The following is a 72,089-nucleotide window of genomic DNA, read 5'->3' as shown; positions in this document are numbered from 1 at the left end:
AGTATTGAAGCAGTCATGAGGTTAAATAAATGATTATGTAATTGAGAAGTAAATCAAATATATTAAGTATTGAAGCAGTCTTGAGATTAAAGTAAACGATTAGTAAAGTAATGGAGAAGTAAATCAAATATATTAAGTATTGAAGCAGTCATGAGGTTAAATAAAGTAAACGATTAGTTAATTATTGGAGAAAGAAGTAAATCAAATATATTAAATGTTGAAGTAGTCATGAGGTTAAACAAACTATTAGTTAAGTAAAGTAATGGACTAGATACGCAAAATATAATTTTAAAGAAAACTCTTTTTTGGTGTTACTTCTGACTCGCATTCAACCACTGGAACCCCTCACACACACACACGCACACTACTTACATTTGACAAGCATTACATTCATTTGACAAGCATTACATACAATTGACAAGCATTGCATTTCATACACGTTTCAAGTGGGGAACGAACCCCGGACCCTGAGGTTGGGAAACAACGTGCTTTACCAACTGAGCTATCCAACCACGCTTTCGGCTCTGCTCTCACCGTCTTATGAGCCTCCCATGAGTGAATCTAACAACGTGGGCTATACTCTAAGTCAATTGTGCTTTGGTACGCTAATGTGAAAAGCTTCGAGCTGAGCGACAGTTAATAACTGAACAGGGTAATCTGTTACATAAGTAACTGACTAAATTTGCAAAATGGCGTCGAAAAAAAAGGTTTTTTTGATTTTTTTTTTCCGCTCCCTCTTTCTCTGTTACCCCCACACCACACACCCACACACAATTCATAGGCATTCACAGACATACAGACATCACATACGTTTAACAAGCATTGCATACATTTGACAAGCATTACATACATTTAACAAGCATTGCATTTCATACACGTTTCAAGTGGGGATCGAACCCCCGACCCTGTGGTTAGGAGACAACGCGCTCTACCGACTGAGCCATGCAACCACGCTTTCCGCCGCCAATTCACCGTCTTAAGAGCCTCCCATGAGTGAATCTAACAACGTAGGCTATGCTCTACTCACTTGTACTTTGGTACGCTAATGTGAAAAGCTCGTAAACGACGGGCAGCGGCGTGAGCTCCGATAGCTCAGGCGGTTAGACAGCGGGTTGAAGACCATGAGTCTGCGGGTTCGACTCTTGTTGGAAACCCTCTCTACTTTTAAAGTCAGACGTCCAGGTTGGCTATTGAAGAAGCTGCCGAATGCAGCGGCGAGTGCGACGGCCAGCGGTGGCGTACGTGGATCGCTCGCGGTTTGAAAGCCGTACCAATCCTATAGAAGCAGGTTCGAAACCGGGTCGTTCAACGTGTATAAACCCTTTAACGATCGAACTTTAATATTTACTAAAAGCAAACGCAATCGAAGCAATTATTTTGGTGAAAGTTTTTTGCTTTTTTAATGACAAAAAAAAAAAAAAAAAAAAAAAAAAAAGAAAAAGAAAGAAAAGAAAGAAAAGAGAGAGAGAAAGAAAAGAAAGAAAAGAAAGAAAAGAAAGAAAAGAAAGAAAAGAGAGAGAGAAAGAAAGAAAGAAAGAAAGAAAGAAAGAAAGAGAGAGAGAGAGAGAGAGAGAGAGAAAGAAAGAAGAAAAAGAATATGGCTGTATTGTTAGTATGCAAGCAAAAGAAGTAAGCATTAAAGCGGAGTAGCAAGGGACGCAATTGCGAGCGCCAATCGACCCAGGGAGTCAAAATCCGAGCAGTAGGTCCGCGCAGCTTGCTGCGCGGACCATACTGCTCGGATTTTGGCTCCCTGGGTCGATTGGCGCGAGCTGCGTATAGTGATGCGTACATTCTTAATGACTCTGTAAAAAAAAAAAAACTCCAAAAAAAAAAAAGAAAAAAGAAAAAAAAAAACGTTTACTTTTTTGTTTTGCATGACAATATAGCGAAAGACGGCATCGCTTGCGATGCCGTCTTTCGCTATATTGTCATTAAAAAAGCAAAAAACTTTCACCAAAATAATTGCTTCGATTGCGTTTGCTTATAGTAAATATTAAAGTTCGATTGTTAAAGAGTTTAAACCCGTTAGACGACCTGGTTTCGAACCTGCTTCTGTAGAATTGATACGGTTTTCAAACCGCGAGCGATCCACGAACGCCACCGCTGGCCGTCGCACTCGCCGCTGCATTCAGAACCTTCTTCAATAGCCAACCTGGACGTCTGGCTTTAAAAATAGAGGTGGTTTCCAACAAGAGTCGAACCCGCAGACTCATGGTCTCCAACCCGCTGTCTAACCGCCTGAGCTATCGGAGCTCACGCCGCTGCCCGTCGTTTACGAGCTTTTCACATTAGCGTACCAAAGTACAAGTGAGTAGAGCATAGCCTACGTTGTTAGATTCACTCATGGGAGGCTCTTAAGACGGTGAATTGGCGGCGGAAAGCGTGGTTGCATGGCTCAGTCGGTAGAGCGCGTTGTCTCCTAACCACAGGGTCGGGGGTTCGATCCCCACTTGAAACGTGTATGAAATGCAATGCTTATTAAATGTATGTAATGCTTGTCAAATGTATGCAATGTATGTAATGTCTGTGAATGCCAATGAAATGTGTGTGTGTATGTGCGTTTGGGGGGTGGGGTCGTAGAAAAATGGGGCGGGAAAAAAAAAAAAAAATTCCAAAAAAAAAAAAAAAATTCGAAAGTAATTTTAATGTTAACTAAAAAATGATTTTTTTTTCGACGCCATTTTGCAAATCTACTAAATTACTTATGTAAAAGATTGCTTTGTTCAAATGTTAACTGTCGCGAAAATACATACTAAAATGAAGCAATAACTACTCATGACTACTTGAATACTTAATTTATTTGATTTACTATTCCATTACATTACTTAAAGTAAACGATTAGTTCAGTAATGGAGAAAGAAGCTAATCAAATATATTAAGTATTGAAGTAGTCATGAGGTTACATAAAGTAACCGATTAGTTAAGTAATGAAACGGGGAAGTACATTAAATATATTAAGTATTGAAGCAGTCATTAAGTTAAACGGTTAAGTAATGTAACGGAGAAGTAAATCAAATATTAAGTATTGAAGCAGTCATGAGGTTTAATAAAGTAAACGATTAGTTAATTAAACTGTAACGGAGAAGTAAATCAAATATATTAAGTACTGAAGCAGTCATGAGGTTAAATAAAGTAAACGATTAGTTAAGTAATGTAAGGGAGAATTAAATCAAATATTAAGTACTGAAGCAGTCATGAGGTTAAATAAAGTAACTTAATGTAACGGAGAAGTAAATCAAATATATTAAGTATTGAAGTAGTCATGAGGTTAAATAAAGTAAACGATTAGTTAAGTAATGAAACGGGGAAGTACATTAAATATATTAAGTATTGAAGCAGTCATTAAGTTAAACGGTTAAGTAATATAACGGAGAAGTAAATCAAATATTAAGTACTGAAGCAGTCATGAAGTTAAATAAACGGCTAAGTAATATAACGGAGAAGTAAATCAAATATATTAAGTATTGAAGCAGTCATGAGGTTAAATACAGTAAACTAATCGTTTATTTGATATACTACATTACTTTACTCACTCAAATACTTCAATTACCCGACAACTTGTTCTTTTATCGCATTTGGCTTAACTACTCCATTACCTCAGTATTCAGATATATTACTACTTGATTGGTTTGTTTACTCAATTCTTTAAGTATGTGATTCCTTCACTTAGTTGATTACTTCAATAATCAATGACTTTGTTCTTCTCATTCATTACATCTCTACTTACCTATAGATTTTCTTCTTTAAGTGCTGCATCTTTCGATTTTAGCCAGAAACGCAGCAATTCCATTTGCAGAGAAAGCCCTGCATGAGTTGATTTTATTTCTTCTCTATTGTCGCTGCATAAGTTCATTAATAACAGGCCAGTAGGACTGAGTCATGGAGGAGGTCACGGTGGAAGTGGAGCCGGGTAGGCACTTCCTGCATCTGTGTTTGGCAGAACGTTTAAACCACAAGCGCTCTGCTACAAGATGAATCAATTCAAAATATCATATGACTCAATCAAACAGGGGTAAGCTTCCATCAATGAAAGTCCACTATACTGTTGACGTGCAGTTGCAGTTGCATACAAGGGCCCACTCAGTGCCACACAAGACCAAATGAGTGTTACGGAGAGCGACACTTTGACTGTAAGAGTTTGAGTTGTAAAGAGCAACACACTTTGCACATGTAAACCTGGATCGTGGCTACTCATCTTTTTTCTATTTTCCTTTTTTTCTTTTCCCCTATTAGGTACATGTCAAGCTTAAGACAAAAAAGACAACACAGACACAAATTCACTTTAATGCAGGAACAACAAAAACTTATAAAGTGTGACACTGTGTACATGTAGACATGTATGGCTACTCAAGTCATCTTTTTTCTATTTCCCCTATTTGGTATATGTCAAGCTTAATACAAAAAAAACAACACAAACACAAATCTACTTTATTGCAGCAACAACAACAAAATCATCACACTTTGACTATCAAGTCGACAGGAAACATAAAACTCTAACATGGGTTTGGTCTGTTTCAACCAACAAAAAAAGAACAGAGTTCTTAAAATTCTATCAAGTCTAAGTGGTGCATCTAACACCTCCCAGTTTAAAGCCTAAGAATCTGGCATCCACACAGTTTCATCTGCATGTTTACTATTTGTCTAAAAAATTGACCGAAAACTCAAAATATTACAACTACATTTACACTCTGGCAGTCGTCACAGATGGCTGTAAACAAAGAAAAGTCCTATACTGAAATGTTGAAATGTTAACCTAAAGTCTGGAGCCAGTCACCAAGATTAAACACAGCGCAGCCTCAAAATCAGTTGCGACATTGCAAAATAAGCACAGCCAACAAGCAGACAACTGCTGTTGGGTACAAATCAAGCCTTTAATCTCCCTCCACAACCCCAGATGCAATTCTTCCTCTTCATGGCCCAGGACACACACCAACTGCCTCTGACCCGACGCTTCCTGAATACAACACAGAAACGGAGACAGTGAGACACAAACAAACCCTTAAAGGTTTAAAAAATAATAATAATAATAATAGACTGAGCGATGTTGACCAACATGCTTGCTCTTACCTTGTCTCTCGTGGTCCTCTTGATCAGCTGCTCCATCCTGCACAACGTACAAAGAAACTAAACATGAGCCACTGGAAGAAAGAAAGTCTAACCTTGCATTTTCAAACATTTTGCAAAACCTCCAGATGCAGCAGGAGGCCTACCTGAGCTCCACTTTGGCATGAAGGTCATGGAGGAGGTCACAGTCAATCTTCATCAACCTGCTAAACAGAGCCACACACAGACTCACACCTACAGGCCCAAGCGCAGCACCTAAACACCTAGCCACACGGCTCCATCAACAACACACAACTATCCACAGCCTCTACATCAAGAGCCTACTACATCCAACACACACTAACCCTACACTGACAAATAACCACAACTGAGCCTGACAACACTCAGCTACACACCTCAGCCTCTACTTCCAACACTATCGGCCCATAGGCTTCCACGTATACGCGGTTGTGTCCGGATCACAACTGCATATATGCTTCCACCTACAGACAACACTGACACAACCACTGTAAACTTACAGCGACCCCAATGCTTTTCACACGCACTGAATCTATCCACAACTAAGTCTCAACAATACTCAGCCAGACCCAAACTCCAATGTACCTGGATACAGAACAAAGCCACATCTAAACTGAGCCGAAGACAGGCCTGCACTGCCAACACTCACACACTCTCACACCCACACACACAGAAATTAATGCATGCATATCTGTAGACACACTGACCAACATGCTTGCTCTCACCTTGTTTCTCATGGTCCTCTGGATCACCTCCTCCATCCTGCACAGGACAAACACACTCTACATCAGATACAGGTACAGTCAAACCTATTTTAAACGTTTTGCTACACTTCCACATACAGCAGGGGGCGTACCTAAGCACCACCCTGGATATGGCCTAGTTGGAGCCCCACTCAGCCACATGCAGCTGGAAAGACACACACATTAATGGATATGTGTAAAAACACTGAATAACATTTGTCACTCTATCACATCTGGGTTAAAACTTAGCCTGGCGTCCACACACCACGGTCTAAAAGCCACAGTGCCAAACTCTGACATACATGTGGTCATACCAAACAAGTCAGACACATAAAGCCAACTATTAAACACACATCTGCTTATTTAATTCATGTCTAGAGTCAAAGTGGTACAGCTAACGGTTACCCATAAGTCTTACTATTGCATCCAACAGCTCACAGTTTAAACTCTTACACTATGGTACCCAGACACCACAGGCCAACAGTCAAAGCATACAGCTCTCTAACATAGGTTTGGTCTGTTTAAACCAAGAGTTTGTAAACTGTCAAGTCCACGTGGTGCATCTAACACGTCACAGTTTAAAGCCTAAGAATCTGGCATCCACACAGCACAGCCTGCACTGTTTCATCTGCACATTAACTATTTGTCTAAAACTTTTGTTACCTACAACTCAAAATATTACAACTACATTTACACTGACAGTCCTCACTGATGACTCTAGCCATTCAAACAAAGAATTAGCTAAAAGTCCTGCACCTAAGGTTGAAAAGTTAACCTCAAGTGTGGAGCCAGTCACTAAGTTTAAACATAGAACATTATTCAAACTCTATGCAGCTTTGAAATTAGTTTGTACATCAAAAAATAAGCACAGACAAACAGACAACTGCCACTGGGTACAAATCGAGCCTTTATTTGCAAACACACCCTCCACAACCCCAACAGGAGACAAAGCTCTATACAATTCTTCCTCTTCATGGCCCAGGACACACACCAACTGCCTCTGACCCAAACGCTTCCTGAATTCAACACAGAAACGGAGACAGTGAGACACAAACAAACCCTTAAAGGTTTAAAACAAAACAAGACTGAGCGATACTGACCAACATGCTTGCTCTTACCTTGTCTCTCGTGGTCCTCTTGATCAGCTGCTCCATCCTGCACAACGTACAAAGAAACTAAACATGAGCCACTGGAAGAAAGAAAGTCTAACCTTGCATTTTCAAACATTTTGCAAAACCAGATGCAGCAGGAGGCCTACCTGAGCTCCACTTTGACCTCCTCCATGCCAATCTTCATCAACCTGCTAAACAGAGCCACACACAGACTCACACCTACAGGCCCAAGCGCAGCACCTAAACACCTAGCCACACAGCTCCATCAACAACACACAACTATCCACAGCCTCTACATCAAGAGCCTACTACATCCAACACACACTAACCCTACACTGACAAATAACCACAACTGAGCCTGACAACACTCAGCTACACACCTCAGCCTCTACTTCCAACACTATCGGCCCATAGGCTTCCACATATATGCAGTTGTGTCCGGATCACAACTGCATATATGTTTCCACCTACAGACAACACTGACACAACCACTGTAAACCTACAGCGACCCCAATGCTTTTCACACGCACTGAATCCATCCACAACTTAGCCTCAACAATACTCAGCCAGACCCAAACTCCAATGTACCTGGATACAGAACAAAGCCACATCTAAACTGAGCCGAAGACAGGCCTGCACTGCCAACACTCACACAGAGAGAGAGAGAGAGAGAGAGAGAGAGAGAGAGAGAGAGAGAGAGAGAGAGAGAGAGAGAGAGAGAGAGAGAGAGAGAGAGAGAGAGAGAAATTAATCCATGCATATACATAGAAACACTAAACAATGTTAACCAACAGGAAACATCTCACCTGGTCTCTCATGACCCTCCAAATAAGCTCTGCCATCCTGCAAGAGAAACACAAACGGGAAGCATCAGCACACAAACCACCTTTGAAATGGCCTTTGATTTCTTTTTTTAATCCACTTACAACAAAGAACTCTGACAACACACAACAGCCATGGTGTGTCCCTCACTCCCACAGGATGGCGCTCTATCCTCACCAGCAGCACCTTCACTGGCTCCACCCCACATACACCTACAACACTCTCACACACACACATACACGAAGTGTAAAATTAGTGCATGTATAAGTGTAGAAAGACTACAATGTGGCTCTTGCTCACCTGGTCTCAAATGGTCCTCTCACTCAGCTCCTCCCTCCTGCTGAAAAACACAAACACATTGGTTTTGGATACTAATCAAGTCGGTGGTTGAACCTGTAATACTTTGCTTCACTTCCAGCTGCAGCAGGGGCCTTACCTGAGCTCCACATTGCCCATGGCCTCAAAGTTGGATGGCCACTCAGCCAGAAGCAGCCGCACCCAGAAAGAAACAAGGAGACATTAATGCATGCATACATTTTTTTCTACATCAAGCACCAACTATGACTCACACACACACTAAACCCACACTGACCCCAGTGCCATCCATATAGTGACAAATACCCACAACTAAGCCTGACAATACTAAACTACACAATACAGCCTGTGCTTCCAACACTACCTGCTGATAGGCTTCCACACATATACAGTTGTGTCCGGATCACAACTGCATAATGTGCTTCCACCTACTGATGCAATGATGCAACAGCCTGAAAATAGCAAACTAGCTGGAGCCCAGTGTCCCCCCAGAACTGGTCTAAGCCCCATCTAAAGTGCATTAAAGACAAAAGCAGACACTTCTTTTTGATTTTAATAGACACATTCTCACACTCAGACATGGATGCATGCATACTGGTAGAAACACTGCACAATGTGGCCTTCATGCACCTGGTCTCAATGGGTCCTCTGGATCAGCTCCACCAACCTGCAGCGCAAAAGAAACCAAAAAAAACAAAAAAAACAAAAAAAACAAAAGTGACTTTGGATACTAATCTGGTCAAAGCTCTCTTTCTTTTTTTTTTTTTTTTTTTTTTTTTTTAAATAAAGGTTTTGAAACAGGGCTACCTGGGCTTCACATTGGCCACAGCCTCATCCAAGCTGGCACCTCACTCAGCCAGATACTCAGCCACCTGCTGGACACAAAAGAACACAAAAAACAAAACAAAAACAAACAGAAAGATACAACTGAATCCTTCAATGCAGACACATTGAGCAATATTGAATAACATGCATCTTCTCATGGTCCTCTTGATCACTTTATTCTGTACAACTAGTGATGTTATGCTCGATGCAGTATCATCTTTTGAAGCAGAAGCGTTGAGACAGTGGTTCCATCCCTGCTTCAGCAGGCCGACAGTCACGTGACCACTGTGATTGATGAGTTCTTGAGGTTGTTTCCCCAGGTCTTCCACTCTGATGCAGTACACACACAGTTGCTGGGGAGCGTACACAGAGGAATCCTTCAGTGTAGAAACACTGAGCAGTATTGGCCAACATGCATCCTCATGGTTCTCTGGATCAGCAGCTCCTCCATCCTGCACAACACACAAAGAAACATACTCAACATCAGCCATAGGTGCTAGGCAAGTCAAACCCTGGAAGTTAAAACATCTTACAACACTTCCACATACAGCAGGGGGGGCAACCTGGGCTCAACACTGGCCATGGCCTCATCCAAGCTGGAGTCCCACTCAGACAGATGCAGCTACCTGCTAAACACACACAGACAAATGCATCTAAAGTCCATTAAAGACAAAAGCAGGCACTTCTTTTTGATTTTAATTTTAATAGACACATTCTCACACTCAGACATGGATGCATGCATACTGGTAGAAACACTGCACAATGTGGCCTTCATGCACCTGGTCTCAAAGGGTCCTCTGGATCAGCTCCATCAACCTGCAGAAAAAAAAGAAAAAAAAAAAAAAAAAAAAAAACTGATTTTGGATACTAATCTGGTCAAAACTTTTTTTTATTATTTTTTTTTTTTAAATAAAGGTTTTGAAACAGGGCTACCTGGGCTTCACATTGGCCACAGCCTCATCCAAGCTGGCACCCCACTCAGCCAGATACTCTGCCACCTGCTGGACACAAAAGAACACACACACACACACACACACAAAAAAAGCAGCAAGATACAACTGAATCCTTCAATGCAGACACATTGAGCAATATTGAATAACATGCATCTTCTCATGGTCCTCTTGATCACTTCCTCCATTCTGTACAACTAGTGATGTTATGCTCAACGCAGTATCCATCTTTTGAAGCAGAAGCGTTGAGAGACAGTGGTTCCATCCCTGCTTCAGCAGGCCGACAGTCACGTGACCACTGTGATTGATGAGTTCTTGAGGTTGTTTCCCCAGGTCTTCCACTCTGATGCAGTACACACACAGTTGCTGGGGAGCGTACACAGAGGAATCCTTCAGTGTAGAAACACTGAGCAGTATTGGCCAACATGCATCCTCATGGTTCTCTGGATCAGCAGCTCCTCCATCCTGCACAACACACAAAGAAACATACTCAACATTAGCCATAGGTGCTAGGCAAGTCAAACCCTGGAAGTTAAAACATCTTACTACACTTCCACATACAGCAGGGGGGCTACCTGGGCTCAACACTGGCCATGGCCTCATCCAAGCTGGAGTCCCACTCAGACAGATGCAGCTACCTGCTAAACACACACAGACAAATGTATCTAAAGTCCATTAAAGACAAAAATCAGGCACTTGCTTCTTTTTGATTTTAATAGACACATTCTCACACACAGACATGGATGCATGCATACTGGTAGAAACACTGCACAATGCGGCCTTCATGCACCTGGTCTCAATGGGTCCTCTGGATCAGCTCCACCAACCTGCAGGAAAAAAACAAAAAAACAAAAAAAAAAAAACTGACTTTGGATACTAATCTGGTCAAAACTTTTTTTTTTTTTAAATAAAGGTTTTGAAACAGGGCTACCTGGGCTTCACATTGGCCACAGCCTCATCCAAGCTGGCACCTCACTCAGCCAGATACTCAGCCACCTGCTGGACACAAAAGAACACACACACACACACACAAAAAAAGCAGCAAGATACAACTGAATCCTTCAATGCAGAAACATTGAGCAATATTGAATAACATGCATCTTCTCATGGTCCTCTTGATCACTTCCTCCATTCTGTACAACTAGTGATGTTATGCTCAACGCAGTATCCATCTTTTGAAGCAGAAGCGTTGAGAGACAGTGGTTCCATCCCTGCTTCAGCAGGCCGACAGTCACGTGACCACTGTGATTGATGAGTTCTTGAGGTTGTTTCCCCAGGTCTTCCACTCAGATGCAGTACACACACAGTTGCTGGGGAGCGTACACAGAGGAATCCTTCAGTGTAGAAACACTGAGCAGTATTGGCCAACATGCATCCTCATGGTTCTCTGGATCAGCAGCTCCTCCATCCTGCACAACACACAAAGAAACATACTCAACATCAGCCATAGGTGCTAGGCAAGTCAAACCCTGGAAGTTAAAACATCTTACTACACTTCCACATGCAGCAGGGGGGCTACCTGGGCTCAACACTGGCCATGGCCTCATCCAAGCTGGAGTCCCACTCAGCCAGATGCAGCTACCTGCTAAACACACACAGACAAATGTATCTAAAGTCCATTAAAGACAAAATCAGGCACTTCCTTCTTTTTGATTTTAATAGACACATTCTCACACACAGACATGGATGCATGCATACTGGTAGAAACACTGCACAATGTGGCCTTCATGCACCTGGTCTCAAGGGGTCCTCTGGATCAGCTCCACCAACCTGCAGGAAAAAAACAAAACAAAAAAAAAAAAAACCAAAAGTGACTTTGGATACTAATCTGGTCAAAGCTCTTTTTTTTTTTTTTTTAACTAAAGGTTTTGAAACAGGGCTACCTGGGCTTCACATTGGCCACAGCCTCATCCAAGCTGGCACCGCACTCAGCCAGATACTCTGCCACCTGCTGGACACAAAAAAAAAAAAAAAAAAAAAAAAAAAAAACAAACAGCAAGATACATCTGAATCCTTCAATGCAGAAACATTGAGCAATATTGAAGAACATGCATCTTCTCATGGTCCTCTTGATCACTTCCTCCATTCTGTACAACTAGTGATGTTATGCTCGACGCAGTATCCATCTTTTGAAGCAGAAGCGTTGAGAGACAGTGGTTCCATCCCTGCTTCAGCAGGCCGACAGTCACGTGACCACTGTGATTGATGAGTTCTTGAGGTTGTTTCCCCAGGTCTTCCACTCAGATGCAGTACACACACAGTTGCTGGGGAGCGTACACAGAGGAATCCTTCAGTGTAGAAACACTGAGCAGTATTGGCCAACATGCATCCTCATGGTTCTCTGAATCAGCAGCTCCTCCATCCTGCACAACACACAAAGAAACATACTCAACATTAGCCATAGGTGCTAGGCAAGTCAAACCCTGGAAGTTAAAACATCTTACAACACTTCCACATACAGCAGGGGGGCTACCTGGGCTCAACACTGGCCATGGCCTCATCCAAGCTGGAGTCCCACTCAGACAGATGCAGCTACCTGCTAAACACACACAGACAAATGCATGTTTAAATGTAGAAACACTGAGCAATGTTGATTTATGTGCTTTCTCTTACCCTCTGATGATCCTCTGGAGCAGCTCATCCTTCCTGCAGAGAAGGCGAAGGTGCACACACACGCACACAGGCTTTGGATATTAAACCGAGAACTTTAAACTTTCAGCAACACTTCAAGGTGCAGCTGAGCCCACACTGTTGAACACACACCCTACACAGACCTCAGGTCCATCCATACCTACAACTACCCACAATTACACCTGACAACACGACACGCAACTCAACCCATGCTGCCAACACTTTCTGCCTCCTACCTAGCCACACAGCTCCATCAACAACACACAACTATAGACTCTACATCTACATCAAAAGCCAACTATATCCAACACACACTAAAACTACACTGACAAATAACCACAACTAAGCCTGACAACACTCAGCTACACACCTCAGCCCACACTTCCAACACTATCTGCCCATAGGCTTCCACATATACACAGTTGTGTCCGGATCACAACTTCATATATGCTTCCACCTACCAACAACACTGACGCAACGGCCCAGCGATAGCAAACGCGCGCTCCAAACCTAAGCAGGCTCGAGTGCCTTCGACACACTGAATCCATCTTGCCAACACTTGGCCAGTCCCAAACTCCAAAGCGGCTGTACTGGTTACAAAGCCCATCTCAACCGAGCTACAGACACAAGCCTGCATTTCCAACACTCCGATCTCTCACACAGACACACGCGCGCATAAGTGTAGATCCGATGAGCGAAGCCAAGCGCGGTGCTTTCTCCTAAATGGTCTCGGCTGCTCCGCTGGATCCCTTTGTCCGTCCTGCGGAAAGCTGGCACATAATCAAACATGTTAGCCTCTGGTCTCAAATGAACCCAAGCTTTGCATGTTAAACGTTCTGCGTGGGCCTTACCTGGCGTCCACGTCCGCCATTTTTCCTCGGGATTGCTCCGGACACGTGAACCGCCTGTGTCGGGCAAACGCCGAAGTTCCAGCTCCACTAGGCCTGAATCGTCTCTCTGCTCTCAAACAAAGCTTTCACTGTACACCAGAAAGTACAATGACAAATAACCCGTTACACATGAACACACAGGCTTCCTCTGTCCACAGGTAACGAGCTCAGTTCGGTCCACTTACCAGAAAAAGAGCTTGAACAAAGCAGATCGCGTTTTCCACGGGAGACTCGAGTCAGCGTCCCCGCGCACCTGCAGAAAATTTCTGCCCTGCTATTGGCTGAGCCCTCTCCTCCTCGGTCACATGGGTTTGATTAGCGCATGGGCAACAGGTGCAACTGATTTTTGGCGCCGCTCAAACTGGTCTCTGATTGGACGGGACCAATAGGTTAAGCGGTAGGAGGGACCTGCGGTGACTGCCCTCATAAAGCAGCAGTAACGTCTGAATGGGGTCCAACACAGAGCAAGTGTGTGAAGTGATCACAAATTGCCAGGCGCTCACTTTCAATCTGACTCCATGGCTTTATGCATTAAAGATTTCAATCAGAATCAGTTTTATTGGACAAATTTACGCATACATACAGACAGACAGACAGTCAGAGAGAGAGAGAGAGAGAGAGAGAGAGAGAGAGAGAGAGAGAGAGAGAGAGAGAGAGAGAGAGAGCAAACAAAGTCAACCGGTGAATCTACTGTCAATTGTCTTCCATCATGGTCATTATAACCATGTTACAATATGAAGTTCACCAAAAGTTCCCTATTTCAAACAGGCCACAGTGAATTTCTTTCCACACATACACAGAGTGAGCTCTCAGTAGGAAGAGCTCACTTGATTTTTGACTTTTATTAGTGTTTAAGGTTCATGAGGCATGTCTTATTGTTTCAGTTCATGCAGAGTAAAACTGTCAAATCCATTCAACAGTCCTCATTGTCCTCAATGTGTCTGCAAAACAGTTAAGAAATACCAAAAGAGGCAACACAGCAGAGTTTATTTGGACTTTTACACACATAATAAAGACCTCAAAACAAATCAAAGCTCATTAAAAGACATCAAACATAGGTGACAAGAAGGGCCAACAAGCCACAGACACAGAAAGTAACCCTGCCTGACAGAATTTAACTGACACAACATAACATAAGATAAGATAGCACTTTATTGATCCCACAGCAGGGAAATTCCCTTGTTAGGCAGCTCACAAGCAGAAACAGGAGAAAAGAAAAGGATAAAGTGCAGAAGTGTGCATGCGATTCAAATATAAGGAACACTGTGCAAAAAAATAGTATTTACAATCTAAAGAAAAAAGAAAGTTAAGTTACGAAAAACAGTATACAAAATACAAAAACTGTAAAAACTAGTAAAAACTGGCAATATACAAATTCACATGATGATGGAGGGGTGAAAAGTAGGATCCTGTGGGCTAACATCCTCCTCTCACCCACCTCCTCCACAGTGTCCAGCGGGCAGCCTAAGACAGAGCTCGCCCTCCTGACCAGCTTGTTCAGTCTCTTCCTGACTCCCCAGCAGACCACGGCATAATGTACAGCGGAGGTTTCCACAGAGTCATAAAAAGTCTTTAGAAGAGGCCTGCACACTCCAAAGGAGCTCAGTCTCCTCAGAAGGCGGAGGCGACTTTGGCCCTTCTTGTGCAGGGCATCAGTGTTGTGCATCCAGTCCAGTTTATTGTTGAGGTGAACACTCAGGTACTTGAAGCTGTTCACCAACATCAGCTCCTACCACTCCAAGTGGACCCGCAAAAAATTAAAATGCCTCGTATTTCAATTTTTGGATTTTAAAATGAAATTCAAATAAGCACTTTTTTTTTATTTTTTCAATATCAGCGTTTGAAGGAAAATTCAAATACCAAAAGATACACAGACCTGTTAGGAGCAGGACTAATTTGCCATGAATTCTGGGTAAATTAAACTTTAAAAATAAATAAATAAATAAAATAAAAACACCATGGCTGTCCAAGCGACCGTGTCAAACCGTTTAGCTCCATTCATTCCTGCAGAAAATATTTTCCTTCTGGTAGAGTTCAGCAGTCACAGGACATTTCACTGGGAAATTTTAGCAAAAGAATGTAACATTAAGAAACTTCCAGATGCAGAAAATCTCAGCGCAGCACAGACATGAGAGCTGAGATCCTGAGGCTTCTTAATGAGGCAGAGCTCAGTGCTTCTGCTAACTCATCCGTCAGGCTCAGGATAGTTTGAGCAGGTGAACCAAAAGATCTAACCTTATATTTCCAACAGGTTTCTGCGCTTTTGAAAAACTCTTTCCCTTCTCATTGCTTACTCCACAAAACTGTTTACAAACAACAACATCAGCCACTGACTGGGTGATAACCTGGCTCGCAGTCATCCCAAAGGTACTGGATAGGATTCATGTCAGGGCTCTGTGCAGGCCTGTTCAGTTCCCCCAGAGTTGGAATTAAACTGTATTCCAGTTTGGGGGAGGGGGTTGAGAACCACTGCTGTAGCATTAAGATTTCCCTTAAGTGGAACTAAGGGGCTTAACCCAAACCATGAAAAACAGCCTCAGACCAAAAGTAGACACGTGGGCAGTGGAGTCGAAACATGCTGTTACTGTCACTCCACAGGAGTTCATGATTAGCCAGACATAAACAATGGCTGATTTGTTTTAGAAATTCACATATAACTTAAAACTACCTAAATTAAACCTAAGGTCATTTTTCATCTTGAAAATCCTGAGTCTGTCTTTTGAAGAGGAACATTTGTGTTTGTATTATTGGTTGGAAAGCAGCTGTATAGTTACAGAATCATTTCTGAGTTAGTGAAAAGTGTATCCGCCAGTGTGTGGGTTCATCTTATGAAAAGAAAAATACTGAAGAAAAAACAGCTAAATCACACACATATGATACACCTGTTTATACACAAACCACACAGACACACTGTATGTTACAACCTTAGCTGGTGGAAGCTAGGGGTTTTAGGTCTGTAACACAAGCAACCAAAGTAAATGCATAGAGTCAGTATAGGTGGCATAGTTACGATTTGTTTATTTGAAAACATAGATCAAAATGGAACAAAACAGAAAAGGTGGGGGAGATGTGGACTCAGTGGTTGTGCCAAACAAAACAAAAAAAGTTACAATAAAACCAGGCCTAAACTACTGTGATACAGAACAGTCAACACACATTTGTCATAGTCACATTGATGCATGTGATGCTTTTTGACAAAACACGGAAAATGCCAGATTTTATGTGACCTCTTTTTTTTTTTTTTCTGCTGGGATATTTTCCATCAATGGTGCAGAGTTAGAGACGAGAACAGTGTGAAACAGTAACAAACAAACCAGAACGTCGGAAAAAAGTCAAATCCATGTGGATATAAATATTTCTTTATTAGAAGCTATGTGACAACATTGCACAGAGGAAAATCTAGATCATTACACCAGTGGATCTCGTGATATGAAAATGAAAAACGTTCAGATTTCCAATAAACTTTTCTCACATATTCTTTTAAATTTGATATCTAAACTGACTCTTTCTGAATCAAAGTGTTTGTGTCAGTGTCTCTGCCTCAGAATCATATTGCTGCTGTTTGTATGGTGTTTCCCAAAATCATGTGTTACAGTTTAAACTGTAGATTAGTCTCAATGAAACGTGTGAATGTCACATGGAAAAAAAAAAAAAGACACACTGATCACCTGCTGGTGCTAACATCAGCTGGTGTCTTTCTAAGAATCTTTTCCTCAAAAATGTAAAGGTGGAAAAACCCGAGAAACATAATACTCGAGATGATGATGATGATGATGATGAAGGTGTATGGGGTGAAATTAAAATGGTCCTTTATAGAACACATACTGTAGTTTTTCATCTTCATTTTCACATCAGCAGGTTTTTGTCTATCGTCTGGTCTTTGTTCATTCATGTGTGATTTTGTTTATCACTGTTGTTTTCATTCATCTGGAGATTCTGTTGGACTAACGCTATAAGCCGTACTGCAACTGGGCCACAGCTGACCATCTTCCCACCTTCCTGGCTAAACGACATACAAAGAATATAACAACAAGCTGACTAAATTTGGCTGCAAGTTATTTTATAATTGTGTTACACGTTCCAGAAAAAGACCAAAACCAACAGCATTCATCTTTCAATACTTTCCAACCTCCCTGCCCTGTGTGTCTGCAAAAGACTGTTATTTCTTCCAGTGACAAAAATGTTTAACATATCATTTCCTAAAGCAGCTGGGAACTGTAGTTTTTAGCAAATGTTACTCAAACAGAAGGAAATAGTGCATTTGTTGGGGACTTATTTAAACTGCACATTAACACACACTTGGTGACAACATTCATGTAAAGGCACTTTTTTACCCTGTGCAGTTTTCTTCTTTTTTTTGGACTATAATGAAATTCTGTTGCACACACAATACTTGACAGTAGAATACATCCATTGTTTGTTTTGATCTTTTCATGAGATAAGAGAGAAGAAAAATATTGAATATCTACCTGCTCTAGTCTTTTGGTTTGGAGCACAAAGATAAATTACACTTGTTGTTGTTAGATCCCTGTGTACTTTAGGGAAAAGGCAAAGCCAACATAATCAGACTTGGCAGCTTCTTCCAGGTGTAAAGGAACAACACCCAGGGAATGAATACGCCTTTTAGGATTCTCAGTCCTCCATGTAATTCACAGTGCTGTCTGTGGTCCCATGAACAGTAGGCGGTGGCCCGGAACTCCACTTATTAGTTCTCTACAAATTAGTCCTCACATCCCTTCCCGGGCAGTTTCACACCAATTCACACCTGCAACTTATGTGACCGACGGATCTAACTTTACAGCCATGTGACATCAACAACCTTCAGGTGACGTCGATGCAAGAACAAGATACAAAACAGCAAATTCAGCTGCATATTTGAATAACGTGAAACAGTTTATTGTGGGTTTTCTGTCAGTGTGTTAATGGATCATGATAAATGAATAACTGCATGCCTTTACATCAGAACTGTCAGTCAAAATTAATAATAATAAAAATAATAATAATAATAATCAAACAGGTGTAATACTGTTGCTGTCTGTGTAGCTGAATATACAGTTCATACAGCGATTGACAGAGTCAAACAGAAATGATATCCAAACAATGTACGACAGTGATTAAATGTGTAAACAAAGATGAAAACAACAGTGATTTCATTGTAAATTCTGCAAACAGTATTTATGTGCAAGACAATTTTTTTTTTGGGAACAAACGTAACCCCATACATTCCTCATCGACCAACAGACTAGAAACAGACAAAACAACTAACAACCAATACCTGAGATTCAGTTTGATGCCGAATAAGGACATCATTGTAGTCTCCACCATCTAACAACAGGCCAGGTCACCTCAGTTCAGGATTTCTAATATTTATTCCATGAAATCTAAAGGCTATAAAAAAAAAAAAAAAATCCACTCTAATGATTATTAACCTCACATTCGATTTTACATGTGAACTGAGAGTGAACTCACCCTAACCTGTGTCGTAATGCTTTTCTTTGTGCATAAACATTACATGTATCCGTCCTGATTCACAGCACGCAGTACAGTGTGCTTTCTGGGAAACTAAACATCAGTTCCCGTGTTGCTTCTACGCTGACATTGACCTCGTACAGACCTGACTGAAATGACACGGCATCATCTGACAGGAAGCAAGAAATTAAAAAACAAAAAAACCAAAAACAAATTAAAGAACATTACTTTATCAATTAGCACGCTAATAATTCTAAGCAAAGCATTTAGATGTAAGCAGCAAGTTATGAGGGTCCGAGCAGTACAGATTGGTACAATACAGACAGTGCAGAACTAAAGTAATACTGAGCTGGTGCAAAATATTTGGTGCTGCAGTGTTTTACATGGCGACCGAGGGGATCATTTACTTGGAGACATGGAAATAAACTGGACGTATAAGACATTTCCAATGGGCAAAATACAAAAACACCTGTACAGTGTAATGTAACATATGTTCAGATTTAACAGCCCTGCAACAAAGACTACTTTTCTATACCTTTGTGCACATTATTTGGTGAAATAATGTGCATCATTCTAAAATGCATCAGATTGTACAACTATTTAAGAGCTGCTGAATATTTATTTGGCTCCTGAGTGTCATACTGTTTCCTCAGTCACAGTGAACTGTCAAATTGGACTACAACTGATCAATCTGTAGCTCTGTAGCTACTCTGCAAGGTTTTATTTTATTGAATTGTGGCATTACCTCCAGGATATGTTTTGAAAGCCATCAGATTGTTCAGTCATCAGGGGAACTGAGCTTTACATGAATTATGGCTTGTTTTAAATGTGCAACACTGACTGAACTGTTGCACAGGCCGTACAACATTATGAGTTTGGATAATAGACGGCGAAATAGATAAATGAAAACAATAAATAAATAAATTACATTTAAAATAAAAACCACAGGCTAAAGCACATTGATGACGTATGATGACTACTACTGACTTTGACACTATTGACACCAATATTGAGGATTTGAAGCGACTCTTGTCCCATTTAGGCAAAACAAACCAACAAAGTCACAAAGACATAAACAAACAAAAGACTCACAAAAGCAGGTTGCATATTTTGTAAAAATTGCTTTAAATCTGGAAAATGGAACTGGAATATTCTTATTAAAGTGACACAATCAGGTCCCAAAACCTGTACTTTCTGTGGACTGTAGGTAATCATTCACAGGAACGGAGTCAAGGGTGGAGCTGAGCAAAGGGAGAAAAAACTAATCACAAACATATTTAAAGGGACCATAAACATATCTGCTTCAAAATGTTTCCTATGGAAAATTATTATGGGAATTGTCTTTGTGTGTTAGAGTAACAACTGTCTACAAAAGGTGCAGAAGAAGAAAGAAAAAAAAAAAAGAGGGTTACATATACAAATTACACAACTCAACTGACGCGAAGACGCAGTGTGTAAATATAGTGGATAAATTTAGACTAGAGGCCAGTCAGGTGTTTAAGACAGTAGGACATGTCCAAACACTTAGGCTTCAACGTCTGCACAGTGATGAGTCCTGACACATAGCAGAAAACAAAAGAGTGATCAATGTGGCATGTTTACAGAAGGCTCAGCAAGACAATGACTTACACCTCACCAGAATAGAAGTCGAATATGAGACACAAATTTCACTCAGACGTCCTCTGGAACCAGTAAAAGCTGAATTAAATTCAGGGTATGATCTGCATTTTGCTGCTGTGTATTACTGTAACTATGACTGATTGCTTTGGCATTGTCTAATACACTATTTGAGGTAGGTCCAAACATACTGATGAAAATAGCTAGAATTCTATGTTTCCTAGTAACAGATTTTGCTACAACTACAACGTATATTTGACTGTGGTGGTTTATTACTTTGGCAATGTTAATAAAATCTTTTATCGTCTTATAGGTATTTTTATATCATAATATCAGTGGGTAGATTTGGGATCAATATATGGATAACGCAATTACTTTACAAACTGGACAATCAAGGAACTTTGTCATATTGATTTAAAAAAAATCCTAGTTCAGTACTTCAATAAAAGTTTCTTAGTTGAGAATCTGCAACATTGTCTGCAATTCCAGAAAAACAATCAAGACAAGAGTAATTAAAGGGAAATCTCTGAGGGCTGACAAATCTCTATTGTTATATCATCACATCGTCCAACCCTATTTCAAAGTACAACATCTCTTTCACCAATAATAAAGCAACAACTTCCAAACCCAGCGGCCATAGAACTTATGTCCATACTGGACAATTCCACACTTAAGGATTTACATCCACCGCCAACAGTGCCACTGGATGATGCAATGCGCCCTTCATGTAGCAATGGGGATTAGGGTGTGGAGGTCTGGGTGGTGGATGGGTGTATAGCACATCTGACTTTCCAGAGATCGCCTCCTGTGACAGAAATGCAAGTTTCACATGTTTATTCACTGTAACTCTAATTGTTCCCTAACCTTCTGGTTGGCTCAGGGTTGGGTTGTGCTGGACCAGGACCAGTTCATACAACATGTTGTCTAACCGTGTTAGGTAAAAGTGTTTATAGCTGTTCCAAAGTGGACACTCAAAGAAAGGGTGAAACGCCAGCTGTCATAGACATGGACAAGATGCAATATCCTTCAAATATGGGGATAACAATGGACACAGTCTCTCTGGAAGACATTCATAGTATTACACTCAGTTGTACATAGGAAAACGTAGATCCTGACTGAGAAGTTCAGACCCTGGCTCCATTTCACACCTCCACACACCTGACCAATTGTGGCATGAGATCAGACTGTACCAACCAGGGTAAATAAGTGTTGGACAGGTGTGTGGCATGGGTGGTTTTCCAAGCCATTCAACCACCTATCAAGCAGTTCAGATGGATCTGGCACTTTAACCCTAACCACACCTCAGCTATAGTATATTGACCATTATCTTCCTCAAACTTAAAAGTTGGCATTGAATAAAAAAAAAAAAAAAGAAAAAAGAAATGTCAGTGCACTCAACCCAAACAGTCACAGAACAGTCCAGTATTGACGATGTTGCCTGGTAATAGGGCTGAATTTCCAGAGCAGCTGATTTTAGGGACTGACCGTTCGTGAACTCACAAGTTCTTCCTCATTCATTCCTGTGAGGGTTTCATCTAGACAGGTTGTATAACCACTTCTGATCCTAACAGGTGTGACTATCACAGAATGTGATGTGGAAATGTTCCCTCAGGTCTTCATTTGACATAAACTTTACATGCTGAAATAACTCAGGCATGATTATTACAACCCAAGATTTCTGCAAATAAAAATGAACACGGATGAAACAGAAGCAATTAGTCATAAGGAGTACTTTGATTAGCCACAACACTGAAGTCATTTATCAAGTACTGTCTGTTATTTCTGTTCACCTCCATGTCAGATATGTGCTCAACCTCTGATTTACCCTGACACTGGTAACCTCCAGCTCTCTCCCTTTGACTTCAGACATGCTTGTTCCCATTCCACCCACTTCATTCTAGATAACCCAGCTACTGAACTTTCTGAGCATACAGGAGCCTCTCATTGTGTCAGCAGTGAATCATTCCCCTTGTTTAACCTCCTCCCTCCCAGTTAGCACCCGTTTATGATTCACGGCATGAAGGAGCACGTGGCCGACATGCACCATCTTCAATAAGCGAAGCCCATTATTTGAATATTGCTCATCTTCATTCCAGAAATGTGTACACACAAAAATTAAACATGAACCCAAATATAACATATTTTATGAAGTAAACCCCCGGTATGTGCATAACGGAAGATGTTAAACCAAGCAAATGTTCACTTTAAAGGAATACTCTGATGTCACAAGCTAGATCTAACTAGTTAGATGAGAAAAGACAATCTTTGGGAGAATGTTCAGTGACTGCTAAGACCTGCAATGCAAGGGTCACATGATAGATGGGGTCAGTAGGCCACGTTTCAGTAGCTAGATCCGCTAGCGTTTACTTGCACTGTAGTGGAAGGTGACGCTTAACACAACAGTTAGTGTAAAACTAGAAAAAGTTCATACAGCAAAGGCAAAAACATAGTAAAGCTGATGCATTTCTGTATTCTCTTACTGCTTTTACCTCAGAAATATTCCGAAATAGACATTATATCCAGTATGAATATTCAGACATAACTTTAGTTACTCTAAATAAAAAAAAAAAAAACACATTTAAGTTCAGCACAAAATACGTTTCCCTTCCTGCATTATATTTATGTTCTTCCCTCAAATTCTTTAATGTGTGTGTCCGTCACCCAGTAAAAGGTGTCCACCAGCACTGTGCAGACGCCCATTTCCATTGTAACACTTAAAAAAAGAAAGAAAGAAAGAAACTCACTCATAAAACCATACTGTCAAACCTATAGTCAGTGTGCTCTTTTTTGGTACCGCATTAGCTCACAATAGTGGCCAGCCAGCTGTAGATACGCTGGCTGTTTAGCTTACTAATGTTAGTTCTAACATCGGTCACGTTGCCTTGCAGGTCCTAACAGCCAGAGTCCGCACTCTCATGCATCTGCCTCAGTATGGAGCTGGAGATAGGAGGCGATTAACTTTAAAAAGAAAGGTACCAGAGAGAAACAGCCTGGCTTTGTCCAAAGCTCAAAATTCAGTCTGCCAGCACCTTTATTAGCGCTGACTAATAAACATAATATACGTTGTTTGTTTAATACATACTAAAAGAAGAAGTCAGTGCACACAGCCACTGGTCAATAAGAGTTATTAATAGTTGCACTTCCCAAAAAAGCCTTTATATGTTTCTTCTCTGTTTGTGTACGTATTAAGCAAGATACAACAAGTTCATTTATGACCTCTAAATATATACTGTTTTAATTCACGACACCATTAGGCTAGTTGTTTCCCTCTGTTTCCAGTCTTTATGCTAAGCTAAGCTAACTGCCTCATGTCTCAAGCTCCATACTTTTTTTTTTTGGGTTATGGCCCAAAAAACAGAAAAACTGAGAATACACAGATAAAAAAAAAAAGATCCCCGAAATAACCGTAACTGTTCTTATATCCATGGCCACAATTTTGGTAACTGATGGAATGACAAAAATTTCTGGAGTAGTTTCTTTGAATGAATCCATCCACTTCTCTGCAGCAACCTGTTACATACTCTGTATATGTGTAACACCAAACTGTTATCAGTGCATATCAAATAGTTTTGCAAGTAAAGTGCACTCATCCTGTCTGCGTGTTTTCTTGTGAAGCGTTAAACCATAAGCAGTTTAGCTCATCAACACTCATTTCAGGAATTAAAAAGCTTTTGATGACGACAGCAAAATGACAACACTCTGTAAATACAATGTCGAAGTTTCGGTTTCACGGACCCGAGTCACAAAATGTCTCCGTGTGTGCAGTTTAACAACTGATGACAACATAAGCTGGTGGGATTCAGTGCCTTTTGAAATACATTCACCGAGCACATTATTAGGAACAACGTGCTAATACTGGGTAGGGCCTCTCTTTACTCTCTCCACCCTCAGTTTTTCAGGGCATTGCTTCCCTGTCCTGCTGTGTGACATGGTGTATCGTCATGCTGGAAGTAGCCACTTGAAGATGGTAAATTGTGGCCATAAACAGATGGACATAATCAGCAACATTACTCAGATAGGCTGCGGTATTCAAATGATGATTGAATGGAAAAACATTCCCAACACCATCACCAGCCTGGACTGTTGACAACAAGGCAGCCTGGGTCCATGGATTCATGCTGTTTATGCCAAATTCTGACCCTACCATCTGCAGCCTCAGCAGAAATCCAGATTAACCAGACCAGACTACGTTTTTTCCACCCTTCAGCTGTCCAGTGTTGGTGAGCCTGTGTCCATTGCAGCCTCAGATTTCTGTTCTTGACAGGAGTGGAACCTGACATGTTCCTCTGTTGTTGCAGCCTCAAGGTACTGGCACCAACAATCAAGTCAAAGTCACTGAGATCACATTTTTTTCCTCATTCTGATGTTTGATGTGAACATCAACTGAAGCTCCTGACCTGTATCTGCAGGGTTTTATGCATTGCACTGCTGCCACAAGATTGGGTGATCAGATAACTGCACGAATAAGCAGGTGTTCCTAATGAAGTGCTTGATGAGTATATCCACTGTATACAAGTGTAGGAGTACAAGAGACAACAGCCTGTACAAACAGTAAAACTACAACTTTGAGCTTGGCGGTTACATCCAAACCCAATCTGACATGGCTCACAACGGGTTGATTTGTGGTTTTTTTTTTTTGTTTTGTTTTGTTTTTTGATTTGTTTTCATTTAAAGTTCAACTTTAGAAACATGTTGAAAATAAATTTTATATTTTTTTTAATAACATATTCACTCTTTTGCAAGATTTGGATTCACAAAAAGTTATAGCTCCAGATGTGACATGGCTCTGATCGGAAACTTCCCAATTCGACTGTTACAACACGTGTCACAGTCGGACTGTGACACGTGTTGTTTTTGTGATTTTTTTTTTCCAAAGCATGACAGACAGTGTGTCTGTAATACTGAAAAACAAAGTCAAGAAGGTCACACAACATGTCACTCGTAGGTTGTAACCACTGTAAAGACAACGCAACTCCACAGATTAAGGAAAACCTTGTGGGGAAGATGTGTTTCCAAGGAGCAGGAGGAGGAGGAGGAGGTGGGGAACTGCGGGAAGCACACAGACATCCATCTTGCGTGTCAAAACAAGGAGCGAGACCGAAGGTGAGCAAGTTGATGATGTCATAGCAGACGACAGGCAGCGTGTGACTGGGTAAGTGCAGGGCACAGAGGTCAGGGAACAAGGCAAACTGTCCAAAGTAGAAGAGGGCCACACAGTCTAAAGTGTCTGTCTCACATCTCGATGTGAGCTTCTTTGGCTGGCGGTGTGTCCTTTAACGAGCCAGAGATGGTGTAGAACCTGCAGGGAGCATGAGGACAGGAGAGAACGCAAGATTCAGTTTGCTTTTTAACACATAAAACCATGAAAGTTCACTTCTGACCGATTTATGCAAGTTAAAAAACAGTAAAGCTAGTGCAACAAGTATAAGTAAACCTCTGGAGAAAACATCCATACAACGTAATGTTACACACACATTGATGTGGCATGAGCAGTGTCTGAAATCACTCCATCTTTTATTTATTCTCATTTGCTATGCTTTCAAAAGTGTAAAACATTATGCTATTTAGAAAACTACTGTGCCGGTTTACACCTGTAATCTCAGGTGCAACTGTTTAACAACCGTCTTTGATTTAAGAGAATGTTTTAATCTTTTCCGGTAAATCCCCACAAAACCTGTTACGGTTTCCTGTGAAAAATACCTGCAGGATCCCGTGATTTTAAGCATGTGTGTGCGTTTTGGATACTGAAGACATGCTCTGATGTACTGAAACAAACACATCTTCTCCAAAACCTCATTAATGCTCCCACGCAATTGTCATAGATCACTCCCATCTTAGGTTGAGGATATTCCAGTAAAAATAACTTTTGAGCTACGCTTTCTTCTCTTTCCAAATACTTTTCGTGCTAAAATGGCAGCTTCCAGCTCAGCTTTGTGGCAAAAATATCCTCCAGATTAAGTCAGTGAAGCATCCAAAATCTGTGCAGACAGTTCAACACGTGGCTTGATCAAAAATGCAGACATGCACCACTTCACCTTGTTAAAACAAGGAAGAAGAATGTGGGTATAAGATGATATTGACAGTGGTCAGAATCACAGGACCTGTGACATACGTATCTAAAGCTGTGAATGAGTTCGTGATTAGGAAGCATGAATGAAACATCAACAATTAATCAGCAACAAAGACTAGAAAAACATTTCAGTCACTTTTACCTTGACTTTCTAAAATGCCCGCGTTTCTTCAGGGCCTTAAAACAGGAGGATTTCGCGCAGGAGTTTTTCAGGTCCACCACCTGGTAGATGATGGGGTTGTACATGGCTGAGGACTTGGCCAGCAAGGTAGGAATGACAGACACAGGGATGGGCACTGAGTCTGGCTCACCAAACGCAGACACCACCGACACCACCGCATAAGGGATCCAGGCTACCAAGAAGCCTGCACAGATCAGCATTGCCACCTGGGAGAGGATACAAAGCAATATTCATATCACAGATTTGTCCATAACATGATTACTATGATTCACTCTAATGTCTCACCCACCTTTGTGAGTTTCATTTCAAGGTTGTGGTTGTTTTTGATCCGAGCGTCAAGTTGCGAGATCTCCTTTGCAGAAGACTTGACCTTGAAGATGATCTTGACGTAAGAGAAGACTATAATGCCGGTGGGGAGGACGAGACAGAAGAACAGGATGGCCATGACGAAGCTCTGGCCGGACACAGAGGCCTGTGCCAGCCACCAATCCAGCGTGCAGGAAGTCCCGAAGGGCTCCGGGGCGTAGTTTCCCCAGCCGACCAGGGGCATGGTGGCCCAGAAGGCTGCGTACACCCACACAAAGGCCATGCACAGGAAGGCATGGTGGCGTTTTAGCCATGTGCCTGAGAGTGAAAGAAACTGAAACTCAGTCAAATCCTGACAGCAGAACCCACGGATCACATCACTGCATCAGGCGTCATGTATTTTCCACCTAAAGCACCACATCTGCTCACATACATCACATCTGTCAAACCGTTTCATTCAGGCTTGTCGACAGTGTGCGACCGTTTCAGACATTTCTACACGACATTTTAAAGAAGGAAATGAACCCGAGAGGGCTTTAGCACATGGATGCCTGCTTTCTGCTACTCTCTTCTGAGAGCAGCTGTGTGAGGTTTGTGTGTTTGAACTGCAGATTATTTCAGTAAACCAGTTAGTGGTTGGGGATTAAGCACCTTTAGATAAGAGATCATTTCTGTTGTTAAAGTTAAATTGAAACTTAAATTTTATTTTGTTTGTAAGAAACAGCATGAGATGTGGGAAAAACATAAATTAGCAGCTGACAAATCTGCAGAAATAATGTCAACATGGAGCAGAATCTCAGAGGAAAGTTTCCAACATTTGTGGAATCTGTGACCAAAGGAACTGAGGCTGTTTTAAGAGCAGAGGGAGGAACTACCCAGTAATAGTATGGTGTTCTTGATAAGAGTATGTACATGTGTATGTAAAGTATATGTGTGCAAGACAGGCCAAAACATATCCTGTTTAACACAGGCATAATATTTGCATCCTATAACTAGAGCTTAGACAGTTGGAACAAAATGGAAAAGCCGACCAGGCCACATGTGGGGGCGCGGGGAAAAAAATCTCTAAAAATAATTGTCTATGTAGGTGTACATGGAATTGAAATGTTTAAGAGACCCTGTTAAAGGGGATACTGACGCACCGTATCTGAGATGGCAGATTTTGAGGTACCGGTCCAGGCTGACCATGGTCATCGTGATGAGGCTCCCGCAACCGAAGAAGAAGCCCGCCCAGCCGTAGAAACGACAGCCCTCCCAGCCGAACAACCAGCGGTGTGAGAAACTAGACACAACGAAAAAGGGCTTTCCCGTCACTGCAAGGACGGAGATGAGGAGGAGGACGATAAAAGAACAAGAGGCATGAAATAGAAATCAAAAGGAAGAAGAGGATGGGTGGGAAGAGAAGGAGGAGGGGAAAGGGAATGGGAGTGAACAGAAAGGTGAAGAGTGGGAATGCGGTTGGAGTAAGAGAGGAAGGGGTAAAGAGACAAAGGAGAATGGGGAGAAAAATATTATTATCAGTTCTTTAGGTTAAAGTTTCAGAAAATCATTTAAACACCAGAAAGTTTCAGAGGGTGGTTAGTTTAGAGCCACTTCATAAAAAAACTATTCATAATCATCATAACCCATTAATAATTGCTGCCTCTCCCTTCCCAATTGCCCAGTATGTTTCTCAGTCCCACATGTTAAAAAACAGATAAGGAAAACTGATCTAAACAGCCAAACACACTTGTGATGTTGTTCCTTAAATGGAAACAACAACACACAAGTTCCCACGAATGTGTTGCTCCTGCAGGTTGTTTTAGCTTTCACCTTCTGTCCAGTTCATCCTGAACCAGCTCCATGGGGTTTAGGTCTGGAGACTGTGCTGGTCTTCATCATGTGAAACTACTGTCTGGTTCTTTTGTCCTAATGCTTTGGGTCATTATTTTGCTGCAGGATAAATTCCTGACCAGCCAGCCTGTCATCACAGGATGTAGTAACACAGTCTGTTCCAACACAGCCTTTGTACAGACAGAGGGTTTGTGTCTTGGTCTTGGCTGTGCCTCTCCCTTGTGTTTTTTGTTTGTTTCTTTGTGTATCTGTGTATGTGTTTGTTTTGGGCGTGGCAGTCCGTTTCCCTCCTGCTGCCAATTCACCTGCTCACCTGTTACCCATCCACTCATCGAGTTCCACTCTCATGTTCATCATACTCTGCAGTTTCCAGTCTGTCTGCCTCCACCAGCACCTTCTTTGTCTTCTTGCCTTTCAAGGTGATATTCATGCTCCCTCCGCCTGCTCCACTCCACTGCACCAAATATTCACTAAAGCTGCTTCGGAACGGCTGAAAATCTCTTTTAGGTCTAAACTCTACACAACAGGTTTGTAAGTAATCGACAAAAGTTGTAAGAACTGTTTGCATCAGCTTTCAAGGCTTCATTTACTTCTATCTATTCCTGCAGAGAATGGAAGTAAATGTTAAGACATGACTTGATCCCTGAAAAACGTCTGTTCTCTATGAAATTTGCATGAAATTTCTATGGTGACCTAAACTTTTATTTACGGTTCTTCACTGGACTTCAGTTGCTGAAATTTCAATGAAAGCTAGAATAATGTACAACTGTATACACACTGCATCAAAACCTACAACTGCATCTACATTAGTACAGGCTGCTTCAAGCTTAGGCCACAGACTGTTGAGATGACACAGAAGTTAAACTTGCTGGCCCTGCCTTGAGATTCAATAAAAGACAACAGGCAGAAAAATCCCAGTCAGTATCTTGTAGTGTTGATGACAAAAGCCCCTTTCTCCTTTCCAAGTATTTCAGATTCAAAGCATAAAAAGCACAAATACATGTGACAGCTCTTGTGACAAGAGTGTCTCATTACTGAACAGCATAAAGGGGAGTAAGAGCAGAGAGGGGAAGGAATGCTGAACGTTAATATGAACACAAAGGTATAGTATGAACTCTTGTAGTAAAGCTTCCTTGAAAGGAAGCAGCCCTAAAACTTTTAATGCTATGCTATATTCACGAGATTTGTGCCAGCCATTAAGGTTGGAATACCCCCCACACACAACAAGGGTTAATAAGCTCAGTACAAGGCTCCAGTGTATTCCTTAGTGACTCCCTGATTGCTGTGGTGTGTGTCAGATGTGGGCCCTCTTCCTGGAGAGCTGGACAGGCCAAGAGCCATGTGGCATGCAAAACCCAAGCGGCATAAAAGGGATAAACATCAAAACCTCTCGAGGCAAGATTGCATGAGACATGGCATGAGCCAAATGTTTTCTTGGAATCACTGAAGACCCAGCGGGGCATGTACACACGCTTGCACACGGTTGCTCACATGTTCGGAGGCTTAATAGCATTTACACATTTCTGAGTCACAAACAAATCAGGCAACTGCTTTGTTTGCCCTATGGTTTGTCTAACCTAGTAACAGCAACCGTTAATGTCATTTGTCTTCCAGCTCACATGGAAGGGATTTTTTTGCATAAACGGAGAGTATGTACAGAGTTGACCTGTGGTATCTAGACTCTGAAACGGTCACTCCCAGCAAACATTCATCTGCAAATCTTTTGTGTGCTTCACCCCAACTTTACATCGCCTAAAGGCAGCTTTATGAAATGCAATGTGAACAACAACAGCAGCAGCATGTGACTGCAGGAGCAGGCACAGATTGACTAAGCAAGGAAGGCTTGAGTGAACGTTCCCATTGTGGAGCATCTTTTGGCCATGATTTGCAGTGAGTTGAGCATGTCATGTATGACTGTAGCAGCTCTCTCACTCTCTGTCTGAACCAACTTGCAGAGATTGCTCATTTTCCTCGAAGGAGCCTTCATTTCAAGATGGTTTCTCTTACATTCAGTACATTCATTTATGCATATACACTGCACCTCCATTAGGCCCTTTGGTCACTGCAGTCAAGGGAGAAACATGCCCAGAACCAGGACTGTGACATAACCCTTGCCTTGTCCTTGACACTATTAGGGTGAATGGTCCTGAAGCTGTCACTTCATGTACACCAGAACTAAGAGCTGTGTCTTGATTCCCTGACACAGGGATCAGAATGGTGTCTTGAGTCTGTTGTGGACAATCCTTTCACGTATTTTAGTTTTAAAGGCACATACCAAGAGCATAAGCAAACTCTTGTGGCTTGACTTGTTACTCATTTGCGTGATGGGACCGGCTTTTGTAAGCTGGTGTTAAATATTTGGCCTGGTGGTGGCACAAGGGGAAACGTCACCTGCCTTCAAATCAGTATAAGGATTAGGATTAATCCTCCAGGGATCATCAATATCCATAGTGAATTTCATTAAAATGAGGCCGTCAGCTTCCAAGTTATGTCTTGTAATTGACAAAAGTGTTGGTCAAGTGGAAATACTGACCTGGTGGAAGTGCTTAAGGAAAGACTGGCAGCCACTATAACCCTATGGAAACAACCCAAGTACCATGAATATTCATACTAAATTTCACATATTCATACTAGATGTCAAAATGACTTGCTCTTCACCAAAGTGACAGGAACCACAGGCCAACTCAATCAACCAGCTGAATGACCTTCTCATTCTTGAGTCCTGCAGGGCAAAAACTAATATCAATAATGGAGAATGTTCATAATGTTAATGTATTTGGCCTCTTTTGATCTGGAGAGCGTCAGATCTGGATTGTTCTGTGCACGTATGGACAAGACAAGGTTATTCTCACCTAACAACTGTCGCTGTTGCTTTTGTTTATTATCATCAGTGTATTTTATCTTGAAATGGCATAAAAAAAAGACCGCAAGATGATATAGCTGGTTTTAGACACCTTAAGAGACTAGTTTTAGTACATTATCATTCTCATGATGATCAGGGAGAGCATACCACGTCCTGGTAAGCCCCACTAAAAGGCTTAACGTGAGAAAAGGTCAACCAGAGCAGGATTAGTGAGGATTAAAGCACTGAGGATGACATCAAGTTTTATGCAAGGTAAAAAAAAAAAAAAAATTAACTACTGTTTCAATTGTGTGATTTCAGTTTCAAATAACATCTCGAAAGATATTTTTTTCAAAAATTTTTAAAACACAAATAGTTATTTTTTTTTAACTTTCAAATTTGGATTGTTTATATAAAATAATTTTATTTCAATAGCATAAGTATTCTAAAAATAAATTCTGACACCATCTTCCAGCCCCGAGAGGCTTCCATAAGGAGGCTGCTTTAGTTAAAGACAAACAGAAGTCACTACTTAATCCAGATCCCACCAACACAGCAACTGCACTACCTAACAGATGGGTCCATGTGTTTATTCTGTTTTCATTGAAGTCTATGCTATAGTCAACCAACGCCATACAACAGCCGTCATAGGAAGGTCATAGGAAGCAAAGCCAGTACAGGTAATGGTATGAGAATATTTACAATTTTCCCTCTCACATTGCAAAATCAGGAGCCAGTCAGACCACTTAAGACTTAAATGGCATGGCCTTGTGGTAATGTAAGTGTGTGAGAGTGCCACAGGTGAGAGTGACAGACCATAACAGCAATATACAGTATGTGCCTACGGTGTTGATGGTCGAAGCAAACCATTCCACCCCCAGCCTCCATCCCTTTCCATCAGTCACTAGAAGAATATTTAAGCCCCACTGACAGAGTCACTGTGTGGATACCTGTGGTATGACTGGGCTATAGCAGCTCTCCTATAAAAGGTGTGTGTAGGAAGTGTTCTTATATAGCTGTAGCCATGTTGTTTATAGCGTTTGTCAGTCCTATCACTGTCACTCCTATCTTCCTCCTCCTCATCCTCCATCACTGGGGACACATAATGTCCAGTGGGGTCCCTACACCAATGCAGCGGCACGTTGACGTTATCTGTCTGTTACCGTTACTAGCCAGGCTCAGTTAGCTTACAACCAGAGGTCTCCAAACCACGGTTCAGAGGTGCAGTTCTGCAAAAGTAACATTACAGAAGCCACACAAAATGGATAAATCATGAAAAGAAAACACCAGTTATTAAAGTTGTAGGCTATAACTCACCGATCAAATCAACTCTCCAGCTTAGAATCAGTGTGAAAATGAAAATTAAGAGTAGATCATGATCTAGCCTAGAAGATTCCTTGCAATGTGAAATTCAAATATTACCTAGCAGGCTTTTCACTGACCAAGCACCTCATACTGTGGTGCAAGACAAGACTTACATTTTTTTTTCAATTATTCCAAAGCTTTGCTGCAGGACTCCAACGCCCTCTGGTCCAACGAGACTGTGTGAGTAACAGAGATGGACCAGCCTGCACCTCTCATCATCTCACCACAAAGATCTGTCTTTGGAATAACAAGCACTACACTCACTTCATGTGCACACATCAAAGACACAAAGCTTACTAATGCAAATATACACTGCTTTGATAGTGGAGTTGGCAATGAAAAGAAATATCTACATCTTCTGTTCTATGATTTATGTTCTTGTGACAGATGTAAATATGATATTTTCTGAAAGACTGTACACAAGCAATATTACATTTTAATATTGTGGCAAACTGATGTACACTCCTGTACACTTACTCTCATTCCACTGTGTGAAAACACTGCAGGATGTATACTGCCAAGAATAATCAAGACAGTACTGAATGGAAGGTGTTTTTAATGAAAAGCACTTCATGGATGCAGGTATGAGAATGAGAAGAAAGATGCAAAAGGGAGATGAAATAGGAGATGTGAAAGCATTAGCAAGCACATCCAGCTGACGTGGAGCAATGTCAGGAACACCAACAATCTTTTGGAGTCGTGTTAAGATCTGACAAATGTAAATCTCATATTCACTCACTTTTAGCTCTGTTTTGCTGTCAACCAACTCTTCGCGGGGAAGATCTGGCTTATTAGCATGAAGCTGCTGGAAACAAGGTGAATTACTGATACTGATGCTCTACCTCCATTCATATTCACTGTAAAATGCTGACCCTTCCTATCATTATCTCTGATTTTAAGTCAAAGGTGTATGAAAGAGAAAGAAACAAACAAAAAGTAAGAAATTGTTTCAGTACCTACAAATATTTAAATTGTGTTTCTTATCCTATACAACTGTGGATTGATTCATGAATGTCTATTTTCATTCATTGACAGAATTCAGCCATGGGGGAACAGTGCAACATCCACACTAGAGCTGTCTTGTAATCAATCTTCAGTCAGGCAAACAATAGGTGCCTACTAATTCTAACACTGGTGGAGTGGAGCACTGAAGGCCAGCCGATCAACACACACTGCAGCACTTCACAAAACTCTTGCAAACTCTAAAGAAAATAATGTGGTCCACAGTCTGTTTCAGTTAAAAACACCCTGCACGTGGACAGCATTGTGGATGAGTTTCACTTGTAGCAGCGTAGCAGCAGAGAGGCTCTTGATCAGTAAATGAAAAATGTCATTTAAATATTCTCCTACAAGCAGAGCGTAAAATACTTCCAAATCACCGGTAATACACTTATTATTATGGCCCCTATATATGCACTAATCTTGGCATAACTAGTTTCAGCTACTCTGCATCCTTTAAATGAAATTAAGTGCCCTCAAGCTAGATTTGTTCATTCCTGAGTCTTGTAATTGTTTTACCAGTTCTTTGTCAGCTGTGGCTGTCTGGCCTTATTTGTGTGGTTTTCCTACGCTAGGTTGTGTGTTTGTCTGCATATGAATGTCTCTTCAAGAGGAGATCTCAATCTCAACGATGCTGCTTAATTAAATAAACTTTATAAACTGCCAGTTATGTTTCACATTGCATTTCAGTGGGTGGTTAGAGCCTGAAAATACTGCCAGCCTGTTTTTCCAATTGTGAATCAGTTTTGAATGGAGAACCTATTCTAAAACAAGAATAAGAACCAGAACATGAGATTCCCACTGCTAAATTTGTAGTTTAATGCAATGTTGTACAAACTAAGTGGATTGTATAACATTGTGGTTGCATAAATAAGTGCTGACATCCATTTACCCCTATTTGATAATGCCTCAGCCTGTGCCACTTTTAAAGACAGAAAGTCAATGGAGTTTTGTATGAAGAACCAATGCAACGCACCAGCACCTGTATCATCGTTGGCAGCAGCATAAACCTCTGCACAGCAAACTACTAAAGCAAACTACGCCCAATGAAAATGTCAAATTCAAGACACAACACCGTTATGAAACAGCATAGCATGACTCGAAGTGTCCTGGCTGATTTAGGACATCAGTTTACCAAGACATTGCAACATTTAGGCCAGTTTTCAACTGGTGGATGACCCATTTTAGAATAAAACTCTTCATTTATTCTCAGTACACTGATGTCATAATTCACGTCACAAGGCATGAGAGGAGAGCAGACTTGTTTAATAACATTTATTATGAGGCAGGACTACTGTGTAAGTAGCTAGAGGGAAAACACATGGGCTGATAACCCAGCTTTGTTCGCTTTCTGGACACACACAGTCTCTGTTGAGTTAACTTTGACTGTGTCTCAACACAGTGGGGCATGCACAGGTCACTGATGTATGCTAACAACAGAATCCATACAGGCAAGACAGATGAGGTCAGAGATCATCAAATGCCAGCACTTTATCAATGAAATGATCTAAAAGGTCAAAACACGGATTTAAAGGCAGCTTCCATTTTTCTGGGTGCAGCTGTGTACCAACAGTTTGTCTTGGTTACACTTTTGTATTTTGTAAATTGTCTTTTGACAGGGAACAAGTCGATGTGGGAAATGATTTGACCTTGATCTTGAAAGATCTCTTCTCCTCAGTGCCTCGTAGTTTCTGCAGCTGTACCCCCCCCCCCCCCCCCCCCCCACCCTCCCATCATATCGGAAAAAGCCAAAAGAACACAATGGCCTAGTGTCTCATTATGTTCAACTCACTGGAATGCTAACATTAAGGTTTGTTTTATCCAGAAGGGCTAAGAGGGCTCTAAGCTAGCGGCAGCGCCCATTAATCACATTTTGTGCTGCAGCTAGCTGATTTTAGTGTCAGGGACGGTTGTGATAGTTTATCTATATAAAAGTCAACTCATCTGCTAAGCATATAACAGAAACCACATGGCAACGTCACAAACCAACATCCTATGTTAGCGATCTATCATGTCCACGCTCTCTACTGGGTTGATTTGTGCATGGTGCAATGTTATGATTCTCTGTAAAGGCCTCTGAGCTACAATTTAATGAATGAAAAGATTATAAACGAGTGTCATGCTGGCTTATACATTTCTAAAACATTATCCAACATTTTTTCATATTTTTTTTTTCTCTGAGTGTATACAGTATGAATCCTGAGGTGAAGGGATCCTTAATTCCTGCTGAATCTGATAAACTGGAAAACATACCATACATATAACCCTATAACCCTAAAAACAACAGTTTAAGATAATTCAACTTGTTAGCAAGCTAGTTATTGGATAGGCAATGCCATCTCCTAGACCATAGCTGCCTAATGGTTATTGCTCACATCTTTCTACACCTCCGCCTAGAAACGCAGAATTTCTGTCAACCCCAAGGTGAGCTTAAAGAAACTCCTCCAGAGCCACAAGAGGAATTATTCAACCATTTTCACTGAGTAGTAGTCCCTATGACAACTAAAGTGACCTTTACGTGTAGAATCAGTTCCCCCTTTAGCTGAAGGAAAAATGTGTTAGCCTATGTTTCATAATGTGACAGCGTCCAGTGATGAGAGAAGACAGAATCAAAATCTAAATGTCAAAGTATTCCCGAGGCCAGAAGTGTGAACTAACCAAGAGTCAAACAATCACAGGCATTATTTATGGTTTCGACAATTAAATGGGGAGAACAGCATTTTGAGACGCAGTGCCACATCATGACGAGCATTGGTGAAATAGAAAAACAAAATGAGAATTAATGAAAAGGCAGCCAGCAGATAGACAGCCCCACTTGTTTTCCCTCCAGTACATGATCAAGCCAAATATCTGATATGCTACATTTGTACTTTTGATGATTTTATGTGAAATAGTCTTATACATTTAACATCAGATCCAAATTGGTTTTAGACAAGTACCTGATTAGATTCACAGTTAATTGGTAACGGTGATGGCATACAACAGAGTATGCCTTTAACTGAAGAGTAAATCTATCAGGGTCTTGATATTTTGTCAATCACTTTTTGCATAATTCTAGTTTTAAACCTACAGAAACGTGCAATTACTTCAGAATTGAGTACATTTCTGAATGGGGAGTATCAATATCAAGACCTACTTGACTAACTAGGGTCAGCCTATGTGTTACACTGTCTAATCCACAAACATCATAAGTCTATGTGTACAGTTACTGTAGCATACTACACTGTGGAGGTCAGGAACAGCACCTGTGGACTGGCAGGCTCACAGCATGGCCAGGGGAAGGAATGTGTCCAGTTTGGGAACTTCAGAATTCATCAGAACCAACACAACCACTGACCTCTTGCATGCACTGGTGCAGTTTGCAGCTGAGTGATGCAGCTGGGATGAGAGTCAGAACCTCCAACTCAGCTGGAAAATGGTAGATTGCCCCTCTTGACCTGGGACCTAGTTGCTGCCTCAAGTGAGGGAATTTAACTGTCTTGAGGTCATGAGTGACAGTAAAATGTCAAGTGAGACTGACAGATGGGCTAGTGTAGCGCCACTGCACCACATGCTGTGATGAAGAGGGAGCTCAGCAAACAAAGCTTTCCATTTACCAGAGGGTCAACGTTCTGGCCTGGGAATGCTTCAGCATCCCTCAGGAGGAACTGGGAAACACTGCTGAGGAAAGTAACCTCTGCACTCCCTCTTTTAACCTAACCACCTGACCAAGCATTGTGATAGAGAGCCCAATAAATACAATAGAACTTTTGTTGAAGTCGAAGTCCAACTGTTACAGAGGTTTTGTGCAGTTACCACAGAAGGTTGAGGAGTTCAGTAACAGTTCTCCAAATACAAATTTTGTCTCAACTAAGATGATTACTGTCCACTGCCTAATAAAGCACTCTCATACTGATTTTCATCAGTACTTGACTTATGCTTGACAGTGAAATAATGCAAAGTGAGTGAGTGAAATGTTTTACAGTACCTGAAATGCCAAAGTCAAAAATGGCTAGATTAACAGTCATGAGCTCAGGCGGCTTCAGCTTGGTCTTGCGTTTGATGGTCATATAAATGACGTAGCCATTCCCTGTTGCTGACATTATTCCTGTAAGAGAGAAAGAGAGAGGAGGCTTAAGATAATACCATTTACACCTCTGAGACAGCTGTTATTACTGCCTCTACATAAATTCTAATGCATTGTGGATATTCAATTTGTAATGTAGGTGATAAAGCAAACATGAATATTTGTAACCTTGACTGACTCTTCTAACTCAAATATTGAGTTATTGTATTCAAGCACCATGTAAATTAGTCAGGAAATACTGGCCAATAGTCAGTGAACAATGCAGGTCGGTTATTGACACGGATGTAATTATTCAAATGGATAATGTTTCTATGATCGTTCATAGAAACATCATAGAAACTATCATCATGAAACATCATACAATAACAAAACACACCGTGGATTAAATGTCTCAGAACATTCACAGAAAACAAGATAAAGTAATTTTCTCATTGCATCTATTTAGGTCAACTGGTTCAGTTCATTAGCTTTCTTAATGATGCATCATCACATAGTCCGGACTCTTAGTATGAATAGAGGTCTTATCTTCAGCAAATCTCAGTTTTAGACTATATGTAGTTTGGTGGGCATACACTAGCAGCAGGGGGGGAGACGGTAACCAACTGGCCAGCAGAGGCTTGGAAAGATATTAATGGACGAGGAGATCTTTGAAGTTACTCGCTCGTCTGAATGAAATAGGTGGTGGTTCAGACAAGACGTCCCCCAGAAGGGGGGCATGTCCTGTGGAGGACATGCCAATATTTAAGTATTGTTTGCACAAGCTGAATTGTACCCAGCTGAAAAGGAAAATCTTGATAAAGTTTGACATTTGGGCTTCTTTTGTCCAACAAAGAATGTCTGTCTATGCTGTCTGCTCTCTGACAGGCTGAATCAATGTACATAATAGGCCTCCTTGGCCCCGAAGAATTCACCGAGTTCAATATTTTGACTGGAATTCACGATCCTCACTACACTGAAAACGGAAAAGTGTCAAATGTTAAGTGTCACTTACAACAGGATGCATTATTAAAGAGGAAAAATGGAAAGCTGGGCTGTCACGCACTTGTCTGAAAATAAAAATGTAGGAAATGAGTGAATCTTAATGAAAGGCCAGGTGATTTAGAGGAGAGAAAAACACGCACAGGAAGCATACAGTCACTGCACTAATCCCAATATTCTGAACACAATGCTACACATGAGAAAAGAATAAAGTCACCAGGAGAGCTACAGAGATGAATATCACCAAACATAACATAACATAAACATAATATCATTTTCTACCGAAAAACGGAGGCTGAAGCCAATATTGCAAATTACTACCTGGAAGATGTATTAACAACAGTGGCATTATTTTGGAGCCAGTTCTCATGATATTGATTAAAAGTTCCTGGATTATCTCTTATTCCTGCATGATACAACTAAAGCAATAAAACGTTCCATGTCAACTGTGTGTTTAAAATACTATTACTTCTTTATCTAAACAGATAAAGAAGTATTTCTCTTAACGTCTACACTAAGAAAAGCCTCACAGTGCTAACAGCACCCTATGGTTTTTGAAGAGGCAGGAAGAAAGCTAACGTTATTACATAGCTAATGTGTTAGCAGCTTTTTGCTAATTTAGTCTGCCTCCTCTTTTGTGCAGGTAGCATACGATGGCTAAGCAGAGCTTTTCCGTCTGCGAGAAACTACTGGCAAGTTATTGAGAGCAGTGAGACAGCATACAGTACATTTACGGGCCATAAAACCAAAACAATGAGCTATCAAGCTGCAGTGAGCTGTGCAGCTACATAATAATTCTCCACGGGATATGTCAACTTCAAGCAACCCCTTTCGTAAGTATGGTACTGCAGGGATTTGATTCATCGTGAACATAAAAAAATATTGATTGGAGGAGCTCAGCTAACTTGAAAACTGGCAATAGAGAACAATGTCTTAATCCTGCTTCGTACCACAGCTGCGTTGTATTATGTGTTTGAGTTTCTGATATTAAATGCTAGACGTCCAAAGATTTTCTGCAGTTGAATGATTCCAAGTCAGAGATTGCAATAAATACCAGCCCAGCACCATTAATTACCTTATGTCTAGTCTGGGAAGCCATTCAGCTGTGAAATGTGAAATCAGAAGCCTGTATTTTTTTATTCAGCCCTGCCATTATGTGCTCAATGCACTAAAAGAGTCCATCAATGACCTGGTCATTGGTGGACTGCTTTTATTTCCTCCAGGCTTTATTACTGTAACACACCAAGCACTTTTTAGGAACACCTGTACACCTGCTTATTCAAGCCGTAATCCAATCAGCCAATCATGATACAGGCCAGGAGCTTCAGTTAATGTTCACATCATGCATAAGAGTGGGGGAAAATGTGACCTCAGTGACTCGGCATGATTGTTGGTGCCAGATGGGCTGGTTTGAGTATTTCTGAAACTGCTGATCTCCTGGGATTTTCACACACAAGTCTCTAGAGCAGGGGTCTTCAACATTTTTCAGGCCAAGGACCCCAAAACTGATGGAGAGATGGAGCAGGGAGCAGAGGCTGAAGACCTCTGCTCTAGAGAGTTTATTCTGAATGGTGTGAAAAACAACAAGCATTCAGTGAGCTGCAGTTCTGGGGACAGAAAGACCTTGTTGATGAGAGAGGTCAGAGGTCAATGGCCAGACTGATTAGACCTGACACAAAAGCTATGATAACTCTGATAACCACTCTGTGATGAATCACAACTGTGATGAATAGAAAACTATCTCAGAATGAACAACAACCTTGAGGTGGAAGAACTACAACAACAGAAATTTTGAGTGTGGAAGGCACTATAGAAATAACATTGAATTGAAAAAAAAAAAGGTTCCACTCCTGCCAGCCTACAACAGAAATCTGAGGCTGCAGATGGTAGGGTCACCATTTGTTATCAACAGCATGAATCCATGGACCAAAACTGCCTTGTGTCAACACAACAGGCTGGCATGCAGGAGTATGGAAACCATGTCTGTTTCTTCATGGCCAGAGTTCACCATCTTCTAATGGCTGTTACTGTTTTTAAAGCCACACCAACTCTGCCTATCAGACAACTGTAGCTCAGTGATACCCAAATATTCATTTAGTGAGTAAATTGTTGCTCAGATCTTTTGCTATTGCTATTGTTATTGAGATCTGCTCCCAAGATCTCAATAACAATAGCTAATGATTCAAAGGCCTTGAAAGCTTCCAATTTGTAACCATGGAAATCTTCCCCATCACTAAAGCTCTCAACACATGACATGAATACAGCATTATTTCTGAGACTAAATTCAACAATTACTGCATGAAAGGTATGTTTTAAAAAAAGAGCCTTGTATTGTATTGAGTCTATTACTGTGCCTAATTGCCTTGTATGCCATGGTTTATTCGCTAATTGTTGTTCAAACCATCACTGGAGGGAGTAAAAAAAAAAAAAAAAAAAAAAAAGGTCCTTACATTTCCAGAAACTATAGGCTGAAGAGAGGGAGAAAAAGTGAAAAAGGAGAGTGGTGAAGGAGAAAAGCATGGTTACAAACACCCCCATGTCATCTCAAAGCTGCATCCACACTCTCATCACTGAAGTACAGGAGCCTCCATCTAATGGCCTGAGACTCTCCAAAAACAACTAAACAGATTCTCATGGCTTATTGTTTGTTCTCTTAGCTTCATTATTAACAAACTGCTCAGTTTACTGTGCACAACAACGAGACAAGCATACAGCAGAGTGAAGAGACTAACATTTTAAGTGTACTTTGATGCATAGTGTCTACCTGTACTGTCCTGTCTATGTGTTGTGCTGAACAGCGTTAACATAAACTTTACAGCCAGCCAAACTCCTTTTCAAGAGCCAGGAATCGAGCGTACTTGCTCCTTTATTTACCTGAAGAAGGGACAACACTGAATCGGAGTAAAACTAAAAGTGAAAAGAGAAAACAGAGAAGAAACATTCAATTAACCGGCAAGTTTAGCGTTTAGCGCTCACATGACTGACGAATAACGTCACGTTCATTCATTCATTCATTCATCAATGCATCAAAACGTCACAAAAGTTATCAAACTCGTTGCATTTAACTCATTAACACATAGGAAACCACAATACACTCACAGTCAGTGCTTTCTGAGGCCCGACAGATCATAAATAACGTTACGTGAGAATTATTAGCATCAAACTTTATGCTTTTCGTTAGCATTTCCTGTTCGGGTCCGCCGAAGAAGAGTTACTTCCTTTACTTAAAGCGTTAAAATAAAAGTCTCACTGTTTACATTACGAAACTCTAATATAGCAGAAAAAAACTCTTTATGAACCGGTAAACACACATTTTTTCTCTTTCTATTTTTCTACAAAAAACTCAAATTATGCACGAAACAATTTTTGGGCAACACACTATCAGTACAACAGAATCATCCAACAACTACTTTGAAAATATGTCGACCAACTTTACGCGAATATGTACAAAATATGTAACACAACATAATATGTAACCACGTGGGGGACAGCATTTTTTCTCTGTAACTTGTAAAAACAAATAATAAATCCAATGTTTGTGTGCAATGTGGAAAGGGTCATACTACACCATATTATATTCTGAAATCAGTTTTCAGGATCAGTTTTTCTTTGTAAAACAGCCAACGTCCTCATGATCTGAGGCACAAACATACAACGTTTTATATTATGTTCTCCCCAGATTATCTGGTCTGACAGTTTACTAAATGTCAGTCATGTTATAAACGATGAACGATGCATGATGAACATGTGATCGTCAAAGCAGTCATAGGAAATCAACCGGAACAATCGAATCAAATGAAAAATTAAGTCTTGATGACATTTATGGAGAACTGATAACGGCTGACAATGTCATGTATCCAAGAGTCAGTCATGAACTTCTGCATTTGTGGACTCTGGTGTGACTAAAACACACCAGAGTCTCTTACAAGTCCCTTAATTTACAGAAGGTCAAGAACGACCGCCCCCCCACACACACACACCATTCAGTCTGGTAGTGTGATAATGCACTAAACACAATGTGGAAATACACAGGACTAACTTGGAAATGTATTAGACACGCTTGAAATTGTCCAATGTGCAGGCTTTGGTAGAAGTAAAGGGAAAACTGGGATGAATATTCAGAGGATGGAAATGTAATGTAACCACACCTTTAATGTGTCTCAACTTAGCGAACAGAGATCTGCTAATATTTACAAGGGTGATAATAAGTTTGCAGTAGAAGGAGTCAGTTTTAGAAAACCTGGCAGATTTATTTTTTAACATAAACCCCTTCCTGCATTCACACATTTAGTGAAGCAGTGTCTTAGACCTCCAGAAAGTGGTCCAGACCAGTGATGACAACATTATCACTGTAAAAAAAAATTGTGTTTTTAATTACATTTGGCTAGAGAGGCAAGTGGGGATAGTCCAATGCTTGCAAAACCAAATGCTTGAGTGTGTGGGAGAACAACAATACACACGCCCAAAGCCTGAATGAAAATGAAAGTAAAGCAGAAATATGATGCCAGGTGAAGCTGATCCTCTACGATTTGATTGGTTATTTGCCACATACTGTTAAGGTCATTTGCTGGCAGTGGGCAGAATTTAGTATTTCTTTGTTAAAGAAGCGAACTCCTGCAGTCACCACATACAAAAAGAATCATCCTCTACAGCACAAATTTGAAAGTCTGCCTTGTGAAGAAAAACTGCAGATTAAACAGCTGGATGGCCACAGAAGTGCAATGTTATAAAACAAGCTGCTGGTAAAAAGCAATCTTTCTGAGAGGACTGTCAAACATGAAAGCAGCAGGAGTCATCTAGACACTGTGCTAACATGGGGCTTGCAGCGTACACAAAACGTGGAATTAAGCAGATTACAGCAAGTTGAGGAGACCAGGTAGTCAGATTATCACCTGTATTAAACTGTGTGGAAAATGTGAAACAGTGCATTATGTCAAATTGTGTATTTTCTGGTTTTACATCTGCTGGATGTAGTGGTTTCCCCACCACTTCTTGAACCTAAACGCACCACAGAGTGTATGATCGATTCTGGAGCATTTCTCTGTGTAAATGAGTTTGCATGAGCACAGTCTGAAAGAATGTGTGGGATTTATTACCGTTTATATTCGATCAAATCCAATTTTCTGACGTCTGGTGGGCCATGCATGGACTTATACACAATATTATTCAGGAAAAAGCCAGCAGCACCACCTAAACTTACTGTTGTAAACTATGCAGAGCAAGCTTGCACATGCATGTGCATTGTGAGCGCAGCCACACAGCTATTAATGCAGGTACATTCTCTTATCCGAGAGCTTTCAAACAACACCACTATCACTTCCAGCATCTGTCCACTGAGCAGCTCAGAAACAGGAAGAAGAAAACATCTATTTTCTATTCTCGCAGCTTTCTAAATAAAATAAATCCTGGCCCTGGGTCAACAACAATTAACCTCTCAGTCATAAACCTGCTGCCCTGTCAGCTGTTTTCCATTCAACCTGTTTGATCCACACAAATATCTTTTTCACTCCTGAATAAACCTGATTCATTCCAAATATTTATGAGGCTGTTGAAGTAAAATGGCAAATTAAATTAATAAAGAATACAATGAGCGCACTGTACATCCCCTCATTTCCATGCACTCATATGATGCACAGCATCAGGAAGAGGAATGAAAGCAAATAGAGGCTCTCAGCCAAGACCGGGCTATTGGAGCATTCCCGCATGGAGCCATGTGGGAAAGTGGATCATATAAATGCAAAACCACACATGGAATTATAATTGTACAGAGGCCCCCCAGGGTCAGCTGAGAACACAAAGAGATATGCGTAAATGTGCACTCTTGTTCTACAAACCTGTGTGCATAGTTTATAAAGAAGTTGCAAATCCATGCGCACAGATTTGTAAACAACTTCTTACCTCTTCCTCCATCCAGACGTTTCTCTCTTTGCCTTTAATGGAGCCTCTCTCTTATTTAATAGCAGTTATTGTGTTTTGAAGAGGTTGAAGCTTGACACACAATAAATGCCGCCAACAGTGGTGATCAGCTGATCCTCAATAGCCATCAAACACATTCACCATTGTCTTTGACTTGTCCTATTGCTGCTGCCTAGTGTAAGAGAAGCTTCTCAATTCCACCAAGGGATCAATGTCCCTTTTAAATTTAGAAATAGAAGCATTTTATGAACTGTCTTCACTCAGATAACTCCTACCTCCAAAATTTAGGAGAGCTCCAGGGGTGTGGACAGCGAGATGATTTTGGATCACTGTCAATGAGCTTTTCAGATGATACATCCGATCAACTTCAAATTTTGCGGGTGTATTGCTGAGGACGGGAGGTCAGTAAAAGGACGCCTGATGCACGCTAACATAAATACTGGAATTTAAATCTCTGTTTATATACCAAAAGTGCATCTCAGTTAAAGTTGGTAGCAATATTGTATTATTATACATTAGTATACCTCTTATTTTGATTTCATCACGTGTGTCTCACCCTGTCTTATCTTAAATGTTGTCAAACCATTCATGTAACACCAGACTACATCACTATGCTCTAATATTTTAAAGAGGCACATAGTGTATTTCTTTCCTCTCTCACCTTTCAAATTAAGTAGAGACACAGGGGCCTACAGTATAATGTAGATTAATGCGGAGTGGAGGCAGCAACTCACTTGTAAACCCACGCAGTAATACTGTAATGCATGTAAAGGATTTTACTTTTAATTTGACGATTTGAAATGATATATAATCAAAAATAATTCAGTAAATTAAACACCTATCGTAACGTAAATCAAGGTAATGAATGTCAGTTTAAGCTTCTATTTTAATGCATATTAGAATATATGCATTAATATGAATGTAAAGCTGCAACTTGTAACTCCAAACTGCAAAAACAGCCTTGGACAGACATATAAAAGGCCGCCCATCCCTCCCACATAAGAGGCTTAACCTGCCTTTGTAGTTGTTTCGCCTCATTTTGTCATCATTTTGCATCATGCACTAATGCACTTGCAGTAATCCATCCATGATACAAACAATTAAACTGTGTTACCATATGAGTTTGGCAAGAGGGAGCACCAGGGGTGGCCAATCAGAGTCCAAGGGGCAGGGGGTGTCTGTGCCAGCCCTGCGGCCCCACCCCTGTCCAGCTCATGAGTACATCCAGTATTTCTATACAGCACTATATCATTACACAATCTAATACTACAACCCTGCTACGGTATTGTTATGGCACACACAAAAAAAGTGTGTGCAGTGTTGGGTTTATGTTCATGTTATTGGCTAAATGGAAGCATTACACAGAGGTCAGCCTGAAATCTCATTAGCTGCTTAAGAAAGTGTGTAACTGGCCTTCAGTTCATGCTGCCCATGCCTCTCAAGTCCCATCAGTTTTAATCTCCTCAATCAGTGTTCACAGGTCAGAAGGTTAAAGGTCAGCAGCCCTCTTACAAAATCCTATTGTATTTCAGGCACCTTTATGTTTATGTTCTCCTTCTATTTGGTTGCTCAAAATGCAGCAACTTTACATACTGAAGGTTTGCCAGTCAGTACTGAACTTATACTGTGACCAGGCATGATCTCATCAATGGCCCCCTTTGTACTCCTGCCTGCCTGAAGCCGTTTCTAAAAGGATTTAATTACCAGGAAGGGGCAGTAATTTGATTTGCTACTGAGTCGTATTAATTGCAGTCAGTCATCTGCACATTGGGAAAATGTAGTGTATAAACACTAAATGTAAAATGTACACGAGTACACTAAAACAGAAGAGATTAAGCATAAATAAATGCTTACATAAAGTCCAAAGACAGTTTTCTGTGGGCCTAGATTGAATCAATCAGATAATTTGTCCTACTCCTATGCTCCACAAGTCTTGTGGAGTGTGGATGACTAAAGAATAACACTTTGAAGTGCACTGGTCACATCTGTCATTGCCTTGAGGGATGACAGACATGAAATGCACAGGTCGATCAGGAGCGCAGTCTGCTAAAACAATAAGACTGCGTTAAGGAAATCCAAGAGTTCTTGGATCTTCTGTCCCTAACCAGAGAACATAAATATCATCAATATATCTGTGTCAAAGCCATTTTTTACTCAAAGCCATTTCACAGGTGGAGGGAAAAGACTTGATAACATCCAGAGTTTGTTGCTCTGGGTTGTGGAGTATCTGGTCATGTGATATTTTATTCATGCTATTTTATCTCGGAGCTATGGTAGACTTCAAGAAGTCAAGCTAAACCTTACACACAGCCGCCTGTGTGTCCTGCACACCAACATCTGGAGAGTTCAACCAACTAACATGAGAAAAGCAAACTGAACTGCTTCTTAACAGCCTCATAAAATGTTACGTGTTTTCTGGCACCAATGTTCAGGCATTTATTGCATGCCACAGACTCCTATTATATTTTTCTTTACCCTCCCTCAAACGTGGGCGTTAAGTCTGATTGCAACAACACTTGATGTCACTTCGAGTGAAAATTAAATTTATGAAGAGATGAAGATGGAGCATTTTTCAAAAAAGAGACTGACCTATGATACAGATGTAAAAAGCTGCAACAATATCCGCCTCTCTGGAGAGTCTCGAAGCGAACGGGTCACCGCGGAGCAGATAATGAGGGACGTATGAGGGGTGTGGCCACGTCTCGTTCTCCATCACTGCCATCAGTGGGGAATTTCCTGTGAAGTGAAGGAAAAGGCTGAAACAATGAAGCTGCTTCCTCAGATTGAAAACAGTTCACACACAGACACACACACACACACATCTCAGGTAAACAGAACATATAACTGCATAAATATCCATATACATGCAGCGTATGATATACAAACACACACATGCAATAACTCTGGAGCCAATATGCAAAAAACACATTTCACACACCTACATGCTCCATATCATGACATCCCCAAAACCAGCAATCAGAAACAGATGTCACACTGTCAACAAGAGATTGCCTTACGTCACTCTGGCAGAGAAGTGAACCAACAACAACAACAACAACAACACATTTTGCAGCTTTCCTGACTGATGAGAACGTCTTCTCCAGTTCAGATTTGACTCAGTTGTGCATGTTCAAGAAAACAGAAAAGGTACACACCACTGGCCTTTTTCACATACAACATTTTCACGTCACAATAGGAAAAGCATTTTATTGTGTGAACAATAAAATGAACTGTAGCTGAATCAGGTGCTTCAGTATCAGGGTCCTCGTGGAGTTCATGTTGGCACAGTGACACACTGTCATGGCCTCACTGATGTTAGTAGTAACACCTGTGTTTTTCCTGCTGTAACACATCAAACGTTGTGCCGTGAAGGCCAATAATCCACCCACTGATCATAACATGGGACATATACAACTGTAAACCTGTAATACAGATCAAAGTGATAAGCCAGTGTTTGGTACTGGTAGTTGGGAGAGTGATGACAACATCATTGTCAAAACAGCTTTTTGGAAAAAAAAATTGAAATACAAATCAAATAAAAATGAAGACCCATAAAACTGCTATTCATAAAATTTGAATAGTGAACATTGCATTATTGAGTTAAGTTTTATTAGTTTCGTAAACAAAGTTTCACATTATTTTTTTTATTATTTCATTTATACAATTTTATCAATGTCTGGGCACTCCTGTGTGGAGTTTGCATGTTCTCCCTGTGTGGAGGGTTGTGTCAGGAAGGGCATCCGGCATAAAACAAAGTGCCAAATTTGAAACATGCGAATCGTCAGTTTCGAATGATTTGCTGTGGCGACCCCCTGATGGGGAACCGCTGAAAGCCAATTAACAATGAGCTATCTGGGATCTGCAGAGTAGGCTGATGATTCTCTGTAGGTGTGCTGCTAAATGAAACAGTCATGTGATCTTAATATAAAAAATACAGATTTTAGTACGACCTATATGGTTGTTTAAGTCGAAGTTGTAGTACTGACCGGTATCTACCATCAGATACAGGCACCCAACCTACAGAGTCTGCATTGTGATTGCTGTAACCTCAATCCAACTGTCATTACAGAAGAGCTTTATTCAAGAAAAATGGAGGGCCCTGTTTGATTTATGGATCAATATGGGCCATAAGCTACTAAAAATAAGTGTCCTGGCGTATTTATTGTTTATTTTACAGACTGAAGGTCGGCATTCTGCTTTATGATTATGTTGGTAACGAGAAAATCTAGGTGTAACAATAAATGTCTGTGGAAAACATCCATCAAGCAAGGGTGTAAAAAGAAATTGAAAAAGGAAAAGGATGGAAGAGCAGTATGAGACCACACGATTTTGAGGATTTGTTAATCCATTTTTCCAGGACAAAAACCAAAAACTACTAAAACGCATATATTCTGTTGGTTACACCTAAACCTTTTCTGTAAAGCCTGGAGGAAGCAAGTGAGGGAACATACCTCGATCCTTGTGTCTTACATCTGCCTGGTGATTCTGTTAGAATTGTTGGAAGAAGCACATGGTTGTTTTACAAACCCCCTCCCCTCCCCGGGTTAATGAGGAACTGGACAAGAAAAAAATACCTATTGAATTCTTAATGGGACATGTTCTGTTTGGGGTTATAAATGGAGGTATAAATGGTGTGGATAAAAACCTACTTGCAAAACAGTACTGTTTAGTGTATTACCCTTATGATAAGCTTCTGTAATAGGCACACTTCTTTTCTTTTTATCTAAGAATGTGTACAGTAATGGAGTCATAGCAATACCTGCTTCCTGCAGGACAATGTGCACATGCTACAGTTCATAAACATACCCACAATAAACAAAGGAAAAAAAAACATCAGTAAGACACAGATTTTCAATTTCATATCCTATGCTGCCTTCCATATCTCTGATCTCTAACATTCTCGCAATCTGACTAGTTCTTTCAGAAGCACTGTCCTCCACATTTATTGCTATGGCAAGTACAATGGACCTTGGAATACAAGCTCAGTTCAAACAACTCCTTCCCAATCAGAAAGTCATCTCGAAGTGCTCCTACTTCTCCCAGTGAAAATAAAATGAAGGGAGCCAAGACATGACATATGACATGTGTAGTGTAATCTCTACATGCAGTATATGTCACCCTATTACATGATGAAATATTGCTGAAATTCCTGGTGCATCATACAAATAGTAGTAAGGTTACAGAATTGTACAAGAATCAGATGGGAATGCAGTGTGTGTGTGTGTGTCTGTGTCTGTGTCTGTGTCTGTGTGTGTGTGTATTTGGCCCTGAAGCTGATTGCCCAGATCAATAGGCAGGGCTAATGACCTGATGTTCCATGCTAAGACATTTGCACAATACACACGTGGGCTGTCACTTTTTATTCACAATTTGAATCACTAATTAAATATGGTTAAATATTAAATATTTTATCTGTAATGATAAAAAAAACAAACAAAAAAAAAAACAACCAGGTCCACTAAAGCACATTGAAAGTATAGCCCCAACCTTAGTGTATTTTTGAGACCAATGCTGATATCAATATTTGGGAAATTAGAAACTTCTCATTGCTCCCTGATGGACAAACTATGTAATGGAGACACTGCTTCTAAATTACTTCAAACATAGTTTCTAACATGCATCATAGTCATGTGCTTCCATGTCTCTCTTCTCTTCTCCTGTCACTCTCTGCAGGTGCAGAGAGGATCCGTGGCTGTGCACCCCCTACTGGCCCCATTATTTGTCTCACTGATTATTATTATTAGTCGTATTACCATTAGGTTTACTATTGTTATTGTTAGTCTTATTATGAGTACTATTAAGAGCCCTGTCATTGTCTTCTGATTATAATCAGAAGACTCTCAACCCAGCCGGACCCAGGCAGACAGCAGCCCACCATAAGCCAGGTCCTGGTCACGGCTTCTACCTGTTAAAGGGCGCTTTTCCTCTCCACTGTCACCAAGTGCTTGCTCATGGAGGGAAATGTTGGGTTTCTGTTGATAATATTATAAAGAGAGCTGTAAAGACTGGCTTGATATGAAAAGTGCCCCGAGATAACTTCTGTTATGAACTAGAACTATATAAATAAAATTGACTTAACTCGCCACTGATACCATCAGCAATGAGATCATATCAGCCAAAATACAGTCCTGGGCAATTTATGAGCCTAGCTTTATTTGTAAGGTTAATAGTTCAGCAGCCACCTATCTATAGGCAAGAGATTATCACACTGAACGTGGCCTTTGCAGTCCTTCATTAAGCTTCTAACCTGGAAGTAACACACTGTATAACACAGCTGAGCCGGCAACAGTGCTTTCAGTCAGTGCTGAGAGAAGCCTCACTGCTAAAAGCTACCGACTGATCGGTGAAAGTTAAAGGACACTTCTACACAGCTAAGTAGACTTTGTATCTGTTGTATTGTGTTGTTCTATATGAACATACTAAACATGTAAACACTGTCATTAACTGTGTTTGTGCACACTGAAGTGATCATTGACAACACTGCAATTAAGGCTACAGTATCATAAAGCTGTTTACAAGACTCTATAATGAAAAATGATTGATTCTTCAGGTCATAACAGACTCACAGCTTTCACTGATGCAAAGTGGAAATAAGCCAAGTAACCCCTTCACTAAACAGAATATCATCAGATATTGTCTGATTCTGCAAAACTCCAACTTACATCCAATGTTTTAAAATATCTTTTTCTTACAATATCAGCACATGCAGCTACAGCTGGATTGATGTATGGTGAATCTCAGAGCGGTAAAGGTTAGGGAAAAAAAAGTCACGGTCATGGTTTAAAAAGAGACAATATTAATTATTGGCCTCCAGTCTGTAGTGTGAACATCACATGCACTACACAATCTTCCATCAGCCTGACCTCCACATCCTTTGTTTTCGCTTCACTCCATAAAGAACACACTTCTTCCTGAACTGTCTAGTATAAACAAACTTCCTATGACCTGGGCAGAAACAAAGAGCACAAGCACTAGCATTCTACGGATTAATGCTAGTCGTGCAGGCTCTGAATAGTTGATGGTGGGTAAGATGTGAGTGATTGTCCACTCACGTACTTAAAATTAGAGGATGCAGATGGAATGACCACTTCCTTCCCGATGTGCAAACACGATAACAGGACATACTGTACAGTAGAAACATACTTTAATACTGGAATCCATGTACCCTTTTAACATTGGTTCAAACTTGTGGCTATGCCTCCATTTGTTTTTTTCATAAAAGTTGCTATTACAAGGGTACATGTAAAAAATCCTCTTCTTTATTAAAAAAAAAAGACTTAAGTTTTACATAGGTAACAAGATCATGGTGGTGTGAGCTTTGCTCTCACTCAAATTATTTCCTCAATTAATGTTGAAAGGCTGTGACTTAAAACCTGTAGTATTTACATAAACTATAGCATTAGATGATGCTCTTACACTTCATACACAGGCATAATTGGATGAGCTGCTTAGTAGTTGTGCATTTGCTTAGCTAAAACTGTGTTACCAAGGGTCTCGATGGATTACACTATAATGATTTTACACTGATACTGGCCATATTGCAAAAAATACTGGGGGATGAACTCGGCCGAAACACTTAAAGCGGGAAGAGAAATCTTTCCATTTAACTCCATGGATCCACTGCACTGCTCGTACCCATGGCAACAGAGAACCTCATCAATGTCAACAAGCTACATGAAACCCACCAATGTGGTAAACATACCAAGGTTAATCAACCCGTTGGAGGCTGCTACCACATCTGATCTAACGGGGTCAGGGGTGGTAACATTACCACGCTCCTGGTCTCCCTGCTGTGCTAGCTAGCATCATTGCTGTCTTCTGTCTGTCTGCAGTTTGGCGTCTTTATTTTGAGCTCATGAGTTTAAAAAAAGTAAATAGATAAAAAGCAGAATGAGGCTAAAAATGAGGCTTAAAAGCGTCACAGAGGTGATGCTGGGTCATTATCATGATTCCAAGATCTAGCAGATAAATCACATTCATATTTATTCCTAGCCCTACTAAAAATGTCATTCTGTATTGGCAGCAGTGAAGAAGGCAGAGGAATTAGCTCACAAGGCCCATCTTGATAGAATTACGAGCTTATTGATTGAGTCTAAAGTATGAGGCCGTGAAATCCTGTGCATCCAGGAATAAAGAGCTCTGAGAGATCACAAGACCAAGTAACTTCATTCTTTCAGTTCATTTAATTGTGGGCAGCTGATGTGGGTTCAGTTCATGGCAGGGGTTTTAAGTCCGATCACAGTTGATCCACAGATTATCTGCAATTATTCATCAATGACTCTTCAAACCTCTGGAGCCCTCTGACCTCAATCCATGCTCTTTTGTCTAAATTAAGTGACTGACATCAGCTGTATGAATAAAGATTTTTTTCAATAATATATACTGAAAGGGACCAGAAGGGCCAGAAGTCCCTCAATACAAAACATTATCACATTAAGAAGTTGTACATGTTCCCAACCTCTTTCTATCATGTGGGTTAAGAGTTATTTTATCCTTTAATTTGCCTGTAAACTTCCTGTCCTCTCCTTCCAATAAAGCACTGGCATTTGGCTTAAATAACCTTTCTCCTCAATTTACCCAAGAAAAGCAAAGAGCACCGCATACTGTGTGTTTGCTTTCAGCACAGTCATGTAGCAGGTAAGGTGTAGCAGGCAAGTAATCTCATTAAACAAGCCCTCTACCAGAGGACCACTATAAATGTGGAGGATTAGAACTAATGGCACATGCTTAACTCATCAGTGCAGCGAATAAATGTGCACACAGTCATGATTCAGAACTCATTTACTGATTTAAAAACTGAGGCTGGAGCTCAAAACGCATTCAAAGCCTGCTTCACAGATTTTACAGTAGGGTCTATTCTCTCGCCTCTGCAGTTAACACAAATCACCATATGTCCTAAGGTAATTTTACTCTTATGCAAATAAGACTGAGATGAATCCTCATTGTGTTGATAAGGCTTTGCAAGCTTGTCTGTTTTATCACAATAATTAAAGCACAGATCTTTAGGGTATTATTTGTGAAAAATGTGCGTTATGCACGCTGCTCAGGGCAAGGGCGTCAAAGCAACACCTGCAAATCACAGCACAGGGGTTTCTTATGTGACCCTGTTACACAACAAGGTGAAATTCACCTCTTTGCCACTGGGGACAGTGCATATTGGTTATTAGTCATGGGGATCAGTGAATGATGTCTGTGCTGCTCAGCTAACTGTGTAACTGTCTGCAGAACAATTCAACAACAGCTTCTGCTATTAGCACATGACCAATGTAAATTTAAATTTAAATTTCACTATAAAGTTTATAGGCTGCATGGAGAGAGTGGAACCTCAGAGCCAACACACTCACATCATGTGCTGATGTTTAGATACAACGTTCTGTAAGTCACATCTTTAGATAAATAAATATACTTAAATCTGAATGTGAATGCATCTGGAACTTCTTAAAGGTGCATATTTAAGTGTGTGTGTGTGTGTGTGTGTGTGTGTGTGTGTGTGTGTGACTTAATGTAGCAGAACAAGTTACAAAACCAACATTGAAATGTACACTTAATTCATGAGAGCTTTTTTTCTTGTTTTGATTTTTGTTTGTATGAGTGTGTGGGTTTTTTTTTTTTTTTTAACAGCTGGCTCCTGGGAACAGTAAAGCTGAGGGTCATAAAAACCAAAACAATAATCCACAATGATGTGTTTGTCACTACAAGCAACCCCTTTCACATTACACATCATCCGCTCATCAGTTATTGTTATAAAAATATGAATTAATGCAGCTTTAAAGACCTGTGGTTGTTTTTCTAATGAAAACAACCACAGCATTATGTTTATGCTTTTCCTTGCTTCCAAGCAGATACTGTTATTTTCTGTCAGTAGAGATTAAAAATAAACCTGCAAAGTTAGTGCCTGCAGAAAAGAACATAGATACATAGAACCAACACTATATTACAGCACATCAAAGAGAGACAGATTTCCTGATCCCAGAGGCCTCAGAAATGACTTAAGATACAATAAAAAGTGATTGGAAGTGCTTTTTAACCTTTCATAGCCTTCACTCTGTGTCTTGCATCACCACTCACCGCTCAGTATATATTTTTAGGAATGTTACTGTCAGATACTGACACTACTCACCAAGCAAGAGTGGCAAGAAAAACTACGTGAACCCTTTGAAATGACCTCCTTTTCTTCTTGCTTAAGTGGTCATGAAATGTGATCTATGTCACAGGTATGGACAATTAAACATGCACAATACTGGTGGATGAAGTCAAATGCTTGGATCTAACAGGTTGAACCTCTTTTGGCGACACTGACCTCAAAACAAGCATTTCTGGAACTGCACAACATTTAGGAGGAATATTTGATCATTCTTCCCTATGCACCTGCCTCAGCTCATATTCTCAGGATGTCTGGTATGAACGGCTCTCTGAGCTCATTCCACATCATCTCTGTTGGTTTAAGGTCTGGACTCTGACTGGTCCACTCCAAAAGGTGGATTTTCTTTGTCTGAAGTCATTCTGTGGTAGATTTACTTCAAAGTCTGTTCTCATTGTCCTGCTGCATCACTCATGTTATGCTGAGCTTCAGCTGGCAGCGGGCCACCCTGACATTACTGACATTACCCACTCAGTGATGGGGGTCCTGCCCAGGGGCCCAGAGGCAGCAAAGCAGCCCCCAAATCACAATGCTCCCTCCACTGTACTTCACCAGTGATGTTGTGGAGAACTAAAGTGCTCCTTGGCAAACTTCAGGCTGGTAGTGATATCTTTTATTTTCTATACTATATCAATAAGGCGCTGTCTGCACTGAAAGGTCAGCCCAACACACTATAACAAGTTTCCACATCATGATCTCTGATAAGGAAGAAGGAAATGGGTTCCACTCATTTAGGTTAACGTGATGTTGGTGAGTGTTGACTTCTCCGTACAGACGGTGTACAATACATAGCAGTCTAAAAGCCTCATTTAAATCTCTTGATGAGTAAGACAGTTTTTTTGGGGTAGTTAAGTGTTGTGTCGATATTACGTTGATAAACTTAGCTGCATGTTAGTTGCTGTGATTTAGCAGCTATTTGGACAGACACAGAAGTGCATTTTGAAAGGTCTTAAGAGCAAATTTAAGACCCTTTTAACAGGATCGTTCTAAAACAAGTCAACTGGGAAAGTGCTGTCAACAAACTTATGAAAGTAATGTTAGTTTAATTAGCTAGCTGATACAGTCTCTTGAAATCAGGCAAACACTGCTTCAAAAGATACGAAGAATTTTCAGTGGTAAATGGAAATCTTGAACGGCGTAGCAGCAGTAACAAAGAGGGCAGCCGATACGATGATGGTTACGGTTTTAAAAAAAAAAAATAAAATGTTAAAAAAAATATTGCACATAACGCTTTAAACAGTAAGACATGGAGATCTTCCTTTATGTTTATGTGCAGCTCCAAGTCAGCGTGCCTTTCAAAGAGCGAGCTGCTTTTCCACAAATGATTTAATTAGTCTGATTAGGAGACTAAACACATTAGATTGTCATGGTCGATAACCATGACAGTCCTGTGTGGAGTGTCACTCTGTGGCTGGAAATGTGGGCACCAAACTGGCACAATACACAGTGCTGCCTGCAGCACCCCCAGCAAACATCTAAAGGGGAAACACTTTCTCTGGTTTCTGCATATACAAATGTGACCTGGAATACAAAACAAAATGCTCCCCACATCAAAGAGTACACTATATACACATTATGGATTTAATATGCTGGGAATGTCTGGGATGTTTGTGGTGAGAGCTGAACAATGCACCACGAACAGCTGAATGATCCAAAATAAACAGAAAAGAACAAGGGGGAAAAAAAATCTGAGCACAAGGACAAAGAAAGTAACCTGAATAAACTCATGATAACATGTAGAAGCTCCCTCCACTGTTGTTATTCCTGTGTTTCATTTGAGGATGATTATATGTGTTACGCTCCTGTAACTGAAATGAAAGCATTAGCCATTAATAATTAACACTTCTTTGATCTTTCCTCATACCTTCACGCAGTTTGATTAGTGCGGTAAAATAAAAACGAACATCCAAACAAAAAAAAAAAAAAAAAGATGAAAAAACAAGAAAGGAGAAGCTAAATCACAAATTGAAGTGAGGAAATATTGAGAAATGGACTCATTGTTGGCTTTGTATCCACGTGGACAATAACACAAAATATAGAAAATCACAATCTTGCTAACACTGCCACTGGCCCAGGTTTAAAGTCACACTTTGACACGACTGTAAGTCACTCCTGCCAAAGCCCTCTGGGGGTCCTAAGCAAAATTTTCCAAACTTTTTAAAATTCACTTATCATGAGCTTATTATATCTGTCTGTGCGGCGGAAAGTGATGAAACATTTACGACAGCACATGAAACACAGCTGGACACAATCTGCTGTCACATCTGGCCTGGTTAACAATAATAATTCTGAACCAGGGCCACAGCTAAATTTGAGGACACCGGGGTCATGCTGTTGGTGTTTTTTTATCAGGGAAATGGGGGAGGTTTGCATTCTGCAGTTAAATCTAACACTTCTGTAACAGGTTGATTTCAGAACATTTTTTAAAGTCAATATAATCCAATTTGACCACAAGGATTCTGTTTTCCTCGGCAGAGTCGAAAACACTTTTACACTCATCCAGTTTAGATCCTAATCTCGGACACTGAAATTTATAGACAACGTTATTTAAAACTTAAATACATTTAAAAGTGAAGGGGCAGTTTGTTGGACCTCAGGCTCTGACCCTGTGCCGTCTAACTTCATCACTTCAGCTTATTATTAAATACATGTCAGTCTTGGTTATATACTATGCTGTTTATGTTTCAGGCTGAATTGTTCTATGGACAACAACCTAACTCGTTATGATTTGGACAATGTTGATATTTCAAGATGAACCAGTGCGTGGTCCAGTGACACGATCGGAAAGAAATGGAAAGAAAACATGAAACAGGCTATTAAACCATGTTCAAGCCCGACCTGCACTACGTCTGGTGTCTGGTTATTCATGCACTTCTCAGGCTTGGTGTCATGTTTGGGGAAATTAAAGCCTGAAAAACAAAAAACATCCTTACAGTTTTTGGACTGAACCTTTTCTGTTCAGATACACGTTTTCTTCATATATGTATTTTTGCTGTGTTCAAACCTTGATGGTATTTCATGTTGAAACTAACATGAGTTTCCAAGCAGCTCTTTGATTTATTTATCTATTCAAACTCACGGTAAATGAAGCAGTAACACTGTGACTCTGTGATGATAATCTCTCAGAATTTGCCAAAAGTGCAAACAACTTTTACCTCACATGAATGCAGACAGTGTAAACTAAAACCTCTAGCCTTGCTTCGCTCATCCAACTGATACACACAGTTCCCACACTTATTTACATATGACCAGCAATAACTTTTCAGCTACTTTCAAGCTCCCTGAATAAACTTTTCAAGGATAACAACTTGCCCTCTTTTTTTCAAATAAGATATGACCTGGGTCAGAATTAGACACAGTGTCACTCTCAATCTTGTCAGGAAATCATCCCGAGGAGGTGAAGTGCTGGGGCTGGGATCAGGAGGAGCTCCAGAGACTTACAGTCGATGATGAATTTCAGTGCCATCACACAGAGGCTCGGGTACTTTCATGCGCGTCATTAACTTGGCTTCTGCTCTCTCATGTAGTTTTTGTGCTTTCCTATCTCTCTCCTTTCTCCTCCTGTGACTCGCTGCAGGTATTTGTGCCTCCGGAGCTGCAGCGTCTGGATCTGTCCATGTGATCCTGCTCAACACCCACTGCTACAATAAAAGGACTTTTTCTTTGTCTCTGTCGCCAAGTGCTTGCTCATGGGGGAGTGCTGGGTCTCTATAAATAACCTTAGAAAGAGTACAGTCTAAAGGTGTTCTATATGAAAAGTGCACTGAGGTAACTTCTGCTATGATTTGATGCTCTATAAAAATAAAACTTTACGTATTTTTGTTTTACAGTACTTCATAAGTTTATTCCACTGCGTTTCAGAAGCAAATATCACACTTTCTACTCCGCTAGATTTATCTGACAGCTGGGATGTTTCAAACGAAACACATGATCTGCTTCTAAAATATAATGCACTATTCACTGTGCACATGTCCTCCTTATATAGTTGTTTCACGCTGTCTTTGAGCCTCTGCAGTTTTATCTTCTTTTAAAAAAGTGAAAATATCATAACAGTGCAGGAAGAATAGCTCAACCTGGTCTCACTGAAAATCCCACTGTGCAAGTAAACTCTTGTGCAGCAGCCTGCCTCATCCTATATACTAACTCTCCATCTATCTTTTCTGCTTCTTCTAACACTTAAATATTATCACATATTATTCTTTTATAAAATCAAGCCCTTTCATCAGTACATTTTAAAGACCTTCATCCTTCATTATAAAGCATATTCACAGATCCATACTTCAGCCTGCAGACCTGGCCATTTTAAACAAAAGAGTATAACTACTGTAAATTATCTGTAGGACTGAGGACTTTTTTCTTCTGATTTTAAAGGTGAAGGTCTACATTCAGATTACTGGCGTCTGAGGTTCTTAAACCAGAGAAAACTAAAGGCTGTGTATTAACATAACTGAGCAAATTTTGATGGACTTAGTCCTCAGCATGCCATTCATGAGTCTAATGAAAGAATTTCAAATGTGGCCTAAATTTCTGAAATATCCATTTAGTCAGCTCTACAAAAACAAAAAAAAACTTACTTTGGTTTGTTTTATTAAGGTTTATACTACGTGACCTTTCCTTGTTTTATGAGAGCTGCCTTTAAACATGATATTATACTGCTGCTACAGAAAATGACAAATTACTTTGGTTAGGACTCTCCACAGACCACAGCTGCACACTACTCCTGGATTTCTGAAGCTTTTAACAATTTAGTTATGATAAATTTAGAAATCTGTCCATGGTCTTATTTTCCCCAAACATGACTTACATCACTCTGCAGGACAACATACTACACTGTTCTGTTCTTGTATGTAAATGATCCCTGAAATGGTCCATATAAAAGACATGGTATATCACCTATATATCATACAAGCTTGAAATATTTTCTTATTCTGGCATAACAATGCTCCATGATCATTTCTGTATTTTGTTTTGTCCATCAGGTGTGTGAGGGGTCAGTGCCTCCATACTGGATTACAAAAAGAAAACACAGTTTAAATACAAATAAATATTAATAATACGAATAATAATCGCTCTCTCTATATATATATTAGTTTAGTTTTTAAGACATGGGGGCTTCTCTCATCTGGATTGATTTTGGCCCCTGGACATTTAGTGAATTATCTGAAACAAACAAACAAACAAACAAACAAACAAACAAACAAACAAACAAACAAACAAACAAACAAACAAAAACCAGCTAAACTAAGGGAGCAACATTTTAGACAGCGTGGAAAATTGCGCCCAACTGACTGACTTTAAGGACATTTCCGTGCACATATTGGCCCTTAAATTAACATTATTTTTTTAATAGGGAGATTCCCGGGGTTAGAGATTCCTCCTCTTTATGAAGCCACAACAGTGTCAGTCAGTTTCAGCTGAGATCATCTGAGTGAAACATGAAGAAAACATTACAGCAGAACCCACACTGCACTGTTTAGAACACGTTCTCTGTCAGAGGGAACATGTTCTAAACCCTGAAGGCTTCGGTTCGTCTCTCACCTTGTGATCATCGGTCATCACGAGCGGAGTTTAAATCCCAAATAAAACTGTTCCAGTGTGAGAGGAAGATCCCGATCAGCTGGAGGAAGTCTCTTCAGGTCCGGACGAATGAACGCACACACTTTGTATAATACTCCTGCGGGTCAGCTTCACCTCCGAGCCTCGATCCCTCCACCTGTGAGCGGCGGCATCAAGTAAATGTGTCGGGGATCACTTTAGCGATCATTTTGTTATATAGTCAATGAGCTCCGTCAAGAAAGGGGAATCACAACTTCCGGTGAGCTTTAAAGAATAAAATCCTTCCCCCTCAACCCACCCACTCTTTTTGAGTTTCACCTCAGACTCATCTGTCCCTCACACAACTGTGACCTTAAGTCTGTCTAATCAAAGCCTTTCACTGTGAATCAGCTCGAAAAAAAGCTGGAGATAAAAATGTCTTTGTGACAGTGTGTGTGTGTCCTTGGGGATCAATTGGTTTATTGATCAGCACCAGTGATGACTCAAAGGTTTTTTTGTTTGTTTTATGTTTTTTGTATGTGTTTTTTGTTTTGTTGGGGGGGGGGGGGGGGGGGGGTTAATCAGTTTCACAGCCACTATGTTACAGAGAGCACCAATTATAGCAAATTTAATAAAACAATCATCTGTATTTTCAGCAAAATCAGGGGGTTGTGTGTGTCAAAATTCTGACCTTGCTTTGTTTTCACACACAAAAATAGTAGAGGAAAAAAAACATGATTTTGATTATTGCTCTATTAGTTTGTATTTGTGTGACTTTAGGGGGAAATGGCTAAGGATTAATCCTTAGATTATTAACTATGCTGGAATATTACCTGGCTCTAGGTTTACTGTATGGCAATTTAATTAAATACAAATGAATGGAGGCAATTTAAAACCTCAAAAGTGAAATAATCAAAGTCTTAAAATCACATTCTAACATAGGAACCTTCTTTAAAACAAAAGAAGATTCTCTAGTTAGATGAAACTAAAATTAAACTTTCTGAACTTAATGGGAAAGGCTACATGTGGTGCAAACTGCTGAAGCTATACACTGGAGCAGTGTAAAGGGAAACATTTAAATGTCTTGGAATGATCTAATCAAACCCCAGACCTCAATCCAAGAATCTGTGGATCTGTGGACGCCAAGATTGCTGGACCAGCACAACTCATCTAACCTGAGGGAGCTGGAGCAGTTCTGCCCTGAAGACGGGGCAGAAATCCCAGTAGTGAGATGTGCTAAGCTAATATAGACATACCCCCAGAAACTTGCAGCTGTAATTGCAGTACATGGTGGCTCTTCAAGGTATTGGCTTTGGAGGGTGAATACTCGTGCACACTAAAGATTTCTGCTCTTTTGTCTAAAATTATTGTTTGTGTCACGATAAAAAAATACTCTCCACCTTCAGCAAAACCAGTGGAGACTTTAGGCTTACAACAGCTATTAATGCAAGCAAACTGTTTATCTGTACCTGTGGAAAACATCAAACATAAAAGTGCTTTGAGATCAGAAAATCTGAAATTTCTCTCATGAGAAACAGAAACTGAAAATGTTGTTCCATCTGTGGGTTAACACAAAAAAATGTACAACTGTCCAGTGCTGACAGTTAAAAAGTAATTTCTTTTTAAGAGAAAATGCAAAACTTTACTCTGGAGGAGAAAAGTCTTACTTCCTGTTCCTTCTGCGTCTCTGTGTGTGACTTGACACAGAGAGCTGCTGCTCTCTGCTGAGGCTTTGCTGCAGACGCTGACAGAGTCTCAGGGAGCGACAGTACTGTGCTTACTGAATGACTTCATCAGGGAAATAAAAACTTTAAGCAACAAAGCAAATCACTCTGTAACACGTGTTTTTGAAACGTTTTAATGTTCGGAGACATTGGAAAGGCAAATTCACATCATCATAACATTAATTTATTTTTTCATGTCTTTATGTAGTGGCTGTATCAAATGTTTCCTCAGACAGTTTTGTTGTTTTTTTTCCAGAGTTTAACTTTGATCATTGCTTATTTAGACTGGAATATTTACTGTTCTAGGGAAGCCAAGTTCTCAGGAGCTTTAATGCTGGGAAACCCATCTTGTTCCACAAGCTGTGCAGACAATTTAGTGAGTGAAAAAAGTTCAATGAGGAATGATTTAAACATTTACTTTTACTTGCAAAAGAATGTAGGAGGAATCTTTAAGAGCAGGGTCACATAATGTACAGCATGTAGGTTCAGAGCTAATCAGAGACAAGTATTTAACCTTCATCTGCCCCATTGTTCATTCTTTTGAAAATTCCCTCAGGTTTTTCAATGATATGTTATTCTTCAAAAATATAGTATAGAGAGTAGAATAGAGAGTATGAACTTCTCTTTATTTTACTCATCTTTAATATCTCAAATGGCAATGAACACATAAAATTAACTATATTTTACTATATTTAAACACACAAGAGCAAATGAAACAGAGATTTAGAGCCATGTTTCCAAGTCCAGACAGAGAGGACACGTGGAAAGTGACTGCAATCAAAATCAGTGCAGCTTTGCTCCTGTTTTTTTTTTCTTTTTTTTCTTTTTCCTTCATACATGAGGAATTGAATGGGTGTTTGCAGACAGCTTAAAGGAATGTAAGTAGTGTATGAAATTTTTAGGCTAAATTGAGCCCATTACACATATTGCTGCAGATGATTCATGATTGATCTTGACCAGTGTTATATACAGCAGTGCAGTCCTTCCAGAAGATGTCTCTGAAAGTGTGGTCCATGGCTGACCAGTGCTGGGAAAATTCAGCTTCCTGAAAAATGTAATCAATTACTCATCACAGATTACTCAGTGACAACAAAGGACTTTACTCATGTCATTTGTTGTCAGCAGCAAAATCGGGTAGTGACATTATTCATTACATTAGCTTCAGATATTCCACAGTTCACCTATAAAAACACACAGAGACATAAAATGAAACATTATGGTGTAACTAGCAGCCACCTGATGTTTGGAGGTACTATATACCTCCATTACTATATAGTCCACTACATTTGCTGTTATTTTATCTGAGTGTCCAAATTCAGAGTGTGTAAATGTATCCACTATATAGTGCCCTCAAATTTCCACAGTGGAGCAAACACAATTGGTGTGTACACTACTTTCTGCTAACAATCCCACAGTGCACTGCATTTTATAGATACGGGTGAAACAGGTTGCGACCCATTAAAACACAAAGCACTGTCAATAAAAAAAAAAGACAGTAAAGAGGAAAGAAATGTTTCAGGTCCAGTCTCCCTACTTGTATATCAGTAGGACAAATAAAGCCTACAGTACATACAGTCCATATAACTCAGCCTCTGGCAGTAAGACCAGACTTATTTAATGGTGGCTGTAAATTGAAGACACAGACTCCGTATTATTTTCAGGTTTCACTGGACTTTGTCTCTCTCCTCTGACTCTTCCTTTACCCTGCCTTTCCTGTTCATTTCCCCCCTTCTTTGCCTCCTCCACATTTCAGTTTGGGCCCATCAGAAAATTGGTGCTCCAATAAAACCTGGTCTCCCATCTCATTTCTGTTTAGCCTTTATCTGCCTCCCTGCATTTCTTTCCCACTTTTCGTCTCTCGCAGACAGGCTCTGGAGTGCGTGGGCACAAACGAGCAATTGATTGCTTGCTTCAATTCCAAGGGTTTGTGATGGTTTGCGTTGCGATTTATGTGTGTGTTGTCTTTGCTTTTACGTCTGTGTTGTGCCGTTGTTTTCTGGTGCTGTCGAAATAAAGTATAAGGTTTTTGTGCTTGTGCCAACACAAAATTTGCAAGGAATACAGTTTGAATCTCCAGTTCTAATTAACGAACTACCAATTATCTCAGGGCTACACACAGATGTGAGGAACTGTTCCCGACCATTTATGTTACCAAAGTGGATTACATAATTGTTGCTTATTAATGTGAACACCATTTGCCCCTGCTTGGATGCAGGCAAGCTGTGCAGACCTGTAATTATAATTATGACAGAACTTAATTTCAAGGACAAGAAGGGATGTGAGCAGAGGCTGTCTACTTGTGGGCTGTGGCTCCAGCTTCTGCTCTGAGACTGACCTCTCACGTTACACGCCAAACCTGTGTAACGAGGTTCGGTCATACTCTGCTTGCAATTTTGTTTTTGATGCAAAAGGAAAACACACCAACCAAAATTTTTTGAAATGCATTCAAAGATGCTTTGCATTGATTTTTTTCAGGTTGCAAGATACATGGATATGTTATCAAATTATGAACTGAAAAGCTAAACTCAAAAGCTAGTTGTTCCCATCAATATTTGTATATCAATAATGGAGGAATAAAAAAAGCAATCGCTCATAATTACAGACCCACACAGCCGCTGGGAACTCTGCAGTTCCCCACAGTCTGTTTAGGTTTCACCGCCCATCACTTCAGTATTTCTGTTCACTCTCACAGATTCCATCAACCCTTGTTTCCAGGAAGATGCTGCTGTTTTCGGGGGAAAATCTCTGATAAACCCATTGTACGCTATCTGCTCCATCCCAAACAGCAGACAGACACAGTTTATGACTAGCTGGTGACTATAATGTGGCTTTTAGCAGCTGAAGAACCAGATATTTGTGCATGATCACAGGGATTTTCCCTGATACATCAGAAAGTGTGTTCTGCTCCATGTAGCTGAGTAGTTTCTCTTTTAGAAAAAAAAAACAAAACTACACTGTGTTTCAGCACCTTATTTCTAATTTTTATTTTTCCCTACATGCAAGGTCTCACCTACTAATGCTCATAACCACATATTATCTCTCTGTATGCGAATGACTGGCAAGCTGTTTCTCACCTAATGCATTCTGGGATACAATTCCTCCCCTGTCACCCTGAACTAGATTAACTGTTTACAGAACACAACAATGGAAGAATCTATTGTACTGTAACTCAGGCCAAGGTGATGTAATGGGCCTTTGTTTAAAGTGGCAAAAGTGGTGTGACGTAATTTACGTCAAGGCTGCTGAAAGTCACTGAAAAGAAAGAAGGAGGAGACAAAGACAGCCTCACGGCTCAGAAGCTGCTCGTGCCTCAAGCGCTCGTCTCTTCATTCATGACACTGAGCACACAAACAAGCGGGGCGCTGTCCGTTATTCTGAAACCGGATCCACAGCTATACCAAAACAGGAAAAAAAAAAAAAAAAAAAAAAAAAAAGACTGTGATCCTGTGATCTCAGCTTTGGTCACGGTCTCTGGCATAAACAAAAGTTCATCTTGTTTAGCTGTTTGGTTCAACTGGGGTCACGAATCCCCACAGTGGGAGCCTGGAATATTTACAACTGGTGTGCTACTAAGATGCTCTGTTTATTTGTTTATCTTGGTTTTTTGTTTTTTAAATGTATTGCCAGATGTTATTCACTGTTGGATTTTTGAATTTGCCAGCTGTTAAGAAACCATGGTAACCGTTGTAACATACACAATTAAGCCACAGATGTGTTGAGCCTGTGTCCTACTCTGTGTCACGTCCGTTTGCAGAATGTTTCTGTGTTTGGTTGTGTTTTCTGTACCACACCTACCAGCTTTAACTTACTCTGCATTTTGTTTATTTAATCTGTTCACAAACAAAAATTATATTTTGTGATTTTAATTCATACAAAGCCACAACTGTGTGCACTCACTCACACACTACTCTCTGTATGATAGACACTTTTTATTGAGCTGTAAATGGAGATTTGTTTGTGTTGTGTTGCCCAGCTGTCAGTCTCTGCATCTATCCAATGCAACGCGTTGCACTGAAGGAATATCAGCAGAAAGAAATTCTCCTGCCATGAACATTACTTTATGTGGAGATTTCTGAGAGTACTGTATAAAGCAAGGATTGTCAACTTGGGGCCCTGGGCCTCATTGTGCCCATCAAAGGTCCTCATATGGCCCGCAGAATATTAATGAATTCCAAAAATGGAGGAGGAACAAGATGTGTTCTGGTATTTAGGATATCTAACTTTTTCTTCCTAGTTTAAAGCAACTTCAAAAACAATTAAGATGGAAATAATTTTATTCCTAATGTTTTACCAACTCCAAATATGTGGAGGCTCTAAAGAGCAGTCTGTCAGAGTGTAGCCTGCACAGCCTAATGCAGGAGTCAGACCTACCTCACTCACCAAGCTGTGTGCGCACATCGCTGGTCATGCAGTGAATGAGAAAATGAGGCAACAGATTTTAGATTTACTGACAGCTGACATGATGAACGTGTACTTATTAGGCTAATCTTCATTAAAGCTCCACGTCTGCTTTGGGTAATTTGAGATTAACTTTTTTATTTTTCTTTTGCTTCCCTGCAAGCAATTTCCACCAATCAGAACACTGCATAGTAGCATCAAAACCAGTTTAAGTTTATTAATATTTCCCATGTGTTTAAATCTTACATGCCTTTACACACCGGATTGTGTTTCAGATTCTAATGGAAGACTCAGTGTATGCCGCTGGCAAAAGGTCAGAGAGAGGATTCAGAATAATAAATCTTTCAGTTCGTAGCCTTTTATCAGATGAGCCTCAGTGAGTACAACTAATGACAGATGACTTGCTGGAGCATGTCTATTGCATTTTAATTAATTTGCGAGTCCCTGGCAGAAGTTCAAGCCAATTAGTTTGTATCTGGGGCAAGCAAGTGTGATCTTCAGGTTATTTTAAGAGGAAGCCATTACCACACTTTGACATCAACCGTCATCCCTCCATCTCATATTCTGTTTACTGATGTTTTCAGACAGATTTTGTGAAACATTATCAAAGGTGTGGAGGTCATTTGCCGAATAATTCAGACTTCCCCAAAGAAGAGTCCCACAGCAGCCTGGACTCTCTTTCTCTCTCTGTCTCTCTCTCTCTGGTTTCAGTCTATCTAACAGAATTAAGTCGCAGCTACAGAGATTAAAATGTTTTTCTGTTTTTCAAAGAGGAATACCAGCGAAATCATGTAAGCAAAATGTAGGCATTTCTCAGCGTCGTTCTAATAACTTTGGCAATTCAGACAGTAGTCGCCTCTCTCTTGTGTATTAATGGGGAGGTCAACCTGCCGGCTGATTAAATTAGCTTCCCCTTCTTCTGCAGTAACATTTATTGGTTATTGTTTCATATTAAGCATGATTCTTTTTCAGCAGCTTTGATGGCTCTGTATGGTTTGGAAAACCCAGAGGCACAGACTGATTTTCATATTTAATTCCAAAATCTGCCTGTAACCCATGCACTGCAGCCTGTAAGCTGCTTTATGTTTGAAGGCAGCTTGCTTTCTAAAAGGACTGATTTCATTCTTAGCTCTCTGTCACATCACGTTGTCTGTGTTTTTACCCAGCGAATTCACCGGAGACCTGGTGCATCGTGGATGGAAGCACTTGGCTCCGTCCACCATCACCGTCCCTTTTGCATGCTTTACTCACTCCAGGCTGCTTTAACACCTTTAATGGAGCTTTTCGAAGGTTCAGTCTTGGGTCAGCTCCAAGCCTATGTTTTTTTATAACAGTTCCGTGAACTGTGTGAGAGCGCGGCTTAATTTTGATATTCACAGCAGAACCTAGATAAAATGCCAGATGAGGGTTTCATTCATCCATCCATCCTTGTGATGAAACTCCCAGAGAACAGCAGTTGGCAGATGAAGGTGTCGAGGATCTGGGACACATTCACGAAACGTCTCTGGGCAAAAGCTGAGCTACGATTATAGGAGTTTTAAAATCCTGACAGATTTACAGACTGGGCCGAACCATACAAGATTCATCTGCTTTTTAATTCTCTTTTTGAGACTGCTGCCAACAGTGCATATGCCTATGAACAGGCATATGCCTAGGTAAATAGCATGGAGCTAGTTATATTTGTGTGACCAGTATCTCAGTCAGATATATCGAGCAACACAAGAAGCAGGAATTCATTTTTTTACCTTTACATTTTAATAGGTGAATAAAATCTACCTTTCCTAGAGGGTTTAGTGGTTCTTAGGACTGGGTTATGGTCTGCCAGAACTAGCTCTCAAGACATGCTGCTGTCCAACCAGGTTAGAAATCAGGATCTGATCTGAAAGGTCACCCATCATAGAGAGGGGGAAATGTGATATTTGCTTTTTGATTTGTTGACAGTGGGTAAAACCAGCGTGATGATCTCTGTTCTCTAAAGAAAATCTAGTTTCTGTATAGATAGTGAGCAAAGTAATCATCCCTGTTTACCGCACACTCAAGATCACCGGAGCCCAGAAACTGTCTGCTGACCCATTTATGTCTTATTGGCAAGAGCAGCTCTGTGTAGCCTCCCTACTGGTTACAGTTAATTGGTTTAGAATTGTTCAGTCAGTGGCAATCCTGGTGAGGACCGAAGGTTCAAACACATTACCGTATCACACACACACACGCACACACACACACACACACAAGTACACACACACACACGCACACACACACACACACATATGCACAGGCGTACTCCCTGTTTGTCCATAGATCTCCGTCTATACTGTCTGTATAGTGTCTTCCTTTGTTGCAGCCTCCGCTTACATCAGTTACGTCAGCAAGCTGCACCTTTGTAATCAACACTGTGGCTCCAACCACAGCCCAAAATGGAACCACAGGTGTACCTCCATACTGCGCCTCACCACTTTGTCCAAAAAAAATGTGGTGTTTGAGAAGATCAGCATAAATCCATATGGCCTGCCTAACTATAGTTAGACCAAAGTGTGCAAACACTTTTCACACGTACCGTTTGTATGTGATGCTACTTAAGTTTTAACAGCATGTTGGGGAGCTGCTGAAATGTACAGCGGTAGAAAATCAACATGAGACACATTTACCATAGGCTACTGTACTACTGAGAACCATTAAAGCTGAGGTGGCACCAGATATTAGAAGACGTCACTCTGGCAGTTAGCTTACATGAAAACACTCTTATAAAACTTATAAAGCAACAATAATAGACGCACAGAACTATATGTGAATAAATCTAAAAAGAGCTATAATAAGACCATGAAAAAAGACACAGGAATGAAAAAAATAAAAGGAATTCAGACCCACACATCATGTAAAGTATAAAGGGCTAGGTAGAATAAAAAGGACAAAGATGCACTTGTCAGTGTCTGACAGTCTGTCCACCTCCCTCTAAACATGGAGCTGACGATAAATTTATTTTATGATTTGCCAAAAAAAAAAAAAATGTCTTGAAAATGTCAGAAAATTGTCTATGTACAAGTGAAGGTATGTGTTATTCTTCTTTCAAACATTGCACTTAATCTTGTTTTAAAATGAAATTATATTTAAGAAGACAACTATTAAAGAGGCATCTCAGCTTTTAGGAGAACAGAGAACTTTCCTAAATCTCTCGTCAGTAAGGCCAGCTTATCTTTCAATCACTGTCCACACTTGGATTGAGTGTTGCCGTTATGGGTCTCCTGTGGCTGTTTATTTAAATCTTAGCCCGTTATTATCGACCATTTTCCTGAATTAGATGTAATATCTTGATAATTTGATTTTACCCTTCCTGAAACATGAGGATCGGACAGAGTAATCCCTGACAGGGAGATGAACTCAAATGTTCTGCAAGGAAGGAAATTCCTGTGGTGTAATTCGAGTTAGAGTAGAGATGACGCCAAGTATTTTCCACCTGATCAGTGCACCGTCTTTCAAGAGGAAGATCCTTTTTCCGAAGCGGCTTATGATCACGGGATGAGGTGAAGGCCGATGCATTCACATGATGAACCACATACCCTGTGGGCTCTAAACAACCAGTTGTTCCAGCAACCTGTAAGATGGAGATGAACCACAATGCATTAAGATGTGATACCACACATTACAGGGAAAGATTTGGCTTGTGTCATGATGACCACAGAGTTACAGATAAGCAGGTCATCACGGCGTGTGCCTGCTCCAAGATGAAGATATAAACTAAGGAAAACAGTTACACTGGCTCTGGGTTGATTTAATCTGTCCCCATTATTGACAGAGTCCAGCTGAGCTGTAGCCATTTATATTGGGATTTACAGTATCTAGGGCAAAGAAAGGCCGATACAGGTAACACTGCTGCCAGTTAGACAGTGACAGACAGCTGATTTACACAGCTGCATCAGCTCTGTTACCACACAGAGGCCACTGAACTCTAACACTGTTTCTTTAGTAGGAAGCAGTTCCAGTAAAACTGTAGACTTGGCGCAATATCACTACAGAAAATCAAATAAAATTATAATTTTGATCAAGTAAGTTCAAACAGCAACCATATTGTGATCTGATTCGGTTTGACTTCAGTAACTTAGTTGTCGTCTTGGTTTGTGTATTGATGAATTTCAATCTATTTTGTAAAGATAATGAGCTGAATCTTGTCTTTGGGATTTTGGTGGTTATGTATACTTGTTTATTTCCATTTGGAACACAGACCGTGATTTCTCTGGACGAGGAAAGCACAACAATGACTCTTATGTCCACGAAGCACCGCAAGAACCAACATCATCAGAGGCAGCGGAGACTGATGAACACCCATTTGTTGCACGGCTAACATGTTTGACTCCAAATCAGAAACTTACTGTTATCGTCTCAGCTGAATGCGGACCAAAGCTAAGCTCGCTCTTTGCATTTCCTGTGTTTACCATGGCATGACCCCACCTTCATGCTTCATAGCATGACAACACGAGAGTCATTCAGCTTTACATTGAGATTTATTGCCTCACTGAAACTGATGCTGCTACTGTGCAGCAGCTACTGTATATATATATATATATATATACACACACACACACACACACACATATATATATATATATATATATATATATATATATATATATATATATATATATATATATATATATATATATATATATATATATATATATATATATATATTGTTCTGTTTAACTGCTGCAGCTGCAGTTCAGATTCTTTCTCACTTTTCCCCTGTCTGACTTAATTCACACATAGTATGTGTAAATCATGCAGGCTGAGCATATTGGCTGTGCCTACTTTTTTGTTTTTATCTTAATGTTTGCAGAAATATGGGACAGAATGGACACTGTTTAAACGAGGGGGGTGCTGTGCTGTTTAATCTTTGTTGCTGATGTGTATCCAGTAAACCTGCCGGCTTGTTGATAGAACAGATGATACTCTTTGCACCGAAGATAGGCTAGTGCACATATTGTACATTATTTGCACCTTAAGTACCTGGTACTTAGCAGCAGATGCTAAGTACCGATATGTTAACGTGTGTGTTCTTGTATGTGAGAAAGAGAGAAAGAGAAAAGCCACATACTAACTCTGTTATGATGTTGTTTTATGCAAGAAGTGAGAGGAAACTGTTCACACCTGTCTAAAAATTGCAGCAACTGCTACTTGTTGTAAATACTAATCGTAATCAACTGTTCGGTGACCATTTTTGCACTTTAAAGACAACAGTCTGTGACAGTGTGAAGTTCATTTTATATTAAAATCATTTAGACTTC

The 72,089-nt window shown here is 40.4% G+C and overlaps 1 protein-coding gene across 1 annotated transcript; it reads right to left on the bottom strand.

Moving 5' to 3' along the window:
- Positions 1 to 25,456: 25,456 nt before the first annotated feature.
- Positions 25,457 to 60,784, bottom strand: opn5 (opsin 5). Its single transcript, XM_041064693.1, has 7 exons — positions 60,695 to 60,784; positions 47,605 to 47,751; positions 38,023 to 38,142; positions 28,159 to 28,329; positions 27,000 to 27,334; positions 26,672 to 26,916; positions 25,457 to 25,758 (listed from the first exon to the last, which is right to left on the bottom strand). The coding sequence occupies exons 2-7, from the start codon at positions 47,735 to 47,737 to the stop codon at positions 25,692 to 25,694; spliced, it is 1,071 nt and encodes a 356-aa protein (XP_040920627.1). The 5' UTR covers positions 47,738 to 47,751; positions 60,695 to 60,784; the 3' UTR covers positions 25,457 to 25,691.
- Positions 60,785 to 72,089: the final 11,305 nt, after the last annotated feature.

Source organism: Toxotes jaculatrix, chromosome 19 (assembly GCF_017976425.1).
Source record: "Toxotes jaculatrix isolate fToxJac2 chromosome 19, fToxJac2.pri, whole genome shotgun sequence".
Lineage (NCBI taxonomy): Eukaryota > Metazoa > Chordata > Actinopteri > Toxotidae > Toxotes > Toxotes jaculatrix.
The sequence above is the reverse complement of the archived record's forward strand: the minus strand, read 5'-3'. Positions and strand labels throughout refer to the sequence as shown.

Excerpts from the sequence above, each read along its gene's own strand:
- opn5 (XM_041064693.1), bottom strand. The coding sequence starts at position 47,737 with ATGGCAGTGATGGAGAACGAGACGTGGCCACACCCCTCATACGTCCCT. Across the intron at positions 27,335-28,158 it reads AATCTGCCATCTCAGATACG|GCACATGGCTAAAACGCCAC; the intron begins GTGCGTCAGTAT and ends TTTCACTCTCAG. Across the intron at positions 25,759-26,671 it reads GGGCATTTTAGAAAGTCAAG|GTTCTACACCATCTCTGGCT; the intron begins GTAAAAGTGACT and ends TGCTCCCTGCAG.